Source organism: Rousettus aegyptiacus, unplaced genomic scaffold, assembly GCF_014176215.1.
Source record: "Rousettus aegyptiacus isolate mRouAeg1 unplaced genomic scaffold, mRouAeg1.p scaffold_m13_p_14, whole genome shotgun sequence".
NCBI classification, from domain to species: Eukaryota; Metazoa; Chordata; class Mammalia; order Chiroptera; family Pteropodidae; genus Rousettus; species Rousettus aegyptiacus.
In genome coordinates this window covers 35971204-36043292 of record NW_023416289.1, presented here as the reverse complement: position 1 = coordinate 36043292, position 72089 = coordinate 35971204, and the positions used below count along the sequence as shown (strand labels likewise).

The 72089-nt window shown below is 39.0% G+C and overlaps 2 protein-coding genes and 4 pseudogenes across 6 annotated transcripts; 3 read left to right on the top strand and 3 right to left on the bottom strand.

The window, feature by feature from the left end:
• Positions 1–23306: 23306 nt before the first annotated feature.
• On the bottom strand, positions 23307–24357 carry LOC107503059 (annotated as a pseudogene).
• Positions 24358–25975: 1618 nt separating this feature from the next.
• LOC118611834 lies at positions 25976–26093 on the top strand (annotated as a pseudogene).
• Positions 26094–48560: 22467 nt separating this feature from the next.
• On the bottom strand, positions 48561–49391 carry LOC118611437 (vomeronasal type-1 receptor 4-like). The gene is given in 2 exon segments (XM_036232346.1): positions 48561–49049; positions 49052–49391. Coding segments are annotated over 2 exon segments (576 nt in total). The 5' UTR covers positions 49181–49391; the 3' UTR covers positions 48561–48602.
• A 4650-nt stretch (positions 49392–54041) lies between these two features.
• LOC118611826 lies at positions 54042–54160 on the top strand (annotated as a pseudogene).
• Positions 54161–55681: 1521 nt separating this feature from the next.
• LOC118611869 lies at positions 55682–55800 on the bottom strand (annotated as a pseudogene).
• Positions 55801–59422: 3622 nt separating this feature from the next.
• ZNF331 (zinc finger protein 331) lies at positions 59423–71428 on the top strand. Of its 5 annotated transcripts, none has more exons than XM_016130914.2 (5): positions 59423–59610; positions 60931–60955; positions 65589–65671; positions 66903–67029; positions 69575–71428. In XM_016130914.2, the coding sequence occupies exons 3-5, from the start codon at positions 65663–65665 to the stop codon at positions 70909–70911; spliced, it is 1473 nt and encodes a 490-aa protein (XP_015986400.1). In that variant the 5' UTR covers positions 59423–59610; positions 60931–60955; positions 65589–65662; the 3' UTR covers positions 70912–71428. The 5 variants fall into 5 exon arrangements, with proteins under 5 accessions (XP_015986400.1, XP_015986399.1, XP_015986398.1 ...); XM_016130913.2 differs by having other exon boundaries at positions 60927–60955; XM_016130912.2 differs by lacking the exon at positions 60931–60955.
• The last annotated feature ends 661 nt before the right edge of the window (positions 71429–72089 follow it).

Here is a 72089-nt window from a genome sequence, read left to right as displayed (position 1 = left end):
GAGTCAGCGGGCATCTGACTGAGGACGGGAAGGAAGGACCGTACAGTTTGGTCCCCAGGTAGGAGCTCACTATTCCTGACTCCTGGGACAAAGGACATGGAGGGTGGCCTTTTCAGCATTTCCACGTCCTTTTGCTTGTGAGTGTGGGGAAAGCAGATGAAGGGGCTGTGCTGACGCTTTTGAAGACACATTTTCATGATACAGCCATGACTCCTCACATAATGTCGTCAGAGCAAACGATCCAGAGCGGGAGGAAGATGAGGATGAAATAACTGCTTCTCAGGTAAACATGGTATCACTGGTGTGTGGATGTGTCCGCTTTTCTTACTGAAATGCCATGTATTTTGAAGCTGCAAACCTTGACATCTCTACATCTGGTGGTCCTGTTAAATTTGTTTTCGCCTACTTTGTGTCCCTTCTAATGAAACTCCAGGTCAGCTCCTTAGGGTGTTGCTCCCGTCCCCCAGAACCTGTTTCCACACTGTCCTTCCTGGCTTATCTGGGATGAAGGATTCTCATCAGAAACTAATGACCTGCAACTATCCATAATATTTCCTTTGTGACAGATCCACATGGGAATATTTTGGTACCAAGGTTCCCATTGTGGGTGGGGTCAGGTTCTGTAGTGTCAGAGGTGAAGGAGAACATTTAATTTTTAGGTCCCATCCAGGTGGGACATGTGTCTGTGTAGACCAGGATTAGGAAAATGCACAAATAATAGTCAGTATATAGCCCAGAATAACTCCATAATCAGAGAGAGAGAGAGAGAGAATGAATGAATGTGAGTTTGCTCTCTAGACTGCCTCAGAAAAAGCCAATTTAAAATAAAATAGAAGCTAGTGTGTGGGAGCTGTCTGGAGTGCAAAATTTGTATGAAACTTAAAAATTTCATGATTCCATTAATATTATTTACTTTTCTGGTTTTTTGCAATCCTCAACAACAATGAGCACATCAGGCAGCTGATAATCAGTTTGTCCCACCACAGCTGATGTGAACTTCCTTCCCTTGGTTTAGGGGCTGTTTGCCCCTTTCCTCCTCTATGAAGTGAATATTTTCCCTGTTATGATTCAGAAGGGTCTTGTAGTTGTTTATCAAGAGTGTCGAATAAGCTGTCACATTCCTTCTGATGTCTCCTTCTCTTTTTAGTTTCTCTTCGCTTGTAGTTTGCTTTGGAAAATGGAGGTTCTCACCTTTCTTCATGGAGATGATTGCTTTTGCTAGTGAGGTTCTCAGTCAGACCTGGGGCCTGTAAATTTCCCTTGTATTCCTCGGTCATGACCAGACAGCTCTTGTATTTTCATCAGAGAAAACACCAATCGTACAATTAATATATGTTCAGATATCTTCAACTTCTATCATAAAACTCAGCACAGATGATAAATAAAATTCAAGGGAATAATTAGGGATCGTGTTGGTGTAAAGAAGAAGAATGCAGGGTGTTTCATTTTGACCTTCATCTTCCTTTCCTTGAGGTGATCTGCATCCTTCAGTCCAGATTGGTGAAAATTTCTAGAATTCTGAACTATCATTGCCTCATTTTAAAATCATTTCTCGACCCCTGATTTTTGATTCAGTAGTACTGGAGGTAGATTTTAGCATCTGGAAATTGAAAATGCTTCCTAAGTATTCGGAAGAGGCCGTCAGGCAAGTCTTTGGGGGAAGTCATTTTCTGTAACTTTCTATAATGGCCTCTCTTCTCTACTGAGCAAAGTCCCAGATTGAAAATTGTAGAAACCCCACAAGAGTCATGAGTCTAACGATAGGACTGATGGGTACCTCCTGTGTCTGTATTACAGACAGTGATTCTGGGTGGCCAGTCCCTGATCCTCAGTCCTCTCTAGAATTATGTGCATTGTTGGAGGGGCTCCATTTCGGTCCTTGGTGGGCATTCCCAGTGTGTGCATGGGTGAAGGGCTGGGCAAAGGAAAAGGCAGAAGTGGGAGACAGCATAAAAAACCCTGGGAGAAACCATGTGGGTTGGAGGGAGATCTGATCTGTGCCGCAGTTATTGGGCCCAGTTCCCTGAATTTTGGTCCCAGGCATGTGTGCCCGCCTGAGATGGGATCTAATGCTGGTGGTCTAAAGACAGGGCCTGGGGAAGGGGGGAGCACGAGACTGCAGGTTTTGGCCTGGGAGGGGCATGTGGGCCAGAAGTCCTCAGTGTACAAGTGTAGCATTTGGCGAGGAAACTTAATAGCACAGGTCTGGTGGTGAGTGATAACCAAGGATAAACTCACGTAGGAAAGAATGTACTGGTGTCTTGTGGGAATGCATGAGATAGAGCAAGGCGAGGATCAAAGTCTCTCTCTGTCTGTAGGCCACCCTGTGCCTGCGAAGACACAAAGGACCAAGATGACAAAAATACTCCAAAAAAGAAAGGTGGAATGTGTGGGAACACAGCTTGTGGAATTTTAGGCTTTATGGTTATTTGCAAGGACCGTTTTGCAACTATCCACCCATGGTGGGAATGTATGATCATGATGGGGCACAATCTCATACCCTAGAAGTACTCCAGTAATTTACCTGTGCACAAATAAATAATCTACATTCCATGATGTTTGTGATAGTGGAAGACAGACACCTTCAACTCTAAGTGTATACGCAGACGATGATTTGATAAGGTGTTTTATTCACAATGACCATCGAATTTGTGTTTTAGCAAATGCAGTAGATCTATTTCTAGTGGTACGAAAACATGGCTTTTATTATCGTTGATTTAAAACAGCTTTTTGATTGATAGTAAGCCCGATATGATATTTGTGTGAATATTGAGCCAAGTACGGAACAGTACAATGTTCATGTGGGGTGAAGAAAATCATCCTTCACTCTCCTCGGGCTAGGCCTAAGAACTAAACTGACATAAGACAGATTAATGGGAAGAAAGAATAGAAATCTAATAAAATTTTTATATATGCATAGTAGTCTTTGACTAGAGGATGAAGACCCAAAAAAGTGACCAGATAGGGAACTTTTCCACCATTTAGATGAACGGCAAATTTGTGAAGGATTGGCGAGATGAGGGGACATGGGGTTGAGGTAGATGGGTCAGGCTTAGGAAAACAGATTGTGTTTGCACATTCCCCTGGTGCTGTCACTTGGAAGATAAGATTCTGTCTCCAGGAAAACGAAAATTTATTATCTGCCTTTAGGCAGAAAAAGGAGGTCAATTTCTCTTACTCTCTTTGCCTTCAGCTCAAAATAACCTTTATTTCAAAGAAGCATATTTTGAGGAGATACATTCTGGGTTTTACATATGTGTATGTATGTGTTTAGATAGCATAAATTTTCAATTTCAGTCTCAGATGCACTCTGAAATTGCATAAAGAGGATACACCTCAAATTGGTAGAAAGGAGTTCTTTCTGGAGATAAAATTACGGTTTGTGGGATAATAAATGGGAACTTTTACTTTCTTGTTTAAATATTTTCTACTTTCACATTTTATTTCTCTTTAGACCAGTTTTCTATTACTGCCATAATATAACATTTTACAGCTTGATCCAGCATTCTACAATTCATGATTTATAATTTATAAGTCTAGAAGGCTTGGTGGGATCTCTTTTTAGGGTCTCGCGAAGGTCAAAAACACTGTTTAAGCAGACATGAGATCTAATCTGCAGCCTGTGTGTAAAAACTCCCTTCCAAGACCATTGGGATTGTCGCCAGGATTTGTTTTCTTCTCATGGTTTCCACCTGACTCTCCATGGTCCCACCTTGGAACTGGTATCCCCAAAGAAGAGACTAAATTTGTACCTCACTGTTTACTAAAAATTTACCCGTGTTCCTCTGCTGTCTGTTCAAATAAAGGGCCTGCAAGGGGTATTATTTGTAAGTACAAGTATTGCCTCATGGGCCGAAATTCAAAACTTTTTACAAACTGTAAATCAAATACAAATCAGAACTAATGAATGGGAAAATAATTTAGTGACCATCGGTTTTCCTCCTGCAACCTTCATTTGCCCGTTTTCATTTCTTTCTCCCTTTAACTCTATCCCCTATGGTGACCTCAGTCTCCCTTCCCCTGTGACCTTTGGCCATCCACTAGGCCTCAATCTAACTTTCAAAGAACTACCCTAGACTTCTATATTGCTCTCCTTTCATCCTGTGAACTTGAGACCTTTATCCTTATGGAACTCCTATCCCCCAGACTCCTGAGCCTTCAGCTCCACCCACCTCACCTTCCATTGCCCCCAAAGCCTCCATCATCCATACCTTTCTTGTCCTTGACCTCTATCCTTCCCCAAACCATTCCAATGACTCAGCCCATTTCCTGTATCCTTCATGTCCAAAAACCCTCAAATGCACACACATCGTAATGTCAGGTGTCTACAGCTTTCCCATAACCCTGAAGCCTTTACTATAGTCCCTGACTCTTTTTTGTGGGCCTGTTATTTCACTGATGCCACTATCGTTTCTAACTCTTTTTGTCCCCACCCTACCCACCCACTCTGCCTCCTCATATCCATATGTCCCACCCTTTGTTTCTATCTGGAACACTAAACACCTCCAGGACTTCATTCACAACCAAATATCCTCCTTCTGTTTCTATGTTCTCTAAACCGTCATAGGCATTAGGGTTTCTGTGTCTTTTATCCACCTTGCCTTGTACCCTCCTTTACCAGTTACTGCCAATCTCCATTACCCGCTTCATTTCCTTGACCTCCACCACTCCATTTTCTCCTCCACATGATATTCCTTATATTCTTAACTCCCTTAATACTCTTCTCTTTTGTACCTTTACACTGTTTGTGTTAAACATGTCTTTTCATTTTGTATGAAATAACATTAGGAATTTCAAGTGACCATGCCTTAATTCCTCAATGTTAGAATGGATTAATGTAGCTATTTACTTCCTAGAAATCTTAAGTTAATGCCATAGGGGAGCTTAGAACATTGCCCACTGTACAGAACAATCTCCATTGTTACTTGATTTCTTAATAACTGTCATTTTATAGTTCTGTCTTGTGCAGTCCAAAGTTTTTGGGACCGTCCTCCATGTTTTTATTTCTTGATTAGAGCTATATCTCCACCTCAGACTCTGTCACTGACTCTGAATTTGACTCGGTCTCAGTTCCTCTCAGTTCCTCTCAACCTCTCTCTCTCTCTCTCTCTCTCTCTCTCTCTCTCTCTCTCTCTCCTCTCTCTCTCTCCCCCCTGCTCCCTTTCTCACTCTGTCTCTCTCTTATTCTTGCTCTCTCACTCTGTCTCACACATATATTCTGTGTCCCACTTCCTCCCTGTCAGATTTGTACTGTTAGATTCTAAAGTGCTGGTACGATATGCTCAGATGTACTTTTTAAGGAAGGTGTGAGTTATAGAATTATTAGGCACCCGGTGTTTTGAAAAATGTTTTTCCCTCAATTGAAGTTTACTCAGGCAAAGAGTAATTAGGTTTTTCACTTTCTTTCCTCAGTGTGTCTCTAAATCATGGTATACTTTAGTCTCAAATGTTTATTTTTATAGGTTAGTGATTCTCTGATAGTTTACAACTATCTTTTTGTTCCTTTATTTCGAAATGAATGGTTATTTTCTCTATAGGATGGATTACGGCCTATACATTCTGTGTAATAGGAGAAATAAGTTGATAATAAAGTTCTCTAGTGTCATTTAAATATTATTAATTTTTTATTAGAACTACTTGTGAATAGTTCTAATGCATTTTTCTGTGAAATTTTCCTCCTATACAACACATGTCAATGATTCAAATGCTTGCTCTCCATATGGGCACACTCACGATTGAAAATTGAGGGTATGTGGGATACGTTTTCAGTTGTACACTTTTGTAGTATTGAGAATTCTGAAAATAAATGTTCTCTTATTCTCACTTTCAAATTCGATAACAAATTGTTTCCTGTTTTGTAATAGGCTTGTCAAATTTATTTAAGAACATTTTCGACTTTGTATATATTATGTAGCTGAATGGCAGATTTCAAACCACTAAACTTAAGAAAATTATGGGTTTAATTCAGATATGAAGCAGCCAAATATCTATTGTCATTAAAATTATGTGCTAGTTTGTATAATTTTTCCCCTACTTGGTTCATGACTTATGTCATTTATTTCTTTCATTAGTTATTTGTGAGTGTCTTTTTTCTTATGTACTTAATAAGTTATAAAAATAGTGTGGCATGATGTCAGAAATATGGGAGAGTGAAAGATATCCCCAGATCTCTCCCCTTGAAACAACCATAAGCTGAATATCTAAAACTCAACAAAAAACACCTAAACTAGCACACCAGCATGTCTGAGCATGGCATGGCATCTGCACATAAGAGGTCAGAACCCTGGCATTCCTGTGCCTAGACTGGGAAAAATAAAGGAGCTGCTTCTCACAGCCAGAGCTCCCTGCAAGAGAAGAAGGAGGGGAGAAAGTGGGGTGGATTTTCTGAAGAGCCCTCCCTGGGGGAGCCGTGAGCTCTATGCAGACAACAGTGCCCAGGCAGCAGGGCAAATAGCAGAGAAGTGGGGACAGCAGAGAGCAGGGAGGACAGAGAAACAGCAGTTGATTATTGTGGTTGCAAAATGCGAGGCTGAATCACAGTCCCATCCACCAACCCAGAGGGCCTCTCCCCTCATATCCTCCCAAGACTGAACACTGCAGAGAACCGGGGGGATCTGAGCTAACGCTACCCAACTGTCACTACAACTGATAGGGACTGAGACTGAGGGTTATGCCTTCATTTATTAGCGAGCGTGATCGAATATCTATAAGGAACATAAAGGCATTATTTAGAATTTATATAAAGCAAGGATCTAAGAGGATTAGATGCCACCTACTGGAAATCAAAAGAAAAATGCCTTCTTTTCAACAGGCTAAAAAGAAACCTTTACTATAATAAATCTTTCTGGGGGAAAAAAGCAGAAGAAACTTACATTAATGCCTAGGTGGAAAAATAGTCCATTAAACACCATGAACAACCAAGGTGACAAGGCATCTACAAAAGAAATAGAAAAATCTTTAGGGAATAAGTTTAGATATAGAAATATGCTATTTAGATGACATATTTTCCAGATGGTACTTCTGAAAAAAAACTCAATGAAATCCAAAACAATTAATATAAACAATTTCATATATGGGAAAAAAACAACTAGATGAGTGGAATGAGTTCTTTAGCAAAGAGGTTGAAAGCCTCAAAAAGAACCAGATGGAACTTCCAGAGATGAAGAACGTACTGCAAGAGTTGAAAAATGAAATAGCAAGCTTGGGAAATAGAGTCAGGCAAATGGAGGAAAGGATCAGTAATATTAAAGATAGAAATCTAGAAATAAATCCGAAGGAAGAAGAGAGAAACTGAAGAATGAAAAATAATGAAAGAGATATACAAGAACTAGCTGTTACCATCAGGAGAGAAAACAAAAGAATAATGGACATTCTTGAAGGGGAGGAAAAGGAGCAGGGATTAGAAAGCATTTTCAGATAAATAGTTGACGAGAATTTCCCAAATCTTAAGAATGAGCTGGAGCTTGGAATTCAAGAAGTCAACAGAACACCCAATTATCTCAACCCAAAAAGGCTTTCACCAAGACACATTGTATTAAAATTATCAAAAATTGACAACAAAGAAAGAATTCTCAGGGCAGCAAGGGAAAAGAAGATGGTAAACTACCGAGGAAACCCATTAGATTATCATTGGACTTCTCAGCACAAACCTTACAAGCCAGAAAAGAGTAGAATCAAATATTCGAACTATGAAATGAAAGGAACTACCAGCCAAGAATAATATATCTAGAAAAGCTCTCCTTTAGATATGAAGGATAAATAAAGACCTTTCCAGACATACAAAAACTGAGGGAATTCTCAACTATGAGGACTGCATTACCGGAAATACTGAAAGAGGTCAGCATAGCTAAAATGAGATGACAAAACAATACCTAACTAGGAGTAGGTTACTGGCAGGCAGATAGAAGCAGAAGAGTGCAACCCTTACTAAAAACAGGGCATTATAAGCTTAAAAAATAAGAAGAGATTTGCTATAGCAAGGTAGTAATGAATGTTCAGCATACATGGGGACAAATTGTGACAACAATGACTGAAAATGGGAGGATTCAAAGCTCCAAATTCACAAAGAGGAATAGAGATAAGACACAGAAGAAAATGGATGACTGTGTGTGTGTGTGTGTGTGTGTGTATATATATATATTATATATATACTTTACATATTCATACTGGTAACTACACACCAAAGACTCAGAACTGAAGTATATAACATAAAACAAGAAGGACCAGAGGGAAAACCAACAAAACCCAACCAAAATTAAAAGCAACCAAACAAAAACAGACACACAAGGACAAGAAAGCAATGGAAACACCAAGCTACCAGAAAGCAAAAGATAAAATGGCTATAAAAAGACCTCATATTTCAATAATCACCCCAAATGTAAATGGACTGAACTCACCAATAAAAAGGCACAGAGTTGCAGAATGAATCAAAAAACAAAACCCAACCATATGCTGCCTTCAGGAGACACATCTCAACTCCAAAGACAAATATAGACTCAAAGTGAAAGGCTAGAAAATGATATTTCAAGCAAATGGCATTCAGAGAAAAGCAGGAGTAGCGGTACTAATATCAGATAAACTTAGACAATGCACTAGTGGTTACCAGAAAGAGGGGGTGGGAGGAAGTGGGAGGTAGATAAGCGAAAAATTTAAATCATTTCTTCAATTAAAAAAATTAATTTAATAATATATATCAGATGAAATAGACTTCAAAATAGACATAAAGGTACTGAGGGACACTTCATAATGATAAAGGGAATCATGCACCAAGAAGACATAACACTCATTAATATCTATGCTCCCAGTCAGGGAGCCCCGAAATATATAAAGCAATTACTAACAGATCTGAAGGAAGAAACAGACCAAAACACTATCACAATAGGGGACCTAAATACCCCACTGTTGGATATGGACTGATCATCCAAACAGAAAATCAATAAGGAAATAATATTTATAAATGACACATTAGACCAACTGGGCATAACTGACATTTACAGAGCTTTTCATCCCCATATAGCTGCTTACACATTCTTGTCTAGTGCACATGGAACATTCTCAAGGATTGGCCACATACTGGGACACAAAGATGGCCTCAACAAATGTAAGAGGGATGAAATCATACCAACCATATTCTCAGACCATAATGCTTTGAAGCTAAAGATCAACTGTTAAAAGAGCAGGAAGATCCACAAACACATGGAGATTTAAAAACATACTGCTGTAGAAAAACTGCGTAAGAGAAAAAATAAAAAGTGAGGTCAAGAGATACATAGAAACGAATGATAATGATAGTAAAACATATCAAAACTTTTGGAACACATCAAAAGCAATAATAAGAGGAAAGTTCACATCACTATAGGCCTACTTCCAAAAACAAGAATGAACCCAAATAACCTAACACTTCATCTTAAAAAACAAGGAAGAACAAATGAAGCCTAAAGTCAGCAGAAGGAAGGAAATCATCAAAATTAGAGCCAAAGTAAATGAAATTGAAAACAAAATAAAATAAAAAATAAATGCAACAAAAAGCTGGTTCCTTGAAAAGTTTAATAAAATTGACAAACCCCTGGCTAGACTCAACTAAAGAAAAAAGAGAAAGGATACAAGTAAACAAAATCAAGAATGAAAGGAGAAATTACAACAGACACCGCAGAAATATGAAGGATCATACAAGATTACTATGAAAAAGTATATAACACCAAATTTAATAACTTAGAAGAAATGGACCAGTACTTAGAAAGATACAACCTTCCTAGACTGAATCAAGAACTGGAAAATCTAAATACACTGATCAGCAATATGGAAATTGAAATAATCATCAAAACCCTGCCAAAAACTAATTTCCAGGACCAGATGGCTTCACCAGTGAATTCTACCAACATTCAAAAAAGATTTAATACCTATTGTCCTCAAACTCTTCCAAAAAATTGAACAAGAGGCAATACTTCCTAACTCATTCTATGAAGTCAATATTTCCCTAATACCAAAACCTGGTAAAGATAACGCAGAAAAAGAAAACTACTGACCAATATCTCTCATGAACACAGATGTAAAGATCCTAAATAAGATAATAGCAAACGAAATACAGTAACATATTAAAACGATTAGACATCACAACAAAGTGGGCTTCATCCTAGGGGCACAGAGATGATTCAACACATGCATATCAATTAATGTGATACATCACATAAATTTAAAAATAAGAATCATACAATCATATCAATAGATGCAGAAAAAGCCTTCGATAAGATACAGCATCCATTTATGATCAAAACACTTCACAAAGTAGGTATAGAAGGAAAATACCTTATCATAATAAAGGCCATATATGACAAACACTCAGCCAATATTATGCTTAATGGTGAAAAACTAAAAACTCTCCCTCTAAGATCAGGAACTAGGCAAGGCTGTCCACTATCATCACTGTTATTTAATATAACATTGGAGGTCCTAGCAAGTGCAATCAGGCAAGAGGAAGACATAAAAGGCATCCAAATAGAAAATGGAGAAGTCGAACTGTCACTATTTGCAGATGACAAGATTCTCTATATAGAAAACCCTGAAGACTCCACAAGAACACTGTTAGAAACAATAAGCAAATACGATATCGTTTCTGGATACAAAATCAATGTTCAAAAATTTGTAGTGTTCCTATACTCTAATAAGATGTCAGAAAAGGAAGTGGAAAAAAGTAATTCCTTTTGCAATTCAACAAAAATAATAAAATACCTAGGGATAAATCTAACGAAACATACGAAGGACCTATATAATGAAAACTATAAGACTATGAAATGAAATCAAAGAAGATACGAAGAAAAGATATTCTGTGTTCTTGGAATAGTTAAAATGACCTTATTACCTAAAGCATTTTACAGATTTAATGCAATCCTCATCAAAATCCCATCGACATTTTTTAAAAAAATAGAACAAAAAATCTTCAGATTTGTATGGAAGCACAAAAGACCCCGAATTACCAACACCATCCTGAAAAAGAAGAACAAGTCTGGAGGCATCACTCTGCCTGACTTCAAATTATACAAAGCAACAGTAATCAGAACGGCATGATATTGGCAGAAAAATAGACACATGGACCAGTGGAACAGAATCGAGAGTCCAGAAATAAACCCATATTTACATGGGCAAATTATTTTTGACAAAATGCCAAAAACATACAGTGGAGAAAGGAAAACCTCAATAAATGGTGCTAGGAAAGCTGGAAAGCCACCTGCAAAAGAATGACACTAAACTGTTGTCTATCACCACACACCAAAATTAACTCAAAATGGATTAAGGACCTGAATATAAGGACCTGAAACAATAAAGCGCATAGAAAGACACATTGGAACTAAACTCATGGGCCTTGGACTTTTAAAAAGTATTTTATGAATTTGACCTCAAAGGCAAGGGAAGTAAAAGCAAAAATAAATGAATAGAAAAAATTTTTAAAAATAAAATATAATAAAAGAAAAGAATGGGACTACATCAAACTAAAAAGCTTCTCCACAGCAAAAAAACCATCAACACCGTAGAGACACTATCGGAATGGGAAAGTTTATTTGCAAGCATCGCCTTCGATAAGGGCCTAATATCCAAAATATACAAAAAACTCATACAACTCAATAACAACAACAACAACAAAAACACAAACGATCCAGTCACAAAATGGGCAGAGGACCTGATCCAACACTTCTCCCAAGAAGACACACAAATGGCCAACAAACATGAAAAGATGCTAAAACATCACTAGCTATTAGGGAAATGCAAATCAAAACCACAATGAGATACCATCTCACTCCTGTTAGAACAGCTGTAATCAACAAGACAAGTAATCACAAATGTTGGAGAGGATGCGGATAAAAAAGGAACCCTCATAGACTGCTGGTAGGACTGCAAACTGGTATAGCCACTATGGAAAACAGTATGGAGGTTCCTTAAAAAACTAAGAATTGATCTACCATATGATTCAGCAATCCCTCTACTGGGTATTTACCCTAAAGACTTGAAAACTCATATCCAAAAAGATATTTGCACACCAGTTCATAGCAGCAGCATTTTTCATGGTGGCCAGGACATGGAAGCAACCGAAGTGTCCTACAATAGATGATTGGCTAAAGAAGCTGTGGTATGTATATACAATGGAATATTACTTAGCCAAAGAAGAGGTGAAATACCGCCATTTGCAACAACATGGATGGACCTTGAGATAATCATGCTAAGTGAAATAAGCCAGACAGATTTGAAAATCACATGATATCACTTATATGTAGGATATAAACCTAAAAGCAACAAATGAACAGGACAAACAGACTCATGGACATGGAAAATAGACTAGTGGTTACCAGAGGGGAGGGAGTAGTGGGAGGTAGATAGGGTAAAAGGGGTCAAATATGTGTTGACAGAAAGAAATCTTAACTATGGGAGGTGAACACACATTGTAAATATATATATGTGCCTTACTATTAAAGTGTACAACTGAAACTTGCCAATGTCACCATAAAAATAAGTAATAAGAAACCTAATTTTGGAATATATTTAAAAATAGTGTTAATTTCACATCTATTGATGATTTTATATTTTCTTTGTGAGAAACATTTTTTTTTCATTGAAGGTAATTTCTGGAAAGTTTTATAACTCATTTTACATATAATTTTAAAATTTTTAATCATGAAAAACACGTCTAAAATCTACCATTTCAGCCATCTGAAACTGTACAGTCATTTAAAATATGTTCACATCGTGCAGCTTATCTCGAGAAATTCGCATCTTACAAAACCATCTCAATATCCATTAAACACTCACTTCCTCATTTCCCTTTAACCTCAGCCCCTGGCTACTACCTTTTTTTTTCCCCTCTATGAAGTTGACTACATTACATGACTCACCTAAATGTAATCATACAGTCTATGTCTCTTATTGACTTATGTGCTATACTTTACAAATGTCCTGAGGGTTTGCCTGTGTGAGAGACTCTGTTTCTATTTCAAAGCTGAAAAATATTTTGTTGTAGGTATATGCTACATTTTTTCCATTCATCTGTCCATGGACATTTGGGCAGCCTCCACCTTTTACAGGCTGTTTAAATATTACAATGTACATGGTTGTGCAAATGTCTCTTGTAGACCCTCCTTTGAAGTCTCTTGGATATAAGCACAGAAGTGGGATGACTGCATCATAGCAAAACTGTTTTAGTTTTTTGAGAAATGCCATACTCTTTGTACCAATTTGTATTTCATTCGATCGTGCATAAGTATCCAATTTCTTGATATTTCTCCCAACACTTGATATTTTTCTTTCTTTGATAGTATTCATCTTTAATGGTGTGAGGTGATATCTCATTATGTTTCTTTTCTTGAATAGGGGATACAAACATTTCTTAGATGTGCTTTAAAAACTACTAGAAAGATACATGGACCAGAGAACAAAGATTTCAGGGAAGCAGGTCTAAGGATGACTTTTTACTTTATTGACAACATTGTATGTCAACTAAGCTGACATCTTTTAATTCACTTCTAATTGTACAGCACCATCAGAAAGATTTTTTTCCAAAAATAATTTTGGTGTTAATTTGCATTGTAAAAGTAATACATGATTTCAGCAAAAATGGAAACAGTAGAAAGATTTATCAAACTTTTCTTTTTCATCAAATATGGGATGAACTATTTATTTTCTCTTATCAACACATAATCGACATGCAATATTATATTAATTTCAGGTCGACAACTTGTGATTCCTCATTTATAGGTCTTCCAAAATGATCACTGTACTGAGTTGAGTAACCATCTGTCACCTTACAAAGCTATCATGACATCATTGACTGTATTCCCCATGCTATAACTTACATCCCTGTTTCTTATTCATTTTCTAACTAGACATTCATACCTCTCAACCCCCTTCACCCTTATCTTCTTTCCCCCATTCCCTCTTCTCCGGTAACAATCATTCTTTTTATCTATGGTATTTTTCTGATTTGTTTGTTTTTGTTCTTTAGATTCCACATATAAGTGAAATCATATGAAATTTGTCTATCTTTGCCTATCTTATTTCACTCAGTGTAAAACCCTCCAGGTCCATGCATGTTGTTGCCAGTGGTAATATTTCCTTTTCTCTCCTGGCTGAATTTTTTTCCATTTTATACATTTATCACATATTTTTAATCCATTGATCTATTGATGGACACCTAGATTGCCTCTATGTCTTATCCATTGTAAATAATCTTCAGTGGATGTAGGGATGCCTATATAATTTTTAATGAATATTTTCATACTTTTTGGATAAGTGCCCAAAAGTGGAATTGCAGGGATATATTGTAGTTCTGTTTGTAATTTTTTTGAGGAAACTTCATCCTATTTTTGACTACACTATTTTATAATCCTACCAACAGTGTGAGGGATCTCTCATTTCTCTGCACCCTCACCAATACCCGTTATTGGTTGCCTTTTTATAAATAGCCATACTGACAGGTGCAAGGTGACATTTCATTGTGGTATTGATTTCCATTTCCCTGATGACGAATGATGTTGAGGACCTCTTTGTTTGTTTGTTGATCATCCTAAAGTCTGCTTCAGAGATGTCTATTCAGGTCACCCATCCATTTTTTAGTCAGATTTTTTGGGTTTTTGATGTGGAATTGTATGCATTCTTTATATAACTTGGATATTAACCTCCTATGGGATATATTATTTGGGAATATCTTCTCCCATTCAGTAGGTTGTCTTTTTATGTTGTTGATGGTTTCCTTTGCTGTGCAAAAGCTGTAGTCTGAGATGGTCCAATTTGGTTTTCACTCCTGTTGTACTTGCCTTAGGAGTCATACCAAAAAAATAATTGCTAAGACCCATGTCAAAGAGTTTACTGCCTATGTTTTTTCTAAGAGTTTTTATATTTTGAGGTCTTAGAGTCTTTCATCCATTTTGAGTTTATTTTTATATATGAGGTTAGAAAGTGGTCCAGCTTCATTTTTTTTTTGCATATATCCATCCAGTTTATTCAATATCGTTTATTTAAGAGACTCTCTTTTCTCTCCCTTAGCACGATATTGTCTTGCCTCTTTTGTCATAGATTTATTTACCATATAAGTATGAATTCATCTCTGGGCTCTCTAGTCTGTTCCATTGGTGTATGTATGTTTTTTGTTTGTGGGTTTCAGTACCCCACTGTTTTGTTTACTGTAGCTTTATAGTATAATTTGAAGTCAGGGCTCATGACACCTCCAACTTTGTACTTCTTTCTCAAGAGAACTTTGGCTATTTGTTTTGTTTTGTTTTTCAATGTATTTCCATACAAATTTTAGGATTGTGAGCTCTTCTTCTGTGAAAAATGGGGATTACATTGAACTTTAAATTGCTTTGGGTAGTTTAAATATTTTAATGATATTAAATCTTCCCATCTCTGAACATGCTATATTCTTCCATTCATCTGTAATCATCTTCATTTTCTTTCATCATTAATTCTTATAGATTTCAGAATTGAGGCCTTTCACCTCCCTGGTTAAATTTATTACCAGAACTCATTTTACTTCTTCCTTTTCAATTTAGATGCCTTGTATTTTTTTTCCCTGCCTAGTCTTTCTAGGACATCCAGTACAATGTTGAATCAAAGTGGTAAGAGTGAGCATTCTTGCCTTTTTCCTGATTATAGAGGAAAGAGTTCAGTCTTCCACTATGGGTCATGATGATAGCTCTGTACTTTTCATATATGATGTTTATTACATTCAAGTAGTTTCTTTGATTCCTGGTTTGGTGTTTTTATCCTGAAAGAGTGTTGACTATCATTAGTATTTTTTTTTTTTGCAGCATTTGATAATGATTGTGTTATATGACCTTCATTCTGTTAATGTGCTGTTACATTTTTTGATTTCCATATGTTGAAACACCCTTGAATTCCACTTATTCTTGGTCTGTAATTCTTTTAATGTGCTCTTGAATCTAGGTTGCTGTGTTTAATTGAGAACTCATATATCAGTATTCCTCACAGATTTTTGTTTGTAGTTCTATTTGTGACACCTTTGTTTGGTTTTGATATTGGGTGATACTGGACTCAAAGAAATTGCTTTGATAATTTCTTAACTCTTTAATCTTTAGAAATTTGCATAGAAAATTAGTATCAATGTTCTTTAAATGTTGCTAAAATTATCCAGTGAATTCATCTGGTCCAGGGCATACTTTGTTGGGAGTTTTTAAATAATTATTACTGTTTTGATCTACTTACTAGTTGTAGTTCACCTACTTTTTAAAAAATTTCTTTTGTCAAGTCTAAGTAGTTTACATATTTATTGAAATTAATGCATTTTTCCTAGGTTTACAATTGTTGTCATATAATTGTTCGTACAATTGTTCTTATAATTTTTTTCTATGGAATTACTTATAATATCTCTGCCTTCACTTCTGATTTACGTTTTCTTCTCTCTATAATTCTTAATTGACACTTAGATAAGTGTCAATTCTGGTGATCATTTTTAGAGACATGAATCTTCCTTTCATTGATAATATTCTATTTTTACCATTCTTTATTTCTGCTCAACCTTTAAATTTTCTTACTCAGATCACTTTGGTCTTAGATTATTCTTCTTTCACTTTTTTCTTGAAGTGTAACATTATGTTGGTAATTTTAAATCTCTCTTATTTTTGATGTACCTCTTTCTATAAACTTATCTCTTAGTGCTACTTTCTCCCATTCCCAGAAATGTTGGTACATTCTGTTTCATTTCATTTGTCTCAAGGTATTTTCTGATTTCCTTTTGATTCCTTTTTAATCCACTAGTTATGCAATAATGTGTTTTTCAATAGCCAAATATTTATGGAATTATGAAGTTTCTATCTGCTATTGATTCTTGGTTTTATTCCTGTAGGGACAGAAATGATACCTGGATGATTTCTATCTATCTTATTAAATTTGTTAAGACTTATTTTGTGGACTAACAGGTTGTCTGTAATGGTGAATGTTTCATGTGCGATTGAGAAGACTGTACATTTTAGTTCAGTAAGTGTATATGTCTGTTATATCTATTAGTGTATAGTGTTGTTCAAGTCTCTCTTTACTGATCCTGTTTTTCTGTTCTTATCTAGTTGAAATTGGCATATTGACATCTACTATTCTATGACTTTCTATTTTTAATTTTGTTTCCATTTTTATTTTTCAATTACAGTTGACATTCAATATTATTTCATATTAGTCCTCTCCTTTGGGGTCTATTTAATATGCATATTGGTCTACTTATTGGTGTCTCATGAGTCCCTTATACTGTTTCCCTTTACATTTGTTTGCTTCTCTAAATTGATATTTTAAAATGAACTGTGTTTGAGTTGTCCGAATCTTTCTTCTGCTTCACCAAGTGTATTGTTGAAGATTCTAGTGTATTTTTATATTCAGGCATTGTATTCTTCAGTTTCCATTTTGTTCTTTTTTATACTTTCCGTCTCTTTGCATTTTCATTTTGGTCATGCATAGTTGTCTTGATCTTATTGTTTTTTCTATTCAGTATCTTCAAAGTGGTTATTTTGAATTATTTGTCAGGTAACTAATAGATCTCCATTAATTTAGGGCCAATTTCTTCAGGTTTATTTTGTTCCTCTGATTGGACAAAGTTTTTATTTCACTGTATGCCTTGCAATTTGTTGTTGAGGTTTGAAATAAGAAACAGTTACCATCCCAGGGTTTGTGCACTTGCATCGTACAGGAGAACAGAAATAACAAGCAGATATGCAGGAAGTTCTAAAGCCTGTCAGACCAGTTCTGGAGATGTGTAGTGTGTGTTTATGTGTATGTTTGTAAATTCCCAGATTTAAAAGTTTTTGTTTCTTTTTTGGAGCCTATATTTTTCTTTACCTCATGTCTGTCTTCAGTCCCTGGTGGTTGAACAGTTAGTTAATCACTTGGTGCCGGGACAGCAGGCAGGGTATTAACCACCCAGAAATAACCTATACGTGGGAAAGCAGGGAGACAGGCAGGCTACTAAATATATAATAGAAACCTAGCTGTGTCAGGCAGGGAAGCAGGCAGGCTTTGTAATGGCCAGGTACTTGTTGTCCCCTTCTTAAACTGCATGCCATCCCTGCACATGCACCCCCCACCCCATGGCCATGTGCCTGATATGTACCTCCTTCCAGATCCATGGAGTACCTACTGTTTGAATAATAAGCATGAATCACATGGCTTTGTGGTGACTCCGGGAGCATGTCCCCCACCACATGAACACTGAATATTGGTGTCCCTCATCTTAGGCAACTTCTTCTGAGAACTCGTTCCCATGTCGGGTCGCCTTCCTCTCCGGGTTGGTACTTAGGCAGAATCACAGAACAAGTCTGCCTGCTGGGTCTCCATTTGCGGCCCAGGCCCCACAGGGAAGGAGTGCCTTGGTCACAGCCTCAGTGTCTCTGATGGGAAACAGTAGATGGAACCATTTTCCTATGAGAACTGTGGACGTTTGACCCCTGGGACCAGAGCTAATGGTTCCTCCTTCAATTTTGAACTGACTGAAAACTGTGCCTTTGACATCACACGGCATCTTCCGTGATGCCCACTGCTTGTCATGTTTGGGGTGGCTTAGGATGGGTGAGTACTGACCACTTAACACTGGCTGTGTTTACTTTGTTTTACAGAGTGTATGGGCTACACCACACGTGGTTGCAGACACATGGCATAGCTCCCTCCACTACGTGTCAAATAAATCAAAAGCCCGCAGACACTGATTGGACAGGCAAAGAACAAATATTTAAGGATTGGTGCTTTGCTGGCCCCTAAAGAAGGTATCTGGGTATGTGGCACAGGTTTATGGCCATATCTCCTTTGTGGATGGATTGGCTGCTTTGCACTGGGCTTCCCTACCTGACAAGGGAAATTCATAAGACCTTACCAGGAAGCCCTCACAACTTACCTGCTCCAAAGTCCAGGTGGACTCACAGTCCATCTGGTGGGAATGGCCTGGTCCTATCTTCCCACCTGAGTGTGCCGGGTCAATGCCATGCTAGAAATCCAAGCTGTGGCTAAGTTCACAGCAACTGCCTTCAGTGATTCCAGACAGTGCATTTATTTTGCTGAACCAAGAAAGTGCTCCAGTGGGAAAAGGGGTTTCTTAAAATAAGATGGCTTCACATATTCTCATTACAGTACAAGGTGGGACCTGTGCCCTCACTAAACAAGAATGTGGCACTTATACTGCTTATGACTCTCACATTGCTGATCTCCTACCCTCTATGGAAAACGCTACAGGTGAAGGTGGTCGGATTCTTTTGCTGATTCACTTAGATGTCGACTTGCCCACATGTACAGTCAACTAATATTTGACTGTAGGGAGGCAAGAACAACCATAGGGAAAGGACAGTCTCTTTAACAACTGGTATTGAGAAACCTGAATAAACATGTGAAGAAAAAAGAGATTAAACCCCTATCTTATACAACTCTCAAAAGCTTACCTCAAATGAATCAAAGACTTGAACAAAAAAACCTCATACCATAAAAATCCTAGAAGAAAAGGAAGAAACTCCAACACTGGTCTTGGCAATAAATTATTTGGACATCACATCAAAAGCACAAACAAACAACAATAACAAAAAATGATGCAACCACATCAGGTTTAAAAGCTCTGTACTACAAAATAATCAAAATGAAAAGACTTATTCTCTAACCAAGCTTGAGCCCACCAATCCTGTCTACTTTTCCTACTTTTCTTCCTCTAACTTCCCTGACTTAGTGTCACCATTAGAATTGCAGAGAAGACCTGCTGAGAGACCCCATCCGAACTCCAAATTAAAAGACTGCACAGCATCTGTCAGCCATAACAGGTAAGCACCCATGGGAATTTTCTGCTCCTTCCTCTCAACCCTTAAGCCTTTTCCTGCTTCCTTCCTCTCTCCAGCAGGAACTCTAATGAGGAGAAACTGAGGGTCAGGGTAGCAGCTCCGCTGAACTCCCCTAACTCATCCTGTCTGTCTTGTCCTCATTTCTTGATTGGCTCCAGGATGCTGGAGCAATCTCAAAGATGGCCCTAATAGCTTAGAACTGAGCACTGAGCCAGTGAGCCCCGATTGTACTGGATCCCCTGGCCTGTGTCCCCTACAGTGCAGGACTCCAAGGTAGTTTTTCCCCACAAAACTAGTCTTCTTTGCTATATCTCTGACTCTGTCTGTCTCTCTCCCTTGGAGCAGCAGGTAATCCCTGCGCACATTTGAGGCAGCGATGGGCCCAAACCTGTGCTGCTGTCCCCTCTGTGGGAGTGGGGGCCCAGGACCCCTGCCTGCATCACTGTTGTTGGAGCCAAAGGTAAACCACTGTGCATGCTGGTAGCAGTAGTGGGCCTAGACCCGTGCTGCATTTGCTCTTTTCTAGCAGCGACGAATGGCCCAGACCCGTGCTGCGCTTACGTTTCCCTATACCAGGCAGGCAAAAAACTTGCCGATGCCTGTTTTCTTTTAGCGGAGTGATTTCTCTTAGTTTCACCGGTAAAACTCACATGTCCAGGCAGCCACCTCTGGGTCAGCGATGCCCCTGAGACTCGGACAGGCGCCTCCTCCCCACTTCTGCCTTCCCAGGGGGCACTGGGCCACAGGGCGCACCACCCACCTCTCAGGGGGTGGAGAAACACACTTACAGACTCAGGCACAGCTAGCATTATGTTCCCTGGTATCTAAGGGGTTAAAGTTCAGTGCTTTTTACCCAGGGTGTCCAGGTTCAATTCCCAGTCCGGGAATGACATTTTTCCTCCTTCCTCCCCAGCAGCACTGGCACTTCCCACCTGGCACCGGTGGGGAAGTCAGGAACTGCAGCCCAGTGGTCCTGCAGCCCAGCTGTCAGCAGAACAAGCAGCTGGCAGCGAGGACCTATAGGGGCCCCACCTTCTCTCTACACTAAGGATGGGAGAGGGACCAGGCATCCCAAAGGACTTGCCACTGGAATGCATCTTCAATAATTGAAACCAATTCAAATTAGGCAATGTCAAAAGGAAAAAAACATATATATATATATTTTTTCTGCAATTCTGTTAGATCACAGTACAGGCTTGGGCACCAAGAATGTTGACCTGTGAACAGTTCGCTGAAATACAATACTCTCTTACAATTAAATGTTTCTTTGTAAGAAACAGGAAAAGCAGAAAGAAATCCCTCATATACAGCCTTTTAAGTTTCTTTACCAAGACCCAGACCTCTGAGAGAGTTGAAAGTGCCTGGCCCATATTAAAACTAAATCACTGGAAAGCCTTCAAGATCCAGACTTTCTAGATGACCCAATAATAAGATTCCCTCCCCCAGAGACCCCCAAACCAGGGATCCACTACTCCTATTTCATCCTTGCACTCTGCGGGGGGTCAAATTCTTTAGAGACCCCATCTACTCCACCACTTCCTGAGGAAACTCCTGCTGGCACCACCCAAAGTGGTGCCCCATAAAAGCTTAAATGTGATGATAAGCTATGCCCCCTCAGGAAACTTGTAAATGCTGCTGGGGGCCTAACAAGGGTACGTGTTCCATTTTCTGTGCTAGACTTAGCTTTATGCGAAGAAATATGTAGTAGATTCTCTGAAGATCCTAGCGAATCTACTGATGAATTTGAAAAAATTACTGTAACTTATGACTTAATGTGGCAAGTTTTATACATTTTATTATCCATATGTTGTACTGTAGAAGAGAAACATAATTATTGGAGCAGCTGGGGGTCATGCTGACAGCACTGCTGCATGCAAGGAGGGCCATGATGCCTACCGAACAGGAGGGAATGCGGTCCTGGACCAGGACTCTCAATGGAATTATCAGGGAGGTGCTCAGGATCTAGACTGCGGAAACCTTATGATAACATGCATCATAGAGGAAATAGAAAAAAAATGTATTATTAGGACTGTTAATTATGAAAAAATGCAAACGATCGACCAAGGGAGGATGAAAACCCTGCCTTATTTCAAAGCCATCTAATGGAAGCCCTTAGGAAATTTACCAACGCAGATCCTACATCATGATAGGAACAGATAATACTAGGGACTCATTTTATCTCCCAGTCAGTTCTTGATATAAGGTATAAATTACAAAAGACTGCTCCAGAGCCCCAGACTCTTATGAATCAACTTTTGGACATAGCCTTTACTGTCTATAATAATCAAGATAGAGCAGAAGAAGCAGAAAAGGCCCAAAAAAAGACAAAAGGCTCATATGATCACTGAAGCTATGAGCCCCCTGCCATGTGGATATAGAACATCCAATTATAATGGGAAGGGACAATCAGCATCCCTCATTCTTAAGGCTCATGGCAACAACTGCTGCAACCAGTGTGGGCTAGAAGGGCACTGGAAAAAGGACTGCCCTCAGCTACAATACCACAGAAAACCCCTGGACCTTGACCCCTGTGCAAACAGGAGGGCCACAGACAGTGGGACTGTCCCCAACTTTGAAGAGAGTTAGGGACTCCCAAGCCAATAATGGCAGAAAGGGGACTAATGGAGCCTGAGGTCCACATGGGCTCCTGTGGAACTGACGAGCCTTGGGAGACCCTTAATTTGGCAGGTGAGAATACTGAACTCTTTCTTGATGCTGAAGCCACTTACTCTGTTCTAATTTGATTTTCTGGGCCACTGTCTTCACAAACATGTTTAATTACTGGAGTCGATGGCCACCCCAACGTCAAAAGGTTTACAACCCCCATAAATTGCCTACTAGGAGGCCTTGTGATTACCCATCAGTTTTTACTTGTGCCTGAATGTCCAATCCTTCTATTAGGATGAAATTTACTACAACTAATTCATGTCACTATTCACCTTGGTGCTTCAGGAGCAAATTTATTAGCTCACATTTCAGGACCTTTATTCCACTTATAAGAAACTGTACAATTGATACACCCAAATATTAGCTCACAGGTTGATCCTAGAATTTGGGCCACAGAAGTTACTCCTATTAAAATACAAATAAACCCTAATACTAATTTCCACATTAAAAAACAACAACAACTAGTATCCACTCAAGACTGAGGCATGATGGGGTATACAGCCAGTAGTGGAAAAAATATTAAAATATGGACTGCTAAAGCCTCGTCAGTCACCTTGTAATACCCCTATTCTGCCAATAAAAAGCCTAATGAGGAATACAGGTTTGTCCAAGATTTAAGGACAGTAAATGAGGCTATAGTCCCAATTCATCCAATTGTCCCCAATCCCTACACCCTTCTGACTCAGATTCCAGACAATGCCCATTGATTTACGGTTTTAGATTTTTTTTTTTGAAAGCACTCATCTCCTTTATTAAACATCATCATAGGCACACCTGAGTACTGACCGGGCAGGAGGAGGAAGAGTGAGCAGGCAGGAGGTGGGCACAGGGAGATGTCCATTCTCACTTCCAGTCTTTGAAGAGTTGCTAGAAGATGGGACTCTGGTGACCCTGGGGCAGAATCTCCACCTGAGTGTTTGGGGTGCACCACATGTGGGAGATAAAGTCCTCCACCACTTGCAGGGCCACCTGCCACTCCTTGTTAGCTTTTCACCCCTTCTAGATGTAGATCTTGCCACAGAGCCCACTGTCCAGCACATTGTAAGTCATCAGATATTAGCAGCTCAAGGGCAAAGGGGCTGGAGTCAGCCACCTTGGTCAGGTTCATTTGTCCAGTGGCATCAGAGACCTTATACAGAACCACAGCCTAGACATTAGTCCAGTCAGCTATGAGTTCTTCCTCAGGGTTGCCCTCTTTCAGAGTAGGCTTGGGGCCCAGAACCTGGATCATCTCCACAAGCTCCTCCCCATCAGTGATGATCTCCACCTGGGCCTTGCCCTGCCGTTCACTGTCCCGGAAGGCCTAGGCCAGGTCTTGAGCCTTGCTGCGCTCCAGGATGTTGCACTTTCCATCACACCAGGTGAAGATGTTCTGGCCCAGGTCCAAGATGAAGCAGTCCCCGGTGCTGAAGTTGTCCCAGCTCAGTTCCCATTCAGGGGCATGGATGTTCTTCTTCCCCTTCACCTGGTAGAGTTTCCTGATAGCAGCTGGGGCGGCCCCTGGGGAGGTCTTGTGAAATGCTGACTCCACTCCACCTTCCTGGTACTCAAGGTCACTCGGGAAGTAGCTCATGAAGAGGTCGGACTCCTTGCCCTACATCCCTCAGTGCTGCACAGGCTTCTCTCCAAGCAGAGTGTTGAGGTGCACAGTCAACACAGCACAGGCCCCCTCCTCATCTCTGGACCACTGCTGGGCTATCCACAGGTGCAAGTGGGAGAACTCTTCCAGACCATTGTACAGCACTAGGTAGGAGTCCCCCGAGAAGAAGATGCCCTGGTTCTCCTGGGCCACCAGCACTGGCTTCAGCTTTTCCACCCTCCAAACATACAGGCCAGGGTCCTGCACTGAGGCTTAAAACAGATAGCTGCTCTGGGATATAGATGTGTACATGCTGTTTCTGGATTGTTACATAGCTCTGCTTACAGCTCTGCTTCCATTTCACAGTTTTGGATCTTAAAGATATAATTTCTATTTCAGTATGAAAGGCAAAGTCTATAAGCAAGGAGGGGTAGCAAGACTCTGGGTAAGTGATAATACTAGAAAAAGTGATCCTTCTGGGTTTGAAATTGGTTCAGCGCTAAAGCAATACAGGAATAAAGCATAACATCTGAAGCATGTCATGAACTGAGCTGGTAGAGAGGTGGGTCCTTGACCTGCACCAAACCCCTCCATCTCCTGATAAGATGTAGCATAGCCCTCTGCCAGACCCATTGTGTTTAATGCAAGTAATAGTATAACCTGATTTTGGGGGACTTGAGGACTATAGGTATGAAATCAATCTGAATCTGTCATTTCTAAATTTATCTTACAGGAATCAAAGACTATATTTTCTAGGCTAGTGCAGGTATACATATAACACCTCACTTTGTAAGAAAGAGTAAAATAAATCTATAGGCATCATCTCATCCTTTGCAGAAATAGTATTTCTGAATGACAGTTGCTCAAAACCTTGTCTCTACCTATGGAAGAATGAAATGCTTAATGTTTCCTACTGAAAATAGCCATGGTATGCTGATTCTGGCAAGGCTTTGTTCATCACCTTAGGGAAGCAGCATTTAAGAAAGAGGCAACATTACAATAATGGGTTTCCAATATCAGTTATAGGCACAGATATATCTTGCCTACAACTGACATACTTGGATTAAAAATATTCTCATATCGGGGAGCTGGGTGAAAAGGTGAAGGGATTAAGAAGTTACAAAACAGTCAAGGGGATATAAAGCATAGGGAATATAGTAAAAAATATTATAAAGACTATATATGGTGCCAGGTGGGGACTAGACTAATCGGGAGGATCATAAGTTATATAAATGTCTAACCACTATGCTATACACCTGAAACTAATATAATATTGTATGTCAACTTTAATTGAAAAATAAATTTTTAAAAAGGCTAAAAATACCTGAGATTAAAAAATATATTCTCATATCAATTGCAAGCTATAGAATTTCAATTCATTAAACACAATTTCATCTCTTTGTATACATCTTTGTATTTTAATATATTTCACAAATCTTGCCTTGTTAGTATTTTGACGTAAGTCAGATATTGATATAGATAAACAGTATGATTTGGATTTCATAGTACATACTCTCTGCTCTTTCCTCATCACATCTTGTTCTTTCATGCACCACAGTATGGAACAAACATAGTGCTCAGTGGTTCTTATGACATGTATCAGTTTGTTCCTGTCATAAAAGCAAATTAATGTTTCTGTTGCCATACCAATGTAGGGTCATTGAGTATTCTTTAAATACAACTTGTCATGGAGCAGATCCCTATATATTTATACTACCATCAGTGCATACACATTTTATTAAATATCCAAATCTTTATTCACAGTTTATATAATAAATCTTTACACATTAATGAAAACATTAGAAATTATAAAATAAAATACAACTAATCAAAAATAAAGTGAGGACGTGGTTCCATAGTGTATTGGTTAGCACATCTGCTTTACAAACAGAGAAGGTCCTGGGTTCACACCCCAGTGGAGCCACAGTTCATGGTCTAAAGCCATGCCACCCTGAACAAGCCCATCCTGTCTGATCTCAGAAGCTAAGCAGAGTCGGGCCTGGTTAGTACTTGGATGGGAGACCACCTAGGAAGACCAGGTGCTGTAGGCATAAATAATAATAATAAACAAAGTGAGAAGATGAAAATGACTAAACACTCACCTGGATTATTCGAAGAACACAGCTAAATAGCACAATGTTTAAATGCACTGTCTTTTTATCAGCCTAGCCAGATTCAAGTCTTCACCTTGCCCTTTATAAAGGACTGAATTTAGGCAAATTAACTTTAATTGATCTCAATGCTCTTGATTTTCACAGTGAGAATAATAGTGCTATTCATCTCATGGCATTAGAAAGAATAAAGGATGTATTAGAGTATGTTCAGCCTTTATAACTGTGACTCATATTCTCTAAGTATGCTCTGAAGCAGCAGTCCCCAACTTTTTGGCCACAGGAACCAGTGCTCCTATGAGAATCTAATGCCTGATGATCTGAAGTGGAGCTGATGCAGTAATGCTAGCGCTGGGAAGTAGCTGCAAATACAGATGAAGCTTCACTTGCTCAGCCACCACTCACCTCCTGCTGTGCAGCCTGGTTCCTATCAGGCCACGGACCGGTACTAGTCTGCAGCCCAGGTGTTGGGGACCCTTGCTCTAAAGGTTATATATTTAACTCTGAGAAAATGATTACTAAAAGAAATAATTTCCATAATTATTTCTAAGTGGGAATTAATGCAAATGGAGAATTGATTTCCTTCCATTTCTTGCTTCTTGCTCCAACACAGGAAACTCCGTCCCTGAATATAGTATTGGCCCCTGGGAATTGAGAGGATGGCAAACCAGAATCTGGTGAAAGGAAGCATCCTCTTATTACAGACAGTAGTTGAAATTCTGGGGAATTTCCCTCTTTATTATCATAACCTCTTCCTTCATTTCACAGAATGTAGGCTAAGGTCTACAGATATAATTCACAAGCACCTGACTGTTGCCACTCCTTGGTCATTCTATCTAAAGGCATTTCCGAAACAATGGCAGCTTTTGGGTTGAAAGATTTTCTCAGTGATTTTGGATACAAACTTGTTTTCTATGTTTACAGTGTCAGCAGGGATGTGTCTGTTGGCACCATCTGCCTCTTGAGCACTAACTACTAGTGGATTATAGGAGAAGTTCCATTAAAAAAGAATACCATTTGAGGCATATTTAAGAAACTGAAAAAAAGAAAAAAGTTCCCACAGAGCATGGAGTTTAGCTATCAGGTAAATTCAGTTTCAAAAAGTAGAGTCATAGAGGGCCAAGTATAAGTTTTGTACATTACATAGAGAGATTGCAGTATTTTGAAATACAATGCTATGAAGGGAGATGAGTATATTTAAAACATTTTCATGTAAAATGGCAGATTAAACAATAGTGTGACAAAAGAGAACACAAAAGTCTATTTTTCCTGATTTTTAAAAATTATCAAATGAGCGTTGTCTTTGAAAAAATATATGCTGTCTGGGATAAAACCATGGATTTCAGGATCTGTAGAAGGCAGATTTTTGTCTATTTGAAGATGCTAATTGTATATGTTGACAAGAAACAGATTAAAGATGCATGTTCATTTCTCTGAGGTGAGAAATAAGGTTATGGTGGAGCCCTCCATTAATCTTGAAGCAGTGGAAGAATAGCCATTTGAAGGGAAAAGTCACAAATTCGATTTGTCCATGTAGTTTTGGGCCTGTGATTTTTTAAAGCAGTAAAATGGATATTTCCTCAATTTTAGGAAGTATTTTAATATAGCTCTATCTGTATATTATAAAGCTTATGCAAAGTATTAAAGATTCAAAAATGGAAAAGCAAAAGAATTAGTTTGACTTAATATATACCAAGTCTTGTGCAAGATACATATTTTTAGTTTATACACACACACACACACACACACACACACATATATCACACTTAACTGGTTAAAATGATTTGGAATGTATTTTATTTTTCTATTCTAACCTGTATATTTTAACTGTACCTTTTGAAAAAATTTTTGAACTATTTATAGTAAAATATATTTGACTTTAATGGGAGTAGTCTATGTTCAATATAATAATGCATAATTTCGGGTTAGATTTACCAGTTTATAGTATGCACTTGTGACCCACTTTAAAAATATTGGGGTTTGAGGATTTTCATGTGTGATGCAAATCTACATCGCACAGGATGCACCAGGCCTCTTTGCCTCATCCCAACTGTCATATTTGCAAATATGAAGCTCTTATGTATTATGCCATGAAAATTTAAGTCTTTTGTTTTATACCCAGGAGTCTCAGTTCTGCCAGGATCCATGCAACTAACAAGCTAACTTGTTGGCTTGCGAATAGTATAAAATTTAAGTCTCTGCATACTGCTTCACAATTTTGATATGATGGGGTGCTGATGGGAAAGGAGGAATAAGAGCCCTCACTGTCCTACTCGTTAATGAAGATGTTAAGTAAGAAACAGGTTTGAAGCAAGCAAACTGAATGCTTTGCTTGTTGTTCATTCTCTTCCAGCAGGAGGAGAACAAGTCAAGGTGTCCCCACACTGATACAGAGCTTTGGGTTATTTGAAAACATATAACCACTTGGTCGAGATGATAGCAGCTAAGAGGCTGCTAGATACTAAAAGAAAATATGTCTTGCTAGTGCCTCACTTACTACTTCAGAGTTGTTTTGTCTCTATGTGTTCCCTCACTCCTCCCCCTGTCCACATTCTGACTTCCTAGCTTTAAAGAAACTGAATATTCCTGGATCCTTTTTGGAAGGGAGAAAATCAAACTTCTGTAGCTTTGTTGGATATCAATATCCATTGTGGGTCACCACCCTACCCTCCATGATGCTGAGATGAGGGGGCACTGGGTGCAGGAGAGGACAGAAGTGCCCAAAACTGAGGGATTAAACCTGGGTGCATGCATGGGAAGAATGAAAGAAGACTCAGTATCGGGAACTGTCTGGGTACTGAAAAGTACAAAGAGAGGAAGGAAACACAGATATAGGGTGAAGAGCCAAAAGGAAAACAACCTCCCTACTATCCATCTCAGTCCCCCATTTTTACCCCATCTGGTCCCTTACATTCTCCATAGCCCTGCCCAGGAGATAATGTAATCTTGCTGTAGCCTCTCTCTGGTAGAAATTTTGGGAGGACGTTAGCCAGTCTCTGTCATCATTTTAAATGTAACCCCCTTTGGCAGTACAGTTACAGGTCACATCCTCCATCCTAGATAAATAAGAGTCATTGTAGCATTCTTATGAAATAATCTATATAATGTAAATAGTAAAATGGAGGTTTTAAAGTTTGTACTAAGTCTATATTAATTAAGATGAAAACATATCCAGGATATATGGGTTAAGTGTTGAAAATAACCACAGATTATACATAAAGCAAAATATCTGACAATATAAAATACATAAATTTAACTAGATATCTATATGCATATTTCTAAAAGAATTGAAAAGATACAGGCAGGAACAGTATAAATGGTTATTTCTATAAAGAAAAAATGACATTTTAGGAGATGGAACTGAAGGAAATACAATACTTCTTACCCAGCTACTCTACAAGTATTTGAGATTTTAACTCAAAAAAATAAAAAATTTTTAAAAAGTTACACTTGGTGACAATTTAGTGGAAAATTGAACTATGTCAATATGACCACAGATAAAATTCTGTGGTAATTTCTCTGTTAAACTGTGAGCATTTTTTATTATAGTGAAAGCTAAAGAATTGTTCAATGTATGACTGCCTTCAGTTGGATGGATGAAGTACAGATTATTTGAGGGAACTCCTATCCTTCATAATGTAGACTGAACAGAAACTAAGTAGAGGAGTTTGGAGAAACATGGCGGAGTGAGAGACAGCCTCAGATCTCTCCCGTTGAAACAACAATAGGCTGAACATCTAAAACAAAAAACACCCAAACAGCACACCAGCATGTCTTACTGTGGGATCTGTGTGCATAAGATTTACCACAGCTCAGAACCCCAGGTGTCAGACAGTAGACTGGGAGAAGTAAAAAAGCTGCCTCTTGCAGCTGCTGGAGCTCCCTGTAGAAGGAAGGGAAGAGGAGAAGGTGCAGTGAGTTCCCTGAACAGCCCTGCCTGGGAGTGCTGTGAGCTTCACACAGCTGAAGGCAGGGCCCAGTCATCAGGGCAGAAAGCACAGAAGTGGGACAGCAGAGAAACAACAGTTGATTTTTACCAGCAGTGGTTGCAAAATGCAAAGCTGAGCTGCAGTCCCCATCCCTCAAACCAGAGGACTCTCCTCCCATACCCTCCAAGACCAAACGCCGCAGAGCCCCAGGGGAATCTGAGCAAACACTACCAAAACTGTTGCTAACACTGACAGGAACTGAGACTGAGGGTAACGAGCATGATTAAACATCTACAAGAAAATAAAAAGAGGCATTATTAAGGCTTTATATAAAGCAGGGATCCAAGAGGCTTAGACGCCACCTACAGGAAATCAAAAGAAAAGTGCCTTCTTTGCAACAGGCTAAAGAGAGACTTTTATATAATAAATCTTCTTTCTGGAAAAAATGCAGAATACACTTCTATTAATGCCCAGGCAGAGAAATAGTCCATCAAACACCATGAACAACCAAGGCGACAAGGCATCTCAGAAAGAAAGAGAAAAATCTCCAAAAAAGAAGCTTACAGACATAGAAATATGCAACTTAAATGACGGAGAATTCAGGATGGTACTTCTGAAAAAACTCAGTGAAACCCAAAATGAGTCATATCAACAATTTCAGGAATTGAAAAACAACTAGATGAGAAGAACAAGTTCTTTGGCAAGGACCCTGAAACCCTCAAAAAGAACAAATTAAATCTTCTGGAGATTAAAAAAAAACACACTGCGAGAGCTGAAAAATGAAATAGCAAGCTTGGGAAATAGAGTCAATTAAATGGAGGAAAGGATCAGTGATATCAAAGACAGAAATCTAGAAATAAATCCAAGGGAAGAAGAAAGAAACCAAAGAATTAAAAATAATGAAAGAGAAATACAAGAACTAGCTGATACCATCAGGAGAGGAAACATAAGAATAATGTGCATTCTCAAAAGCGAGGAAAAGGAGCAGGGATTAGAAAGCATTTTCAGGCAAATAGTTGATGAGAATTTCCCAAATCTAAGGAATGAACTTGAGCTTGGAATTCAAGAAGTCAACACAACACCCAATTATTTCAACCTAAAAAGGCCTAAAAAGACACATTGTATTAAAATTATCAAAAATCAGTGACAAAGACAAAATTCTGAGGGCAGTCAGGGAGAAGAAAACACTAACTTCTAAAGGAAAACCCATTACATTATCATCAGAAAGAAAGCCCACAAAACCCAATCAAAAGAAAGAAAATAGAAATACAGGATAAGGAAGCAATGGAAATACCGAGCTACCAGAAAGCAAAAGAAAAAAGGCTATAAGAAGATGTCATATTTCAATAATCACCCTAAATGTAAATGGACTGAACTCACCAATAAAAAGGCACAGAGTTGCAGAATGGATCAAAAAACAAAACCCAACCATATGCTGCCACCAGGAGAAACATCTCAGCTCCATAAACAAATATAGATTCAAAGTGAAAGGGTGGAAAATGACATTTCAAGTAAATGGCATTTAGAAAAAAGCAAGAGTAGGTACTAATATCAGACAAAATAGACCTCAAATTAAAAATATAAAGAAATATACTGAGGGACACTTCATAATGATAAAGGGAATCATGCACCAAGAAGAGATAATTCTTATTAATATCTATACTTCCAATCAGGGAGCCCCGAAATATGTAAAGCAATTACTACCAGAACTAAAGGGAGAAACAAACCAAAACACTATTGTAGTAGGAGACCTAAATACCCCATTGTCAGATATGGACAGATCATCCTGAAGAGGAATTTTCCACTCAAATGGCTAACTTTGTAATCAGCTCTTTGTTCTGCTTCTGTAGACATGTTTGCCACATAGGCCAAAGTGCAGGGTAACCTCAAGATCAACTGAAGACTCACACTCCCCTTTGCTTCTTCTGTCTAGATAACAGATGTATCCCCTTTGCTTGCTCTGTCTAGATAACAGATGTATTCCCTTTGCTTGTTAAGCTGTCTAAAAGTAAGGTTACCCCTGATCTCAGGACCCAGATCTTCAGAGCACTAGCTCTTCTGGGACCACTGGTATAATAAACCTGAGTTCTCCAACTCTGACTGGTGCTTGTTTTCTCACCAGCTTGATTTTTCTGCAACATTTCTAGAGGCCCCAGTGAGATTCAAGCATGCTGGCCCTTTGAGCCACCGGACCTGTGGCTCGGCCAGGCTGGGCCAGAGGGGCTCCGAGATGAACAAACAGGCACACTACCTGATGGTATTCTGAGTTCTCTTTAGGACTGGTGCTCTGACTCTCCAGATGGCTGATCCCCAACTGGACTCAAAGGAGGAGTGGACCAACTCACCAGAAACAACCACAGGATAAGGTAAGGCCCCAGGGCTCAGTGCCCCAGTCAGGTCCCATCGTCAGACGGAAGAGGAACTTGGTCACCTCCTAAAGTCTTCAGTTAGAAGACACAGATCAGGATCTTCCCAATGGGAGAAGACATCAGGGTCTTCCCAGGGGGATAAGACAAAGGACAGGGCCTTCTCAAAGGGAGAGAGGCAATGTTTTAACCTCTGGTATGTGAATGAGTGGCCTGACTAGCTTAACTCAGTCAGGCACGAATTTGTGGCTTCACGGCTGGGCACCCTTAAGGTCTCCTAAAGGCTATGGAGTGTGAATGGGCTTATCTGTGATTCTGTAATGTACGTAATATGGTCCAGGGCAGCATTGGACTAGTGTCCAATTGTAAGTCACAAAGCTGAGTCCGCAACAGCCAAGCACCACCTAAGCTCCTTCGGGATGTGGCCAGACAAGTACCCGAGTGATCTCCTCTTTAAAGAAGGCACCCACGCTTGTTTGTCTTTGCACCACTGACACAGGGTGGGATACATAGGGAGGGGAGACAACTGATTACGGATTCAGCTTAAGAATTGTCTGTCTCCAAATGGCCCTTTTAACATAGAAGCCCTCTGTCAAATTATTTTTTTGAAATTTTAAGGTCTATTTTCCCCCTCCATTAAGAAGCTCCCTAAGGCAAAATGAGTGGAAATTCCTCTAAGTTAACTGTCTTAAACCATATGTTGAAAATTTTTAAGAAAGGTTTCCCAGAGGACTATAAGGCCAAGCTGACCCCAGGAAAACTTTGTACTCTTTGTGAGCTTGAATGGCCCACCTTTGGGGTAGGATGGCCTCCGGAAGGGACCCTGGACCTCCCTATGGTTAGAGCTGTGTCCCGGGTAGTGACAGGAAACCTTGGAAATCCAGACCAGTTTCCATACTCATGGTTACAAATTGCTACTGTAGTGCCCCCTTGAGCCCGGTTCTGCAGAAATAGGGACAGAGTAAAGTACTTGTGGCCTGACTGACTCAGGGAAAGGACAAAGAAGAGCCAGCAAGAGTCATCCACCAAGAGGACCCTAAGGAAGAACCTCTCTTCCTGCCATCGTACATCCCAACAGCTCTGCCAATACCTGAACGGCCATTCTATCCCCAATTATTGGACCCCTCCACCACTGGTACCTTCCCCACCCCAACAGCCTGAGTGGCCACCAAGCCTAAGTCCAAAGCATCTTCACGCATTCACCAGCCAGCCCAGCAGCCTGCAGACCTCCAGATGCCTGTCCAAGAGATGCAAGGCCCTTTTGAGATTAGTGAAGATGGCACACTCCAGCTGGGTCCCCCTGTCCTCTACCTTCAGCCTTTCAACACAACTGACCTCCTCAGTTGGAAGCAGCACACTCTGTCCTATTCAGAGAAACCCCAGGCAATGATTGACCTGCTCGAGTCCATCTTTCAAACTCATCAGCCTATCTTGGATGATTGTCACCAACTCCTGCTAACTCTCTTCACAGGCTTAACCACCATGCCACACTACCTTCCTCCTAACTCTTCAAAGCTGAAGAACGACACCGAATTCTGTCAGAAGCCTGGGGGTGGCTCCAAGGACAAGCACCTATTCTCCTCAAACTCTTTCAAAATATCAAAGAGGAAGCAATACTTCCCAATTCATTCTATGAGGCCAGTATTACCCTGATAGCAAAACCTGGTAAAGATAACACACACACAAAAAAAAACCACAGACCAGTATCTCTCATGAACACAGATGCAAAAATCCTAAATAACATACTAGCGAACCAAATACAGCAACATACTAAAAAGATTATACACCTCGACCAAGTGGGCTTCATCCTAGGGGTACAGAGATGATTCAACATACACAAATCGATTAATGTGATACACCACATAAACATAAACAAATTAAAAAATAAGAATCATGTGATCATATCAATAATGCAGAAAAAGCCTTTGACAAGATACAGCATCCATTTATGGTCAAAACACTTCACAAAGTCAATATAGAAGGAAAATACCTTATCATAATAAAGGCCATATACGACAAACACTCAGCCAATATTATGCTTAATGGTGAAAAACAGAAAAATCTTCCCTCTAAGATCAGGAACAAGGCAAGACTGTCCACTATCACCACTGTTATTCAGTATAACATTGGAGATCCTAGAGAGTGTAATCAGTCAAGAGAAAGATATAAAAAGCATCCAAATAGGAAATAAAGAAGTCAAACTGTCACTATTTGCAGATGACAAGATTCTCTATATAGAAAACCCTGAAGACTCCACAAGAACACTACTAGAATCAATAAGCAAATACAGTATTGTTTCTGGATACAAAATCAATGTTCAAAAATCCATAGCATTCCTATACTCTAATAATGAAGGTGTCAGAAAAAGAAGTGGAAAAAATAATTCCTTTTGCAATTCAACAAAAATAATAAACTACCTAGGAATAAATCTAACGAAACATGTGAAGAACCTATATAATGAAAACTATAAGACCCAATTAAAAGAAATCGAAGAAGATACAAAGATATTCCATGTTCTTGGATTGGAAGAATCAACGTAGTTAAAATGACCTTATTACCTAAAGCATTATACAGATTTAACGCAATTCCCATCAAAATCCCAATGGCATTTTTTAAAGAAATAGAACAAAAAATCTTCAGATTAGTATAGAAACACAAAAGACCCCCAATAGCCAAAGCCATCCTGAGAAAAAAGAACGAGGCTGAAGGCAACACTCTGCCTGACTTCAAATTATACTACAAAGCAACAGTAATCAAAACGGCATAGTATTGGCAGAAAAACAGACACATGGACTCGTGGAACAGAATTGAGAGTCCAGAAGTAAACCTATATTCATACGGGCAAATAATTTTTGACAAAAAAAGCCAAAAACATACAGTGGAAAAAGGAAAGCCGCTACAATACATAGTGCTGAGAAAACTGGGAAGCCACCTGCAAAAGAATGAAACTAGAATATTGTCTATCACTACATACCAAAATTAACTCAAAATGGATTAAAGACCTGAATATAAGACCTGAAACAATCAAATGCATAGAAGAAAACATAGGCACTAAACTCAAGGACCTTGGACTTAAAGAGGATTTCATGAATTTGACCTAAAAAGCAAGGGAAGTAAAAGCTAAAAGAGTGGGACTACATCAAACTAAAAAGCTTCTGCTCAGCAAATGAAACTGTCAACAAGGTAAAGAGACAACCATCAGAAATATATTTGCAAGCAACACCTCTGATAAGGGCCTTATCAGAGGCCCTTAAAATGACCTTATATCCTAAATATCCAAAATATACAAAGAACTCACACAATTCAATAACAAAAAGACAAAACAAAACAAAACAAAACAAAACAATCCAATCAAAAAACAGGCAGAGGACCTGAACAGACACTTCTCCCTAGAGGACATATAAATGGCCAACAAATATATGAAAAAGTGCTCAACATGACTAGCTATTAGGGAAATGCAATCAAAACCACAATGAAATAGCATCTCACATCTGTTAAAATAGCTATAATCAACAGGAAGTGTAATAACAAATGCTGGAGGGGATACGGAGAAAAAGCAACCCTCATACACTGCTGGTAAGACTACAAATTAGTACAGCCACTGTGGAAAACAGTATGGAGATTCCACAAAAAAAAAACTAAGAATTGGTCTACCATATGATCCAGCAATCCCTCTACTGGGTATTTATCCCAAAGACTTGAAAACTCATATCTGAAAAGATATTTGCACACCAGTTTTCATAGCAGCATTGGTCATGGTGGCCAGGACGTGGAAGCAACCGAAGTGTCCTACAATAGATGGCTGGCTAAATAAGCTGTGGTACATATATATAATGGAATATTACTCAGCCATAAGAAGAAATGAAATATTGCCATTTGCAACAACATGAATGGACCTCGAGATAATCATGCTAAACGAAATAAGCCAGACAGAAAAAGTTGAAAATTGCATGATATCATTTATATGTGGGATATGAATCTAAAAGCAACAAATAAACAGGACAAACAAACATAGACTCATGGACATGGACAATAGACTGACTAGTGGTTACCAGAGGGTGGGGGGAGGTAGATGGGGTAAAGGGGGTCAAATACGTGGTAACAGAAAGAAATCTAACTATGGGAGTTGAACATACCATGTAAATATATACATGCCTTACTATTAAAGTATACAGCTGAAACTTATTGGATTTTGTTAAGCAATGCCGCCATAAAAAAAAGAAAAGAAAAGAAAAAGAAACTAAATAACACACTATTGACAAACCGTTAGGTCAAAGAGGAAATCTAAAGGGAATCTTTTAATATCTTAATTTGCAATGATATGGATGGACTTTAGGGCATTATGCTAAGTGAAATAATTCAGAGGATGACAAATACTATATGAGTTCGCTTATGTGTAGAATCTGAGAGAAAAGAGAGATACCAAATTTGTGATTACCAGAGCTAAGGGTTGGGATGGGCGGAATTTAGAAAAAGGTGGTCAAAAGGTACTGACTTCCAATTATAAGATAAATTAGTACTTGAGATGCAATGTAAAACTATAATTAACTCTGCTATATGGTATATTTGAAAGTTGCTAAGAGACTAAATCCTAAGAGTTCTCATCACAAGGAAAAAAGGAGTTTTTTCTTTTTTCCTTTGTAGCTGTATGAGATGATGAATGTTAACTAAACTTATTGTTACTCATTTTACAATATATGTACATCAAGCCATTATCCTGTACACTTTAAACATATACAGTGCTGTATGTCAATTATATCTCAATAAAATTGATATATATACACATACATACATACATACATACATACATACATATACACATACATACGTACATATGTATCTTGACACAAAAAAAACACTACTTAGCAAAACTTATGGGATGCAGCAAAAGCGGTAAAAGAGGATGTGTGTAGTGATAAACACCTACATTGAAAAAATAAAGTTCTCAAATAAATAGCCTACTGTTACACCTCAAAGAACTATAAAAGAATAAATTAAACCCAAATTTAGCAGCAGAAAAGAAATAATAATGATCATAGTAGAAACAAATAGTGAATAGGAAAACAATAGAAAAAACTAGGAGTTGTTTTTTTGAAAAAATAACAAAATCAATAAATTTTTATGTAGAACTAAATAAAAATAGAAGACCAAAAGTCAGAATTGATGAAGGAGACATTACAAGGGATACTTCAAAAAAACAAAAAAAAAAAACAAACAAACTAAAAACATAATAAGGGGCTGTTATAAACAATTATTTGAGAACAAACTGGATAACCTAGAAGAAATGGATAAATGCTTAGAAAACATACAACCTACCAAGGCTGAATCAAGAAGAAATAGAAAGCCCAAACAAATCAATAGCGAATAAGGAAACTGATATAATAATCGAGAACCTCCCAGCAAATAAAATCCCAGTACCAATGGCTTCATGGCTGAATTCTACCAAACATTCCAAAAAGAATCAATATCAATCCTTCTTATATGCTTCCTAAAAACAGATTCATGTTTTGAAGTCAGCATTTCCTGGAAACCAAAATCAGACAAAGACAACACAAGAAAATGAAACTATAGTCCAGTATCTTTCATGACCATACATACAAAAATATTCAATAAATACTATCGAACTGAATTCAACAACAAATCCAAAAGATTAAACACCATAACCAAGTGGGATTTATTCTGGAATGCAAGGTTGGTTTAATATATGCAATCAATCAGTGTAATACACCACATTAAAAGAATGAAATACTGAAGAAAAAAAAAACATGGTCATCTCATATATGCAGAAAAAGCATTTGACAAGTTCAACATCCTTTCATAAGAAAAAAAAAGAAAAAAAAAGATAATAGATAAAAGGGAAATTCCCTGAACACAATAAAGGCCATTTATGACAAGCCCATGGTTATCATTATAATCAGTGGGAAAAACTGAAAGCTTTTCCTATAAGATCTAGTACCGGGCCAAGATACCCTCTCCTGATGCAAGAAAAAGAAAAGGCATCCAAATCTGAAAGGAAGAAGTAAAATAATCTGTGTGCAGATGACATTGTCCTCTTCGTAGAAAACCCTAAAGACCACACACACACACACACACACACACACACACACACTGCGTGCGCAGTCTCACTAATAGACATATTCGATAAAACTGCATTTTACAAAATCAATATACAAAAATCAGTTGCATTTTTATACCATTTTTTATACCTTTAAATCGGAATAAATTTAACCAAAGAAGTAAAAGCAATATTCTGAAAACTATAAAATGCTGGTGAAAGAAATTAAGGAAGACACAAATAAAAAACGTCACCAACCCCCCCACACACACACCTCAAGATTTATAAGGCTGGAATAAGAATGCCCTCAGCCCAGGAAGAGCACACTTAAATAAGCGAGATGTGGGGCCAATAAACACATCTTAGGAACTGGAGGCCTGAGGAGGGGCAGGTCTTGCTCATGGGGACAGGAGAATGTGGGGGTGGGGTGGGATGGAGTCTCAAGAGAGGGTTCTTCAGACTCCCCCAATCCTGGGCAGGACTCTACTTCCCAAGACTGGACATGGAGAGGTGGCCTGAGCCTGTCAAGAGGCGAGGCTGAGGAAGTAGAAAGGGTGAGAATATCCCTGCGTGAGGGATTAATAAATCCAGAGGTGGGAAGTGGGGAAGAATGTGAGTGGTTTTAACAACAACAATAACAACAAAAACTGACGGGAGAAGATGCGGTAAAAGGACGAAAGGGAGAAAGGCCAGTCTCGGATCTCCATGGGAACAACCAGGCATCAGAAAGTCTCTTGGCGATGTCGGGGCTCCATGTGACGGAGGAAGGGGGAGGGAAAGGCAATACCGCGATTTTAACGTTCAAAGCAGCCTCTGGCTCCTGGCTAGACTGCAGTATTAAGGCACCCAACCACAAAGTAGGGCTGTAACTAGCAACAGGAAGCTACCTCACGCGAGAACAGCCAGCTTTTCCCGGAAACTGCTTCCGAGTCTACAGGAAACTGTCCACATGGGACAGCCAGACCCTGGCAAGGGGGAGGGGTTGATGGGAAGGCTTTCTCTGTGCCCGCCCCCTGCATGCTCCTCCAGGTGCCTGTCTTTCACTCCAACAGAACTTGATTTTCTCTGTTTGACACTACAATATTTTAATCTACTATCCAGTGGACCAGGGTTGCTAAGTCTCCCGCAATTGGAACAGTTTATTTACCTAATGAGGTTCCGGATTTGCAGAATTCTCCATTCTAAACTGCCTCCCATCAGGACCAAATTTCATTTGTATTCCCCATTCACTTGGAAAGTAGAAATGCAGCCCTGGACTCAGTTCCAGCCACTAGGTAGCATCCTGTATTTGCTTAAATAGTTAACTTCTAAACATATATTTTTAATGTATTCCATTTTTGCTTATCTTTTTTCTGAGTTATCTGCAGGAATATTTTAATTTTAAAATTGTGAAATATTTCAATCTAATTTTTTTCTTTCTATTTTTAAATATTTTAAGTGTAGCTATTGAGAGCACTAAAGGTGTCCTGTTAAGGAGATATTTGGATTTAATATTAAATGATGAAAAATTAATTTTGCAGTATTTCCAGAGACATTTGATAAGGATGTTTATTCTTTTACATAAACAATAAAAATAGTAAAACTAGGTTTTCAAATTTTTGGTGGCATCATTTATACTATTAAGATTTTTAATTTGAAAACCCGAAGTTAATGTCTCCTTTTCTGTGAAAAGTCTAAAGGTGATGTTGGCTAAAGTTAGGTGATGTTGACCAGATCACAACTTTACAGGAGGCAGAAATTTTAAAAAGATTATTCCCAATAGTGTTGCAGGAAGCAACACCCAATGGAGGAATTCAGACACGCGGACAACTTTGTTGAGAGAAAGGAGATTTTATTAGGCAGACTGAGTGCATGAGGTTAACAATTTAATGCATTTGCTCTCTCTAGTTGGATTTATTACAGCTTATATACTTTTGCAGTGTCTATGCAAGGGGCACGTGATTCCTTTGTCTGAGGTTTCATGTGTGCTTTATGACTCAGGATGGGGAGGGGAGCTTTGGGTGGGAGGCTGTAAGAGGGAAGGAATTTCTAGACCACCAATCCTCTCTATTTACAGGTCATTTTGCCTTGTAGAACCCGCGACGTTAGTGCTATCAACACTTAAAGAATTCTCAGAGAGATAAGACACTGAGGCTATAAACAGAAAGTAGCACTTATTGATGCTGGCACTGGTTCAGCGGATTCCTATCTAAAGGCTGAGTTCTAATTGTAACATAACAAACAGTTTTATAGTCTTGTTATTCCTATACAGCTGCAGAGATAAGAATATTAGAAAGCTATGAATCAACAGAGGTGGATGTGGGGAGCCATGGTTACAGGTAATTCAGAGCCTTACAGACTGGCTCGGTTAATGCTTGACCTGTTTCTGCTCCTAAGGCATTGTCTTTGCCTGCACCTGGAGGGTGCTTACAAGTTGCTGAGGTATGTGGTGAGAACGGCCAGTTCCCGGACACAGAGGATTGATGGCTATTGGGGTAATTGATAGATTCTGTCATGGGACAATTACTTTTGGGAGTTTCAGTGATTTTGTAGTTTCTATGTACAAGTTAAAGATTTACTTTCACTAAGGTAATGCATATTTTTCATTGTTAAACTGCACGTACTCAAACTGCATATATTGGTGATGGGAAATAAACTCGGGGCTTCAGCATCACTGAAGACCGGCTGCATCAGCAGTCGTGAGAGTGTCTCTTTATTCATTCCCACTCCCCCCTTCAGGTACTGATCGACTTGTGGCGGCTGGCCCATCATAGGTGGAGAGCCCTTGAGGTGGGGGAGGTAGCTATGGGAAAATATATTAGCTGAAGAGCACTGGGCAGCATGGGGAGAGAGAGCAGTTTTAACCAGCTTGAATTGGTTGCTTCTGCAGGCCCTTTCCTTTGCATTTTTTCAGATGCCTCCTCTCCTCTCTCAATAGAAGGCATTTTTCTTTTTCCCTCAGAACTAATTAAAAGCTTAGTTTTGATGTTATCTGGAGGTGGTGTCATATCCACAAGTTAAAGGGCTCAATCCCACAAGGCTCTCCCCTCTTCAGTTACAAGTCCCAGGCCACCTGTACTTAGGACTGACTAGCTATAAATTGAGGGATCCCACCTCCCCCACCAGATTTAATAATTTGCTAAAATGGCTCACAGAACTCAGGAAAACACTTTACTTACATTTAAAGGTTTATTTTTAAAAGATACAAATAAGAAACAGCCAAATGGAAGAGCATAGGGCAAAGTATGGGGGTTGGGGCACAGAGTTTCCATGCCCTCTCTGGGTATAGCATCTTCCCAGCACCTTAATATGTTCACCAAACGGGAAGCTCTCTGAATTCTTTTTTTTTTTTTTTTTTCGAGAGTTTATATAGAGCTCGATTTCCAGCTCACCTCTTCCATCCCCAGAAATCAGTGGGTGGGGCTGAAAGTTCCAACCCTCTCCTCACTTGGACTTTTTAGTAACCATCCCTATCCTGGCCTCACTCGTAGTCACCTCATTAACATTAACTCAAGTATTACCTAACATGACTGTGAAGAACAGAAAACTCTCCTATCAGTGAATTCCAAAAGCTTTAGAAGATCTGTGTCAAGAACTAGGAAGAAAGAGCCAATATGTTCCATATTATACTACATTGGAATATTGAGGAAGGCCATTTTAACTAAAATCTACATATGTGTACAGTCTTACAAGTGTAAAGATAAATAATATAATTAGGTGGACATATTTTAAATAATCCTGAAAATTTCATTCACCTTTTTTCAGTGCCACTTTAGTAAATTTTTTCAAATAGGTATTTTTCCTTGAGCGTATTTTAAAGCAAATGGTTCTTGAATGCCATCAAATGGTATATCAACTGTTTTCTCTTTTTATGTTTATTTTTTGTCAGAATGCTAACATATAATAATTAAATCTCTAATATGGCATCAGATAGTTACTAGATTTATCAAGGTGATCACTTTGTAAGTTATATAAATGTCTAATCACCATGTCGTATACCTGAAACTAATAGAATATTGTATTGTATAATACAATACTGTAATTGAAAAATAAAAAATTACTTAAAAAAACACATTGGCATATAAAATATATACGTGTGTGTGTGCATATCAATCTTAGTTCTGTGTGCAATTAATGCATTACCACCCACTGAAACAACTGTCACAGACCCACCATTGTACACAATGAGGATGTGTTCATTGGCATTCCAACTCATACTTCGAACCACTGATTTATCTCTATTATTGTTTCCTCATACCAAGAAGTTATCTTCACAACTTTTTTAAAAATTACAAATAAAAAAAAATAATGTTCAGACTTCTACTTTTAATCATAAACAACAGATGTCACTTGCCTGACATCCATCCACCACCTCATTGGTGCTGTTTTCATGGCTGAGAGTTAAATCTGATAACAAGTAAGGAGTGAAAAAAAATGAGAGTGCATTTTTGTATAGCTTCTTTAATTTATTTTTATTAATATTATTACAAGAAAAACAAGTCTCCAGGCAGTCATCAGAAAAACTCTCTGCTTCAGTAAAGAACTTTTTCAGGAGAAAGTGCTGTCCTAGGTAAGTGCAATAAAAGCACATAAGACAATGGTTTCATGAGAATCAGTGAGGTGGCCTAGAGGAGGAGGTAGTCCATGTCGCTCCCTGGGAATAACCGACCCTCTTTCTTCAAGATGCCACCTGGACCATTACAAGTGATTATCAAGGAGCCTAAGTGTCTTAATATTTGTCTGGCCCACCCAGGCTGAAAGAAGAACTTTGATAAGAACAGAATTTCCCATGGAGGCTTCTCCTGTGAAACAAACTAGCAACATGCGGAAGGAATTAGTTTATGAGGATGGTTTGGTTGATGGTTTGGAGCTAAGAATAGGAGATTCTAACTTGCCTGTATGCAAATGTGACCACAGATATAGGGCTATCAGGAGGGAAGTTTGTGAATATCATGGTTCTCAGTGTAATAAACATGAGACAGGTGTTTGTCCTGAATTCTAATGAGATCTTAAGGATGCTTATGCCCCTGAGATCTTCAATGTCTCAATTTTGTTTCATGATGAAACTATATTATTTATCAATGTATATTTTAATCCTCTAGTGCCACAATGACAAAAGAAAACACAATAGTCTGGAAAGTAGAAAGTGAAAGTCTTCATTTTTCTACTCATCCATTATAGTAAATAACTCCTTGAGTTAATCACAGTTAAGAGATTGAAGAAATTTGTTCTAAAACTAAAAATATTCACAATGTTTAATAAAATACACAATTCATATTGGGAAAAAAAATTTTGTAAAATAATTAAATAATATGGATGATAATAAGTTCTTGGCAATTCCTTGTTCCATATAAGTTTCCTAATGCAATATAAATCCATCATTAGTGCAAGCCATATCTTTCCAGACCATTTTATATGCTATTTCAGATGCAGGATAATAATAACATACTGTGCACTGCTATTTGGGGTTTATATTTTACATAAATATTACATCATACATAGTATATTACCAATTGATAATATTAATCAAGACTCCTTCTGGACATATTTTTAACATTAAAGAATATGAATGTACCAGAGTTTATCTATATTTTTTCATTTTAGACTTTAATATTTTGGTTTTTGTGTTATCTAGAATGTATAATAATTCTACAAAGACCATTGTACTTTCTGGATTTTTAACATGTGTGAGTATTATCAGGGCAGTTCTGAAAAGTGGAATTTATGGCTCATAAGTTGCATGAGTTATATCTTACTACATAACAAATTACCCCAAAACTGAGGAGCTTAAAATCACAAGCTTCCATTGTCACACACTTCCAGATGGTGAGAAATCCGGGAACAGTTTTGCTATATGCTTCTGACCCAGTGTCTTTTATAAGATAGCAGGCATCCTGGTTACTAGATCTGTAGTCATTTAAAAGCTTGTTCTCAAAACCAATTTCGCAGCAAACAATGAGCCTATCAAGAAGGAAGATATTAGGAAATTTCTATATTCTCAGATTAGGAAATAGAATGCTCCTGGTCAAAAAGATGTAAATGAAAGGAAATAAAAGAATTCACTGAAATAATTGTAAAATCTACATTTTGAACACTCAACAACAAACATATAGTTACTCATTAAATTTTTTCCTTATTCTTATATTGTAATGTGTAGTGATCACTAATAACTGAAATGTGCTCTAATTGAGTATTTTTTCTAATTTATTGATGAGAAAAAATTTACAAGAGTAAAAATCTATTTACTCAATGAACAGTTTTCTCATTTAATGCTTTATAGGTTGGATCACATTAGTAGATTCTCTTGCTGGTGTGTCTTCTATTTTTGAAAGAAATCCTTCTCAGTAACAATGAAAATTTTAATTATAAATTTCATAGGTGAATTTATAAATTATATTGGTTTATTTTCAATTTTTTGGTATCAGAACATAGATAATACTCACCTAATATATTTTCATAGATTCCTCTTTTTTTGTTTTGTAAGGTAGACTTGAAAGACTACCTAAAACTTGAAAATATGGGTAAAGTAACTTATGAAACAACCAGAAAGTTTTATTTATGTTTCAAGGTATTTACATGTTGTTTGTGGTTTTCTGGTTTACAATTCTTTTCCTTTTTTTTTTTTTTTTAATTAGTTTCAAGTATACAGTACATTGGTTAGACATCTATATAGTTCATAAAATGATTCCCTCAGTTGCTCCTTCTCTCCCCTGGCCCTCCACCTAGCCAACATGTTAATGCTAACTGCATTCACTACGCCCTACTTCCCATCTCCATGACCATCCATCAACTACTAATTTGTACTTTTTTAATCCTTCACCCCATTCGCCCAGCCCCCTTCTATCTATCACCAAATTGTCCACTATGTTTGTGACTCTGTTTTTGATCAGTTTGTTCTTTTTGTTTCTTAGATTCTGCATATAAGTGATATTATATGTTATTTATCTTTCTCTGTCTGACTTAAATACCTTCTAGGTCCATCAAAGCAATATCTTGTTCCATCCCCTTCCTTTTAGTCTGTGTGTGTCTTTTAATCTGAAGTGAGTCTCTTGTACACACCATGTAGGGGTCTTGTTTTCTTATCCATTCATCTAATTTGTCTTTTAGTTGGAGCATTTAATTCTCTTTTCCATTTGACATTCTTATTGATAGGAATGTAGTTGTTACCATTCTTTATTCGTTTTTGATATGTGTTTCTTCTTCTTAAACAAGTTCTTCCAACATTTCCTGTAATATTGGCTTAATAGTGATATATTCCTTTAGCCTACTTTTGTCTGGGAAACTCTTTATTTGTCCTTCAACTCTAAATGATAGCTTTGCTGGATAAAGTAATCTTGGTTGTAGATTCTGGGTCTTCATTACATCAAATATTTTGTGCCAAGCCCTTCTGTCCTGCATAGTTTCTTTAGAGAAATCTGCTGCCAGTCTTATGGGTGCTCCCTTATAGGTAATTATCTGCTTTTCTCTTGGTGCTTTTAAGATTCTCTCTTTGTATTTAATCTTTGGCATTTTAATTATGATGTGTCTTGCTCTGGGCCTCTTTGGATTCCTGGTTTTTGGGATTCTCTGAGCTTCCTGGGGTTGTATGTCTGTTTCCTTTGCCAGGTTAAGGAAGTTTCCTGTCACTATTTCTTCAAACAGCTGTTCAACATCTTGTTTTCCTTTCGATATGCCAATGAGATGTATATTTTTACCTTTAATCGTGCGCCATAGGCTCCTTAAATTATTATTATAGTCTTGGCTTCTTTTTTCTTGCCATTCTGATTGAATGTCCTTGGCTTTCCTGTCCTCTATATAGGTCATTTGATCCTCTTCTTTATTCACTTTCTTTATTCCTTTGTTTATTCCATTTAATATACTTCTCATCTCAGATAATGTGTTCTTTATTTCAGACTTGTTTCCTTTTATAATTTCCATTTCCATTTTTATTTTTTATGTCTTTGTTAAAGTTCTCATTGAATTTACCTACACTTCCCGTAAGTTCATTGAACGTAAGTTCATTAACCAGTATTTTGAACTCTGCATCTGTTAGATTGCTTAACTTTATTATTTCTGGATCTCTGTTCTATTCTCTCACATGGTTTCTCCTTCTTTGTCTTCCATTTGGCTGCCTTTCTGTGTCTGTTTCTATGTACTAAGTTTCCCGGTCTTAGTAGTAGGATTTGTGTAGTAGGTGTCCAGTGGCACAGTCCTGACAGGGGGGTTCAGCTACAGGCCAAATTTAGCCCAAGCCTGTGCCCCTCCAGAGCTACCTGTTAAAATTCAGCAAGCAATTCACAGATGCTGTGCTTATAGTTGCCTCAAAAGGCCACACAAGAAACTGAGTCCAGCTGCCTCCAGTGTGAGTCTAGGCACTGCTCAGCAAGATGCACCTGACTCACTGAGGATATACCTAAATGTGGCTTGGGTGGGGCCCTGAGTTATCCAGTTTGATGACTTCTCCGCTACTGCAGCATTCCCTTGGGGCACTGAGAGTGGGGAGGGCTCAACAGAGGAACAATGGACACTGCCACCCCCGCTCCCCAGCACTTCTGTACAGAGCGAGTCTCAAGTCTCACCTTGGCCCTCACTCAGACACCTCAGTGTCTCCCTGTAAGTTCCTGGTCCCCCCTGCGTGCAGCTGAAGCAGCACTGATGCTCAGAGTGAGCAGGTCCATTACTGCAAAAGTCTAGTCATAGATGTGACTCCTTTAAGAGGTGTCTGCCTCTGCTGCTGCTGCAGCCTGTGTCTCACTCAGCCATTTGAGACCGGGAAGCCACGTGTCCTTGCCCCATCCTACCTTCTGCCACTGCAGGGTGATTTCTTAGATTTCTCCCTAGTTGTAGGGCTTGTTGATCAAGATCCCAGGTGATTTTTCCTTGCTGTTTGCTCCTTGTTTCCATCACAACTTTGATTTGGTCACCAGAGGGATGAACAGAGCTTCTTATCATCTACTCCATTTTTCCCCACCTTGGTTTACGATTCTTTTAAATTAAGTTTTGATAGTCTATATTTTAAAGAAACTACATTTTCACTTTGTCTCAAGATTTTTTTTTAAATTTCTACTCTATCAATGGTTTTTTTTTAACTATTTGTTATAAATAGTAAGTGTGTCTGCAGAATTCATGAGTCCTCAAGACTACCACAAGATTCAAGAGTTAACCAGAAGGACTGATAGAACTCTCTGAAAGCTGTTATATTCATAGTTATGGTTCGTCACAGTGAAAAGATAGATTAAAACCTGCCAAGAGGTGAAGTGCATGGAACAGTGTCCAAGAGATTTTCAGTCGTGAAGCTTCCAGTCATCCTATCCCAAAGGAGTCCTCAGGGACAGTGCTGACTTCTCCTAGCAATAGGAGTCTCCATTTTTTGTTACAATTCTGCAAATTTTATGTGCTTGCATATTTCAATGCAGTGTTCCTCCACAAACAAGGCAATTCCATGACCTTCTCCTGCAGAGACTGGTGAGCACCTCCACAGTAGACACATTACCCCATGCTGGGAACATGGAGTTTACTACAAAGCCTTGTCTTCCTAAAACGTAGAACATTCCCAAAATGTTCCAAAAACTCAGTCTTTTTTTTTTTTGACTCTCATATTCATCATTTCTGAGTTTAATCTCTAGTACAACCTCCTCACCTGCTTCCTGTGCATGTTACCCCAAACAAGTCACTCAGCCCATTTTTACCTAAAAATATATTTTTAAATATGATACCCCCAAAGAAAACCAGATAGATACATAGATATGTAGATAGATGATAGATAGATAGATAGATAGATAGATAGATAGATAGATAGATAGATATAGAGATATTTCAAAATTTGAGGTAAAAACACAACACCTAGTCTTTATTGTCTGCAATGTATGATAAATTATTTTATCTCCAGCTGTTTCCATTTGTGGTAGACTATTTTTCCTTCTCATGTTTGTGATTGGTCATCATACAGGCTTTTCCATTTTGCTAATTCTTCTCACATTCCTCTGACTGGTTAATTTCAAGGAAATTTTAATTAAGTGAGTTTAAAGTTACATACTCTTAACCTTTCCATTATCTCCAATTATGTACCCCAAATGTAATGGATTCTTGGACTCTAAACTTTTCCATTGTAACATTTAACAGGGAAATTTTTTAAAGCATTTCACTGAATATTTAGTTTAATGTCTGTACCCCAGAACAGTATCCCAAATCCTTTGTGTGTGTGTGTTTTGTGTGTGTTTGTGTGTGTGATGGGTTTGTTATTCCACCTGCCAGTCACATAGAGAGGAAAAGTTATATTTACCAGCATGTACAGGGCCCAACACAGGAAAACTGCAGGGAAAACGTGCTTGGGAGCTATCACTTTCAGCTCTGCCCACCTGGAGTTTCTGAGGCTGATGGTAATGGCCTGGAAGACACTCAGGAGGCAGGTGGTGCCAAGGGACACACCCCTGCTCAGTCTGTACAAAGCAAGTTTGCATTCAGAATCACTGAGGACAATTTTTAACCCAAAAGCTTCCATTGTCTGGGGGATTCCTTTAAAGGCAATGACTAAGGAGTTGGCTACAAATAGATGCTTGAGGATCAAGCTGGTGACCCTCCCCCTGTGCATTCAGTGATGCACAAGAAGATACAATGATAATGAAGATAGCAATTCCCAAAAATCCCAAATACGGTCTGTGATAAGAACATAACTCCTATCACCAAATCTCTGGTGGCCATTTCCCAATGATGACACATTCATGGTCAGAAGATCTGCATAGAAACATGAGTACCGTTTTATCTTGGCAACTAAAATACAGTATTCTCCACTTGCCATTACTTCCTACTTATAAATTCTCACAAACACATATTTTCTTCTCCCTAAGGTATTTGCTGGCTTCAAATATTTTCTTATTAGGTAAGATACAATACACACACACAGGGACATAGTGTTCTTCATGTTTTATATGTAACATTACAACCGTTTTACAAAGTAATGGCTATATTAATTCCCCATTTACAAATTATGAAACCCAGGCACAGACAAGCTAAATGATGTTTCTAAAGTCATCTTCTAATAAGAGACAGCTTCGGTCATTGACAATATGCTTAATCACTACGCTGTCACAACCTCAGACTTACTTATGTTTTTCTAATATTCCACATATGCATTTTTGTTTACATATTCTGTTCATTTTTTTTAAAAAAAGATTGTTGTCTTTTAAAAATTGTGATTGTGGCAATTTTCCATTTGTCTGATTGCTTATTTCATAGGCAAATATCACCTGTAAATGTTCAGAGATCCAAATAAAATATACATGCCCTGATTTTAGTCAAATCCTAAAACAATAATCACCTGAGACAAAATGAAGTTTATTGAATACATAGATGGTTCACTATGAAAATAGAGGAGACTTTTTTGTCCCAACTGTGAAGGAATGTTGTAATGCAGGAGCCCCAGGCCTGGAACTTGCACCTAGGTTTGGATATTCTGGAAGAACCACCAGGAAGACAAGAGGGGTGAGAAATGCTGTTTATTACTCACAAGGCAGGGAAGTTTCAGCAGCTGCTGAGCCATGATCATCACAGTGGTCCTTTCCCTTTTATACACATTTTATACTTCCTCATGTTCTTTCTATATAAGGAAAGTATATTTTGATCAGTTGGTGGGCTGGTGGTCTGTGCCACATCAGCTGTGACACTGAACAGTCTCTTACCTATTTTGGGAAGGGAAGTGAACAACCTTCAACCGTTTTGGAAACGGTTAGTTTGGCCTCCATTACCCCCAAAGAAACAAAGTTTGTGTGCAGTTACAAGACCATCATGGACTAAATTACAGAAAGATGCTTTAGTCACACATCTGGATTTCAACATGAAAGCAATCAGAGACCAAGCTGATGTTTGTAAAAAGTTTCTCTGTGATTGCCAAGTGAAGGAAAGCTTACAAAGAAAGAGATCTCTCAGGAAGCTATTGAAATAGAAAGGGAAAAAAATACTTTCCTTTAATTGAGTGAAGTTAATTATTTTAAAGATGTAACATACCAGTATCTCACCAGATTGTCAGGGAAACTTGCAAAAGACTTTGAAACAAGTAAAGAATAATTTGGTTTCCTCTCAATGGAATTCTGGCATCCTAGGATTGATGCATATGGTACATTTTTCCCTCTGAAAATTGGGAAATAATTTTCTCCCCCAAGAATTATGTACTTGTATTACCTTTTTCTTTGTTGAAATATTTTTAATATCTTATGATAGTTCTTAAAATTTCATCAAATGTTTTTAAACCATCATTAAGCTAATATTAATTTCTAATGCACAAGTATAAACTCAATGTAATATATCACACATGTTGATAAATAATTATTACGCATGAAAACTATAATTGTATTATAAATATAACCCTGAATGAAATGGATAATAAAAGGACAAACAGCTCAGTTCCTAACAAGCTTTGGACCCTTGCCAGAACCAGCTCTGGCTATCAGCTAAAATATATAACCTATAGATCCTTGAGCCCCTGCCAGAGTCAGCCGCAGCTATCAGCCAAAATAAATAACCTACAGATGCAAACAGACCCCAAGGCTCCCTGATTTTTCTTTTTCTCAAGCTTAAGTTCACAGGCCTGGGAAAAGATATCAATGATATGGGACATCACTTGAAAAAATTTTAATCTTTTTAGTAAACCTAGTTAAATCTTGTGGGCGCCAGGCCTGGCTGGTCCCAGGTCTGGCTGTGATACAGACTCATGGCTAGAAATAGGACCCCAGATTTAGAATGTTACATTAGTGTAGAAGGGTGCCTGCCTCTAACATATGTTAAGCATGATTCAGCTTATTGAATCATACATGTATAGCAGAATGCCACTATTGTTCTCTGATATATATAAAGTGGTCCCCATGCAGTCCCCTATAGCTTGTAACCGCACACAAATTTCATTTGTTTACTATAGTTTTTACCTCTGACTCAAGCTGGTTTCACCTGGATAAGGACATTGTGACTCATTTCCCCACTCCCTCCACCCCCTCACCTTCCTTATCCTCTGTATGCCTGTTCCTTTAATCATTACATACGATAAACTGTGCCTCAGGACAGTAGATTTTAGTAGAACTTATTAAATCAGACAACAGATTGTTCCTAATCAAATTAAAGCTTAGAACGTCCCGTGCCTTAGAGAATTGCCCTGAAACTTGTACCTATCTGTTAACACTTGCGGATCACAATCTTTATGGCTTAGCATTCTTTATAGATAGCTCCCATCTTTGTTCTTGAGTTGCTGACCCCACAAGAAAGACATAACTAGAAGGAAGTCTGGAAAGCTCCATGAAGCTGACCAGACCCTCCCCAGAAGCCTCAGGCAGCTATGGAACAATGCCCAGATTTTCTCTGCAATACCCTAAGCCAGACTGAAAATGTTAAGGCAGTCTTTGAAGGTGCTAACCTGCTCCCTTCTCAGATATGACAATATTGCTCTGACAATAAACACTCATTCTAAATAGCCCAACTCCTGTTTTCATCTATTGGTTGAGCAGCACAGCAGCATAAGTCCCGGAGTTGGCTGCCCTCCGGTTTCAGTCACAGTGAAACTAAGTGAAAAAATAGATGCCGTCCAACTTTATTTTTGAAATACATGGATTCGTAGATCACCTCCTGTGTGTAATAGATCAACAAACTGAAGATAAAAAGGAACCGAGGAATTAACATCTATTTTTAAAGTATTTTTTTTCAACTGTTTTAAGGCAATGGATTGGTGACCTAAATTATCAGATTCCCCTCCACTCACATACTCAGGTTAGGTTCTTGACCAATGAAAGACCCTGGACCTGACCCCAGAATGGCTTCTCTGCCTTCCAAGTGTGTGGAGAACAGAAATAGAAGTTAAGTATTGATGGAAGGTAGTATAAAATTGCACATTCCTCACCAGCAGTTTCACATTTCACCTTCCAGTTTCTAGTTCCTATACAGACAACTCCAGCCCTTGCTCAATTAAATAATTCATTCTAATTTTTCAGACCATAAATATTCCCCATATCAAACCACTGTAAGAAAAAAGGGTCCTACTAAAAACGACCTCACAGGGTGATTTTCATGCAGGACAGGGCTAATTTCCCCCAAGTGACAGGGAGGCCAAGCCCTGCACCAAGAGAAGAGGGTCCTTTGGCAGAGAGTGTAGAAAGAATTCAACACCTTGCTAAAGCTAGAGTCAAAAGGAAAGTTTATTAGAAAAAGTGTAACACTCCACAAAGTGTGTTCTCTTAGAGACCTAGAGTGAGAGGGACAAAGAGAGGTTTGGAAAGATAGTAAGTATGTGGCGAGTGTTCAGAGAATTCAGTTTATATATCATTCTGTTAAGGGCGGAAAATTTTTCAGGTGAGCCAACTTCTGCTTCTGTAATCTGCTTGCTTCTTTGATGTTAACCAGGGTGTAGTTCTAGGCTTTATAAACTGCCTCTTTTGGGAGCTCAAGACTGATCTCCTCTAACCCTGCATGGTAGAAAGTCAGTCGCAGCTGGCTAATAAAGGCTCACAATTCATCTCAATTGGCTCCGTGGGTCTTAAATTTTATTGCACCACAACAATTCTTTAGCTCCTGTAAGTTATTGTTTTAAGACTTTTTAACCCATTTACTTTGATAAAGACATACAGTAAGGGGAAGGGGTATGTAGCCTGAAAAGGTAAGTAGAGTTAAAGGCCTGCTGGCAGTTCCTAGCCTTAAATCAGTAGGTTCCCCATGGTTTTAGCCATAGGGAATGACTCTTGACTCCTTCACAGATGTGGAGAATGGGCTGTTAGCAAACCCAGCCGAAATCTTCCTTTGTTCTGCAAGTGTCCTCCCTGCTCTGGCTGCAGGGCTGATCAGCACATTGCAGTCTCCGAATGTGGCTTTATTAACATTTTTAATTCTCTTGCCTCCTTCCTACATTAATTTGATCATAAATTCCTAACAGGGCAGGTCATGGTGGGTAGTCACATCCCAGGCCTATACCTTCTTTTAGTACAAGACTTATCTTTGCCTTAAGCAAGTCACATCACTTGTTTCTGCACATCCAGGTCAACCCATCTTTGAAATAAACTGTAACCACCCTAAAGAGAGCACATAATCTTGTTAACTATTCTATAATCCTGATACCTGCCTTGCTTTCTCCCACCTTCATGTAATCTTCCTTCCATTTTCTCCTTAACTCCAAATGCATAAAAGAAGCTGCAAAGTGCCATTTTCCAAAGCATTTTTCTCAGTCTAGTGAGATCTTGCTTCCAGGTGTACCCTTGGTTGGGTTCAAATACATTTTTATTAAAATTCTCCGCAGGCTTGGACATTCCAACTGCTCTACATCAATAACCACCAAGGTTCCAGCGCCCCATATCCCCCTTGACTCCTAATGTGTCTCCAGCCCTCAGCAAAAACAGCTTTTGACCAAACTGGTTTCAACTTATCAACAGGAAAACATCTCACCTTCCAAATATTAGTAGTCCACACCACCCTAAGCTTTCATATCACATTGCTTGAAACATTTATTTAAAATAGGCAGGAAGTAGACTTGGTCCCATAGTGTAGCAGTTAACACATCTGCTTTACATGTAGAAGGTCCTGGGTTCACACCTCAGTGGAGCCACTGTCCATGGTTTACAGCCATGCCGCCCTGAACAAGCCCAAACCTGTTTGTTCCCAGAAGCTAAGCAGGGTCGGGCCTGGTTAGTACTTGGATGGGAGACCACCTAGGAAGAACAGGTGTTGTAGGCACAAATAATAAATAAATAATAATAAAATAGGCAGGAAGCAACCCTTCCTCACACTACAAAAAAGAAATTCAAGCGCATATACACCCAGAGGTTCAAGTTCTATTGCGGGCGCGGTGGAGGGTGGGCCCACTGTCCCCTCCCAGACTCCCCGCTCCTCCCAGAATCCGCCCCTATAGCTACTTAACCCGGAATCCAAGATGCTCTCTCACAGGCCTAGGACGCAACCCAGGGGACGTCCCGCCCCCTTGCACGTCCCAGCGCCGGAGTCTGCGCAGTTTACCGCATACCCGGAAGCTGATCCCGAGTAGCAGAAGTCAGGTTTATTTGAGGGAGCTTCTGTCTTTCTGGTTCAAACCTGCGCTTGGCAAGTTCCCAGCCCATATACCACACGCCTCCATAGCTCGGGGCTCCACAGCTCGGGTCTGGGGATCGCTATGCCTGTGTCTCCGGGAGGCCGTCTCAGCCCTGGGTGCCCCTGTGCGTTACCGGTTATAGTTGCTCAAACGAGGATTGCTGCTCCCTTTCTGCTTTCTGGTCTTGAGGATGTTATCTGCCTCGTTTTCCTGCTTAAAACCCTTCACTGACCCTCCTTACCCACCCCTACGCCATGTAAAGCCCTCAGTCTGTGTGCTGATTCTAGCCCTTCGCCTCCTTCGTGGGTGTCCACCCCTTGCAAGCAGGGCGGGACCCCACGTTCTCTTTCTGGCCCTGAGATTGTGTAGACCACTCCTGTACTGAGACACCACTACTAACCACCACTCATGGCGTTCTCTTGGGGCCAGGACCTGCCTCTCCCCTGGCCTCCCCTTCGCATTTACTACCTAGGACAAGGTGATAGACTCCTGTCCTGTAAAACCTGTTTCTTTCATCCCAAGTCTTATGCCATGACAGTGCTAGTTGTGGTGTGCTTACAGCCCCAATGCCCCACTGGAAAGTGATCTACCCATGCAAGGAGCATCTTCATTCCATTCTTGTATCTTTAAATTTGATTCAAATTTGATCCCATGTTTATGACATTTTTCTTTTCAAATAACTTTTTCCTTTTAAATATATCAGATTCAGATGCGGTTTCAACGCCTTTCTAATCATTAGCTGTTGAAATATGCTTCAGTATTTTGTAACTTTACACTGTTTCGTTGTGAGTGGTAGGTGTATGCGTTTCCTAGGGGTTCCATCACAAAGTACCACAAATTGAGTGGCTTAAATTTATTAATTCATAATTCACGAGGCTTTAAGTCCGATGAAATCAAAGTATGGGCAGGACCATGTTCTCTCTGAAATCTGCAAAGGAGAGACCTTCCTAGCCTCTTCTACCTTCTAGTGTTTGCTGGCAGTTTTTGAGGTGAGATGCCTTGGCTTGTAGGTATATCACCCCAATCCTTTGTCTTCACAAGATGTTCTCCCTTGCGTGTCTCTTCATATGGTGTTTTTATTTGTTTATTTATTTGGCAAGGCAACCCTTGGTTGACCTCACAGATTACAAGGACTTGTCAGTTTACAATCCCTTACTTTTTATTTTTTTACATTACAGCACCTGGTCTTCCTAGGTGGTGTCCCATTCAAGTACTAACCAGGCCCGACCCTGCTTAGCTTCTGAGATCAGACAACATCAGGCTTGTTTAGGGTGGCATGGCCATAGACTGGTGTTCTCTTTATAAAGACTCCAGTTGTTGAATTAGAGGCCCTCTCAACGCTCTTATAATCTCATCTTAACCAACTACATCAGCAGTGACCCTATTTTCAAATAAGATCACACGCTGAAGTGGGGTTTGGAGTGCAATGTATTTTTTGGAGGGGGGGCTCAATTTTACTCATAATAGTGATGATTATCTTTTCTATTAATCAATCATTAAAAACTAGTTTAACCAGATCACCTAACACTCAACAACTTCATTTCTTATGTAGTCTGTTAAATATCAGTAATGATGTGTTTTCAGACTTTAATCAAGTTTTTATGTCCTTTAATAAAAATGTATGGCTTTTTCACACAAATCTGGAAATGCTTTGTAAGAAGAGGTCACAGGATATTTGCTAATGGGAATGGGGGCTGTTTCTGTTTTTGTCATTTTTTAAATACTGCTGGAAAAAGAGAAAGATTGATGTTAGTATATTAAGGATTTGCCCTATGTTCTCATTTCTATTAGCCCTAACAGTTAAATCATCCACTGTTAAAGATTTGTAATCATGTCATCTGTGAATAATAACGGTTCTAGTTATTTGATTCTCTTTTCTTGTCTTTCCTTTTCTCTGAGTCCTGGCTCAGGAATCGTGTGCAGGGTGAATGGCTAGAACCCTGACCAGGGCCTTAGTTTTGCCCTGTTTCATGGAATGTTTGCTAAAACGTTCTTGCTTAAATTTTTTTTTTCATATTCTGTATGATTTCATTATCAGATATCAAGCAAAGATTTACTGAAGTGCTCAAATATTTTTTCTTTTATTTTAATGTATAACATCAACTGATGTTCTAATATTGAATCTTTTTTAATTAACAGAATAAATTGAATTTGGCTAATATTGACTGCTAACTGGCTAAATTTAAATAGCTAAAGTCATATTTGTTTTTACGTTATGTATTTAATGAAGTTTCAAGTTAAATTTTTTTTTAATTTTGTTCAGTTTTTTAAATAACCTAATGTATAATAATAGGGATAGACTTATTTTTCTTCCTTAGAACTGAATTTACATCACAATGCTACTATCCCTGGCTTAAAATGAATCGGACTTTGTTAGGATTTAGAGCCCTCTAATTCCTTTTAATCTGTATATTAAAATTGGTTATTCAGATTGGTTATTTTCAGTCAGTATTTATAACAATCTCCTAGGGAATAATACATTTCCCTTAAATTTTTTTTTTTTAATGGGAGGCGCTGTACTATTTTACACTCTAAGCAGAAATGTATGAGGGTTTTAGTTTCTCCACAGCTTGTGGAACAGTATTCTCACTCTTTTATATTGTGGCCATTGTAGTGGGTGTAATATTTCATTTCGATTTGCATTTTCTAATGCGTAATGTTGAGCATATTCTTTTTTGTTTATCAGCCATTCATATATCTTCGGTGAAATATCTATTCATCTTTTTCCATTTTTGATTGGGTTGGTTTCTTTGATGAGTTGTAAAAGTTCTTTGCATATTGTTCATCTGGAAATCTCTTTATTTTTCCCTTATCGTTTAATAATAGTTTTGCTGGATAATAATAGTCTTGTTTAATTTTAACTTTTTCAACACTTTGAATATTTTATTTCACTGTCTCTTTTTGTTTACAGTGTTTAATAAATGTCAGGTATTAATCAAATTGTCATTCCCCTCAGTGTGATGATTTATCTCTCTTGCTGATTATAAGATTTTCTCATTTTCGGCAGTCTCTCATGACTTCTGGATTTTGAGTTATAGTTAGGATCTCCATATTTCCATATTATATGGACATTTTAGTCAGGTTTATGTCTTTTTTTTTAAAACATATACATCTCTAATCAATTTGAACCATATTCTGACATGTAGTTTCAGGTACTTAATTAATTTGATCATTTTCCAAATAACTACCCTGATATCCCAATAATTTTTAAATAGTTCATCACTGACAAACAATATATTGTCTTGACTTTATAAACTTAGTGGGAGCCATTCTAAAGGCAAAAGGAATTACAAAGAACATTGCAGTTTTTTTCAGTTATATCATAGTCATTTTAGTACTATCACCATTGTTATTTTGAAAATATGTCCTTTATATTGTAGGCAACAGTAAATATTATGTTAATCAAGTTAGGATTCAGTAAGATGAGAGAAAAACGCTATAAGGTGGCTAAAATTGATTTGAAAATATGAATAGGGAAACATTCTTTTTCTACTTCTTCTGTCCACTGAAAATGCCATAATTCAGTGTTAACCCAACAGTCTCATTAATGTTATTTCCAAATGAAAGAAACCAGGGCTTTTTGGAGAAGTGGGTGATTCTAAATCTGGAATAAGGAATAAAGTGAGCCTGGGAGAGCTGGCTGGGTAAAAAAGCAAGAAAATTTTCAATAACTCATGGAATCAAAAGAAAACAGGTCCTGTGAAAAAGATATCATTGCTACTGTGAACATTTGAACCAATTATAGGGTATGTTGATTTCCATAATTTGAAACACACTGATTCAATTAAAATTCATGGCTCTATAATAAACTCAAGAAAAAGCCAAAATAACAAGTTATCAACATTCAAGGTAGTTTTAAAAACAAATTTAGATTACTTTAGAAAATGCTAATTAAAGAAGCAAATATTACACCTTTACAATGGGATTAATATTAGATGCACCCACAAAGTCCCGTTAAGTTTTATTTTATAAAAAATATACCAGTTAATGGATGTAGAATTAGAAAAGCAGTTTTTAGAAAATAAAATAATGACTTAAGGGATAATCTCAATTATTCTTAAAATCAGTCACTTAATAATAGATGAGTAGAAATTCATACACAGTTGACCCTCAAAATGGTGAGCGTAAGAATGCCAACCCCTCAGTTCCCAGGCAGTAGAAGATCCGCCTACGCCTTTTGAATTCCCTAAAACTTAACTACCAAGTGGGCCCTCTGGTATCTGCAGGGCAATTGTTTCCGGGACCCGTAGGGATATCCAAATCCCCCAGTGCGCAAATCACTTTTATAAAACAGCCTATGGACTCTCCATATCCCTGGATTCCAACTGGATTGAAAATACTGTTTTCATTGGTTGGTTGAATCCAGCTGACGCAAAACTCCCAATACAGTGGGCCAACTGTTAATTGAAAAAAAAAAATCACATATATGTGCACATGCACAGTTCAAACCCTTGGTTTTCATGAGTCACCAATAATTCCAAAGTAACATCACACAGATTACTAACTAGACACTCTTATGTTAGGTCCGAAGTGCACGTTGGGAGCAATCAGCACCACTGGACTTCCACCCTTTGGCGATTACCTCCTTGACTCCGAACATTTCCACGGGTATGTGGTGGCATTGTCCTTAGCATTCTAAGAGAAATGTGAAACTCTGTTAGGGCTCCTAGCATTTGTAGATTCTGCAGCTCTAGCATACATACCACTCACACCGAAGTCTCTGGAGGCAAGCTCCTTTGAGCAAGGAGCCAGACACCTTCTGAAGAAGACCAGGTCGTGGGCTGGGAGGGTTCCCGCGATGCGAACTACTTTTCCCAGAAGTTTCTGCGGCACAGCTCATTAGGACCTTGTAGAGTTGCATGCTGGGGAAGTGAGCGGCCGCGATTTCAACTCTGCATGTACCAGGACGCGGGACTACATTTCCCAGAAGTCTCTGCGGCACAACCCCATTCGGAGTTCTCCAAGTTGTTTGCCTGCTGGAGAAGCGCTTCCTGCGCGAAGGATGTTTTAGGCCCCGATTTCCCCAGGTCAGCATCCCGAGTTAAGCTCAACCCTTGCGCCCCCTCTGGACGCTCTGTTTGTCTCTGAGCCCGAAGCGGTAAGTTGTTAGTATCCCAGTAGGAAACCAGCGTGGGATGCGGCGGGGATGGCGGGGAGGCAGACGCCCCGGGCGAGGAGGCCCGAGGTGGAGCTTCGGTCTATGGGTTGTGGAGCGATGTGCGCAAGTGTGTGTGTGTGTGTGTGTGTGTGTGTGTGTGTGTGTGAGAGAGAGAGAGTGAGTGTGCGTGCGCGCGCGCGCGAGTGTATGTGTGTATGTCAGGGACTGGGCCGCGGCCCCCGGGACCGATGTCCGTGGGAGCGTCGGTGAGGGTGACAGAGACAAACCCTGTTCTTGTGGTTGTGACGTACTTGCGAGTGAGTGGGGGGAGTGGGTGGGTGACGCGACCGGGCCTGATCCCCGTGGCTGTGACACGCATGTGTGGAAGCGTCTGTGGGGGACGCGGCCGGGCTGTGACTTGGTTACTCTGCTTTGTGAGTTACCTGCGTGTGGGCTTTGCGACGGTGACAGGGCGCAGAGGTCTCTCCGTGGCAGTGAGCTGTAGCTTTGCTCCTTTGTGGGGTTGGCAGAACCGGGCACTGTTTCTGACGTGGGCGTCAGTGGCTATGACAAGGCCAAGGTGTGTTTGAGATTGTTAGGCTATGACTGGTGCGGTATTGTGCTCGGGTGATTCGGTGTGTGGCCGCGGATTGAGTGAGCGCCGGTGTGTGTGTCAGTGTAACCTTAGCTCTGATGTCTCTGCTGCCCCCTCTGCCTTCATCTTCCAACCATGTGGTACTTGCCTAGAGGCATTTTAGTTTAGAATCGTTTTAGATTTACAGAAAAGTTCCAATGATGGTACAGAGGATTCCCAGGTACCCTGCACCCAGTTTCCCCTGTTTGTATGGGACATTAGTTACAATGAATGAGCCGATTTTGATACATTATTGTTGACTAAAGCTTTATTCATTTTTCTGAGTTTTCACAAAATGTTCATCTGTTCCAGGATCCCATCTAGGACACCACATTACAGTTCATTGTCATGTCTCCTTAGGCTCCTCTTGACTGTGACCGTTTCTCAGACCTCCCTTGTTTCTGATAACATTGACATTTTTAAGGGGTACTGGTCAGGTATTTTTATTTTGCAGGATGTCTATTGGGATTTGATGTTTTTCTCGTGATTAGACTAGTTTATGGCTTTGGGGGTAGAATATCACAGAGGTAAATGACCACTTTCTCACATCATGGGAAGGGCATCGACATAATTTATGATCATTGAGGTTGCCCTTGATTACATGGCCAAGGTCGTGTTTGTCACTTTTCATCACTATAACGTTATTCCTTTTTCCTCCTTTCCATACTGCACTCTTTGGAAGAAAGTCACTCTGCGCAGCATTCATTTAAGGTATGGGGAATTATGTCTGCTCCTCCTTTGTTTTTTGTTTGCTTGTTTTGTTCCTACAAACCTTTTAAAGTATAAAACCCATCCTTAGCTCTGTGGCCCTACAAAAACAAGTCGTGGGACTGGATTTGGCCTTCAGGCTGAAGTTTGCCAAGCTGGACCTAGGTATTGGGGTCTCAGTCCTGTCTCTGCCTTTTCCTAGCATTTGAGCTTTATGAAGATAGGATTATGTTGAAGATGCGATAATGCAGGTAAAGTTCGTTAGAACAGTCTCCAGAGCACAAGTGCTCAGCAAATTCTGTTTTTGCTATGTGGTCAGTCTGGACGTTGTATAGATCATAAGCACTGTACATATCACAGTCACTGTGATGGACTTGCAAGTTCACAAAATGAACCAAACTCCAAAGGGTCCAGAACGGGAATTCCTAACCTGAGGTCCTTTCTTTAATTTCATTTACAATTTTAGTAAGAAGGATATTCATTTGAAAGGATAACCTTTCAAAATTAGACTTTCTAAGATTTTAGCGTATCTCTCACAGCCCATGACAGTGATTACTGACACATTACAAATATGGACTGTACAAGTGACATTTCCCAGGGTGGTTATGTGAGAAAAGTAGAAGATGATGGTAGTTTTAAATGTTTCCATAAATCTCCCATATTGCATAGAAGACTAAGAGTCAGCAGCTCAGTAACGTTCTCAGTTTGGCATGTCCTCAATTTAGATTCTTCCAGCTGGATTTTTGATGCAAAATCCTGGCTGTCTGTCTCTTTGCTGGTGGGTACGGAATGTTTCCTTCTTCTGTGCCTCAGAATCTTTTGTTTGTTTGTTTGTTTGTTTGCTAACATTGTTAGTTAAAAAGAATTTCATTCTTAAGAGGCTCTGAAAGTTTTAGTTAACAGTGATTATATAGACAGCAGATTTGAGAAATACTTTTTTGTATAAGAAAAAAGGGACACAGCAGGCTTGGGCTTCTTTTATAAAAACAGATTAAAAGACGTGTAATGTTATTGATCCTCAAAAATAATGGCTCGCTTGTATTAAATAATTATTATGTACTGTGTTTTATGTAGATTATCTTAATAGATAAGACAGCCAGACCTGGTAGGTACTGTTTTTACCCCAGTCTTACCCATGGGGAACAGACACTGTGAAGTTAGTGACTGTCAGAGCTGAGATTCACATCCAGAAAGCCAGATCACAGAGCCTTTGTCTTTAATTTCATATAATTAAGACTTCTCCTAAATTATACCTACCTTTTTAAAAATTTAATTTTGTATTAGTTTCAAGTGTATAGCACAATGGTTAGACATTTATATAATTTACAAGTGATTCCCCCCAATTAGTCTAGTCCCCACCTGGCACTATACATAGCTATCACAATATCATTGACTCCATTCCCTGTGCTGTATATCACATCCTGTGACTATTTTGTAACTGCAAGTTCGTACTTCTTAATCCCTTCACTTTTCTCGCCCAACCCCTTAACCCGCTCCCATCCGGCAACCACCAGTTTGTTCTCTGAATCTATGAGTCTGTTTTCATTTTGTTTATTTATTTATTTTGTTTCTTAGATTCCACATAGAAGTGGGATCATATGGTATTTTTCTTTATTTGTCTAACTTCTTTCACTTAGCATAATACCCTCTAGGTCCATCCATGTTGTTGTAAATGGTAAGGTTTCATTTTTTTTTTATGGCTGAGTAATATTCCATTATATATTATACATATCTTTTTAAACCTGTCTTCTTTGCTTGGTAATTTATCTTAAATTTCTTTCTGAATTAATATAAATCAATATCATTATTAGTAAATATACTGTATACCCTTTTAGCAGACCATAATTTATTTACTCTGTCCTCTATGGTGACATATTTATATTTCTACTTTTTTATATTTTATATTTTTATATTTCTACTTTTTTTCATTTTTAAAAATAATCTCCTCAAAAATCTTAATAAAATCAATGGATTGTTTCAAAGTCAACATCCCAACATAGCAATATTGTGCTGTAGTTCTATGCAATGTTTACTGGGGTAAACTGGGTGAAGGGTACACAGGCTGCCTTTGTCTTATTTCTCACAGTTGTGTGTGACTCTATAATTACCTCGATTTTTCAAAAAAACTGTCCAATAAAAAAAAATTCTCTGAACATTCTTTTGTATATCTATGTGTACTGTTACAGCTTCTTTCTTGAGTTCCATTCCAAAAACAGGAATTTTGAGTCAAAATCATACTTTCGTTAAATGCCTGTAATATGCTTGACCCTATGATATTAGTACTTGGAATGACAGAATGATAGAAAGGACATCGTTACCTGTGTATTACCTGATTATCCAGCAAGGAAGAGAAACTGAAGGGAAGAAGCACAAGGCAGCCTGTGGTCAAGGCCAGTGGTAAACTCCATGTGATGTTCTCTGAGAGGTGCTAGGAATGGGGTGTCATTCTCACTGTAGCCACTAGTGTCAGGTCATGACCAAATAATTCTGAATGCTTGGTCTATGCAGAGATAAATGGAATTTATTTCCTAAGTTTTATACTTTACATATTTTTTTCTAATAATGTTCAATGCAAAGTGAAAACTAATAGGGTCAGATGATTTAGCAGTTGTCTGCAGGACACCATGGCTGAAAGGACAAGTCAAAAGTAAAATTCACCTTCCCATCAAGACATAAACCAAGCAGCATCAAGACAACCGTCAATGTCTAAGAGTCTGACTACCTCCTAATAAATTTAAAAGAAATACAATGCACACACATTTATATGTATCGAGCCAATGGCCATCATTACAACACCCGGTGAGATCTGCTTATACAAAAAAAAAGAAACTCAAAATCAAAGGGGGTGTTGGAGTTGCCAAGGTCACTACCATGCTCGGTGATTCTCTACTTGGACTCACAGGATTCACCCTACAGTCTTGCTTGGCCAAGTTTTCTTACAGTAAAAGGACACACAGCAAAGTCAGCAGAGGGAAAGACACATGGGACAACATCCGGAGTCACCCAGGCTCAAGCTTCCCAGAGTCCTGTCCCAGTATGGTCACACAGGACATGCTTAACTCCTCTGGCAGCGAGTGTGCAGTGTTGTCTATGAGGGAAGCTCAGCTGAGCAGAGGAATCGAGCGTTTTCCAACCTCCTGTGTTAACTCTTTTTTGTGCAAGGGACATACAACTTTCCAGGATTTTTCCTTCTATTCCTCTATTTCTATTTTTATATCTCTTTCTGTCAATGTCTTATGATTTGTTATTGTCTTTGTGTGTGTGTGTGTGTGAGATTGTGTGTGTGTGTGTGTATCTTATACTGTATTATCTTGTTTTGGCCTCCTGATTTTCCTACTGACAATATATCCAAAATACCTTTCATGTCTCAGTATTGCTTCTAACTTGGCATTGAACAACCACGAATACCGGTGTTTGCGTTGATCATCTGCATGTATTTATGCCGTCAGCTTCTCTGGACTTAGAGCTGACCACTGCTTGGGTAGCCCCTTTCCACCCTGTCTTCCTGTCATGTCTTAACCCACGTCACCTTCTCTGAGGCCAGAGGAAACTCAAGTTTGTATGATGACCTTGACAGTGTGGTTGGAGGGAGCAAGATGTGTACCCTAAACCTGCCCAGTCTTGGGTCCAAATCACAGGCCCCTTGGCCCAAGTTAACCAAACTGTGAGGTCCGAGGGCACAGCCTCCACCCAAGACCACTCTCGGTTCTGACACCAACTGCAGGTTCAGGAGATTCCAGAAACCAGTGTCAGGTTCAGTAATTCAGGACTGGAAAGAGTCCCAGAACTTGCCAAGAGCTGTTCTACTCAGGTGTAGTTAATACAGGAAAGTGTATTGGCTGTAATGGCAGCCAAGGAAACATACATAAGGACAGGTCCAGGGGTGTTTCCCGTGTCCTCTCTGCAAGGAGTCAGGATTTGTCACTTGGCCAGTGTCCACATTTGACAACACACATGGAGTATTGCTAACCAGGGAAGCTCACCTGAGCTCCGACGCTCACCGGGACATCATCACGTAGGCACAGCTGGTTGATTGATTATAGACATGATTGTTTCATTTATTGCTCTGATGTTAACCTCAGTCTCCAGGTCAACTGATACCCTATGACTCAAAGCCCCCACTCTAAGACCTGGGTATAGCCAGTGGTCACCCAAAATAGAGCCTGTCCTATCAAGTGTGATGTAGATTACCTCTCAGAAGCTGAGGACAAAGGCCAGACCTCTCTTTGGTTGAGGCCAAATTTTTTTTTTCTTTAATTTTTGTAAGAGTTTATTTGAGTCAGACTAACCTCATATGCTGGGGAGAACAAGGTCTCAAGTGCTCCCTGAGCTAAATTCTTAATCCCTACTCCCTAAAAGGGAGCTGGCCAGGAATCCTCCTGCTAAAATGCTTGACTTCAAGGTGAAAATAAATAAAATCTCCTCCACTATGTTCTGTGCCACTGGGTGTCCTGGACTGTCAGGGAGAGCTTGTCTTTTTTTCCCAGAATCCTTTTAGTCTCCAGATGCATTTGTGTGTGGATGTTGGAGGAGCCAGAGATTCTTTGGAAGCAAAGATGGAGGAGCAAAAAGGTTGTAGTAAGTCATTTTTGGGAGGAAGGTGCACTTACTTTAACGCCTCTTTCTCCTTGTCCAGCTCTGGCTACTCTGGATTGTGTGTCTTCAGTAAAGGAAACCCTAAGACGACTATCAGTTCTTGATACTAAAACTATGGCCCATGTAAGTATTTCTCTTTCCTTCTTGAAATGTGATATTTAAGTCCTGTGGCTATTTTTTATGAATTATCACCTGTCCCAGAGAGTCTCACCTAATTACCTGCTTTTCAGCTCTTCCCTGTCCAGTAAACAGCAATGCCATATTGCTCCATGCCTACCTTTGTGGCCGACGTTCACATAACCACGGAGTTTACTGTTCAGTGTCTCCTTTGTGCTCATTTTTTGATCAAAAGGAATGTTGGAGCAGTGGAGGAGGGCAGTCCCTCAAGAGAAGTATTTGAGTTGGGTCTGTGGATTAATAACTTAGAGGTGTTGGTCCCATCTGACCACAGGAGAAATCAGGAATTCTCAGCTGATCTCCACTGATTTCTTTTTCCAGGCAGATAAGAGGGCATGTTTGTATTGATTGGTCTGAGGCTTAGTGTACAGTGGAGGGCAAGTTTTATGTGGCTTTTGGGACCAGCTAGGGCTGCAGTGGGGCCCACAGACTTAGAGGCCATGTTCCTGCCAGGGAAGCCAAGATAGATTTTGTTGAGCAGACCTGCCAGACTCCTGTCTGCTTCTGCATCGTTTGATACCAGTATCCTCTAGATCAAGAACAAAAGACAGGCAGGGGTGGTGCTAGTGACAGGTAATGTCACCCAGTACAGAATAGGTGATCTTACACTCCCAGAACTGGGGGAAACCTTGGACATTTTGTTCAACGTCAGTGTATTAGTATAATAAGTAAGTCTAATCTGTCTCTATGATGGAATAAAAAAAATACTATTGTCATTACAAAGGAAAATGGAAAATGATAAAAGATAAGCTGGCAAAAGGATGGACTTGAGGCTTGAAAACATTCAAACATGCAAACCTTATTTTTGAAAATACAAGACCTTATATTACATTACACAGAAACAAAACTGTAGGAATTTTTTTCTTTCCCCCTAAAGGGGAAAGGATACCATAGGGATTACACTGGCTAAGAATTTATGAGGCAGACATCTGTGCTTGTGGATGGGAGGACTCTGGGCTTATTCTAGTCATGTCCTGGCAGGTTGAGGTGCACAGAATCCCACAGGGTGTAGGTGGTTTTCTCCACAGCAGTGGGGCTCTTCAGTAACATGGGGGTTCCACTTCAGTTGCAGCCTGTCCTTACTACCCTCTGCCCATATAACAGGTTTTCAGTCCACACAGTGTCCACCCTACCCAGAGCCCTTTCATATCGAGGACATGTGGGTTTGTGTTTTCAGGGTCCAGTAACGTTCTCAGATGTGGCCATAGACTTCTCTCAGGAGGAGTGGGCTTGTCTGGACTCTACGCAGCGGGACCTGTACTGGGATGTAATGTTGGAGAACTACAGTAACTTGGTGTCACTGAGTAAGTCGCCTGCGTCATATGCCTTAGACTCTGCTTCCTAAAATGTCAGTTCCCTCGACTGTGAATTTCAGGACTGTCTTTCAGGAAACTAGTTGAATATCTTCTTCCTGTCCCTGAGGAATACTTCCAGCTTTGTCAAGTTGGAAGTTGGCATCATGCACCTTCATCTTCTCATCCATCAGTGATCTTGCCACCTTTGTCTGGCCCTTCCTGTGTCACCTGTCTTCCTTCCTAACAACAAGATGAATTAGAATTCTGGACTATTTATTTCACAACCAACTTCAAAGAAACTAAGCTTTGTACGGTGATATTATGTTTCCACTCGAATTGCTGTTGATGGCCTGTGGTACTTTGGGGACCCACTTTTTAGGGAAAGTGGCTTAGCACAGTGGCTTTATTTTCTCTAGTTAACCAGCCTCTGTCTTATGTAGATGTGGATTGAACAAACAGAATTCATGTGAAACCAAAGTGCACATATTCCATTTCCATCTCGTACCCAAAGTAAGCATGAAAGTTATTATGCATGAATGTTGAGTTAAACATCGGACGATAATATCTTGTAAATACTTCAGGAAATTTCCTGACTTACTGTTAGTAAATAACAGTCATATTAATGGCTAATGTTGTGCTTACTCTATACCAGGCATTGTTCTAAGTGCTGTATTTATATAAATACATTTCACTTCATTCTCGGACGTTTGAGCTACACATAATATTATGACTGATTTGTAGATGAGTATTCTGGGTCATAAAGTGACTTTGACAACAGTGGAGGCAAAAGCAAGAATCAAACCTGAGAATTCAGGCCTAGGATCCATGCCATCAAGTGCCATGTTCTATTTCCTCCAGGGATAAGGCCTTCAGAAGTTTAAAATAAGACCTTTTGCTCACCTGTCTGGTCCACCTGTTTAGTCTTTAACCCTTTCTTTCTTTCTTTCTTTCTTTCTTTCTTTCTTTCTTTCTTTCTTTCTTTCTTTCTTTCTTTCAGTTCTCTATGATTTTGACTTTTAGGCTGTTATAAATTTGACTAAGCATCAGTCAAAAATTTTGTGACCTGACAGTTCTTTCTCAAGTTCTCCATCATCTGACATTTCTATTTTTGAAAGCAGGACAGCTCATTTCTAAGCCAAATGCCATTGTCTTATAGGAACAAGGGAAAGAGACTTGACAGCTATGAGGGAAAAGGCAAGAAGACAGTACAAAGAAAGCGAGGGCTAGTCTGGCTGGGATAAGCCATTGTTACGGCAAGCAGCCCAGCTAGGCAAGGAGCAGATGCACCCCTGAGGTGTTTGGACCTAGCAAGGTCCAAGGCCCATGGCCTCACAGTAGGAAATCACCACTGTGAACTTTATCTTTACCCCATTTCCCCTCACCTTGTTTTTTCCTCATATTTCAGCCCTATTTTATGTGTGGCTGATGATAATCTCTATTACAGTTTCCATGACATTCATGGTCTGTGAGCGACGCCTTGGATAGCAAGGGTGTAAATGACATCATTCTGTGCCTTCTTTAGTTCCTGAAGGTTGGTTATTGTCCTAGCTCAAGTGCTTTTTTTCTTTTCCTTTTTTCTGATTTTTGGCAATACTGCGTCCTAGGTGCTGTTAAATTCTTCCATCCCAAGGTGATATCTAGTTATGGCATTTTTTGAGCCGTTAAGCAGTCACCAACACTCAGTGCCTAGATTCACTATTTCAGTGAGTGTTTAAAGTGGTGGTGTTCTACCATCACTTCTTCACTTATTCACTGTAATAATTCTTTAAATAGAAACTGTACTCTGTCTCCTAGTTGGTTATGTATGTAGTAGCACTGTTTATTGGATAAAAAGGAGGAAAAGCTTATTCTTTATAGAAAAAAGTATTTGTTTTAATAATAAAAGGCGGATGGGCTTCCAGAATGCTCCAAGGTTGGTCATTTAACATTTTTTAGTATCATTATGAACTCATGGATTTAAACATGTCTGAAGCTTTGCAGCGCCTTGCCATCAGCATCCTTTTTGATGCTCAAATTTTTCTGAACATTTCCTCATAGGTATATCACATTTCTTACTAATTTTAATCCTATACATTCTGTTTCTTACTGCTTTTGAGTGTTGGTGGATCTTTTGGTCCATAATTACTTTTATTATATTACTTACATAAACATATGTCAATTTCAGAATATTAATTTTATACACAGTCATCCAACTGTATATTTTTATTTTTTACAGTACTGAATTTGATTTTCCTGGGTTTCCCAGGTATGTCATGTCATCTACAAATAGTGCTGCTTTTCATCTTCATCTTTGAGACCTACCCTGCTAATTTCTTTTGCTTTATTGTGTCAGCTGGAGGAAGTAGTAAGGCTAATAGTACTGTTTTCCTATTTGACTTCAGCAGGAAAGTCTCCAGTGTTACCTCATTAAGTATCACAGTGCCAGATGTGGACTTTACATTTTAACAAGGTCTAGTTGATGCATATTTATTCTACTAGGGAAGTTTTTGCTCTGTATTTAGGTTTTTTGTGTTTGTTTTCATAAAAGGAAACAAAATTTGGTTTTCTTTTCCAGATTTGGAGTCACCATATGAGACCAAGAATTTACATACAGAAAAGGGCATTAATGAAATAAATTTTTCCAAATGGAACCCAGATGGAAAAAGTAAATCCCTTGGCCTCTACTGGCTGTGTGAAGGTGAGTTGGTTGGAGCACAGGGCCCTCAAGAAGGCTATTTCAGTCAGGTGATAACCAACTATAGGAAAACGCCCACTGATAGAGAAAATACCTCTGTTAGACCACAGCAGAGACTTCATAATAGGGAGAATTCCTATGAATGTAAGGAATGTGGGAAGGCCTTTAGTCGTGGCTATCAGCTTACTCAGCATCAGAAAATTCACACTGGTGAGAAACCCTATGAGTGTAAAGAATGTAAAAAAGCCTTTCGTTGGGGTAACCAACTTACTCAACATCAGAAAATTCACACTGGTGAGAAACCCTATGAATGTAAGGACTGCGGGAAGGCCTTTCGATGGGGATCAAGCCTCGTCATTCATAGGAGAATTCATACAGGTGAGAAACCCTACGAGTGTAAAGACTGTGGGAAGGCTTTTAGACGTGGTGATGAGCTCACTCAACATCAGAGGTTTCACACTGGTGAAAAAGACTATGAGTGCAAAGACTGTGGGAAGACCTTTAGCCGTGTATATAAACTAATTCAACACAAGAGAATTCATAGTGGTGATAAGCCCTATGAATGTAAAGACTGCGGGAAGGCCTTTATCTGTGGTTCCAGCCTCGTTCAGCATAAAAGAATTCATACTGGTGAGAAGCCCTATGAATGTCAAGAATGTGGGAAGGCCTTTACTCGTGTCAATTACCTTACTCAACATCAGAAAATCCATACTGGTGAAAAACCTCATGAATGTAAGGAGTGTGGGAAGGCCTTTCGTTGGGGTTCAAGCCTTGTTAAACACGAAAGAATTCATACGGGTGAGAAGCCATATAAATGCACAGAATGTGGGAAGGCCTTTAATTGTGGCTATCACCTTACTCAACATGAGAGAATTCACACTGGTGAAACGCCTTATAAATGTAAGGACTGTGGAAAGGCCTTTATTTATGGATCAAGCCTTGTTAAACATGAGAGGATTCATACAGGGGAGAAACCCTATGAGTGTAAAGAATGTGGAAAGGCCTTTAGTCATGGCCATCAACTTACACAGCATCAGAAAATTCATACCAGTGAGAAACCTCATGAGTGTAAGGAATGTGGAAAGGCATGTAACCATGTAAACCATATTAGGGAACATCAGAGAATTCACACTGTAGAAAAACCTTTTGAATACAAAGAACGTTCAGAGGTATCTATACAGCATTCATTTCTTCTGCGACATAAGGAAAATTCATGATATAATTTAATATGACTAAGTCTTCATTGGTCACTCTTCTTATAGAACTTCAGAATAGTCATGCAAATTTGGAGGCAAATTTGGAAATTGGAGAATTTGCTTTATCTTAATGATTATAACATACTCAGTGTAGACGATTTTTTTACTAGATGGGTTAGTTTAATGGATGCATAGAAGCTTTCCAGTACCTTTCAATCTCTATTACATTTTGGATTAATTCTAGGGAATAACTCCGCTAATGTAACATGTGCAAAAGCCTTCCATCATGGTACATACCCGACCAGTTGTGTAGGGTATAACCATCATTATCATCCCACCTCTTTACTCCCTGTGAGATGTTGGGCAAGTTAGCTCTTACTCCTGTGTAGTATTTGTGAAATGAGGGTATGCATACCTACCTAATACAGCTATTGTGGTGATTCAATAAGTTTGGTACATGTAAACCCCTTGAAAGTGTATCTGGAATATTGTATAAGCTCAATAAATAGTGTGTAAGCTGTTGTGCTTATTGTCATTCCATTAGTATTGCTATTAGTGAATTATTACAAGACAATCTCCTGTAAATGCAGTGAGTTCAGAAAAGACTCTGAAACTTCTAGAAGAAAATATAAGTGATTATTGTCACAGTGTTTCTTAATACACAAAAGAGACTAAACATAAAATAAGGTTAATAAGTTGACCATTATCAAAAGTACAAAATTCTGTTCATCAGTGACACCATGAAGATAGTGAAAAAGCAAGAAACAGACTGAAGAAAGATTTTTGCTACATGCACCTGACAAAGGACTCACAAAGAAAACAAAGGGATACCTCAAGTCAGTAAAACAAATCAATTAAAGAGGAGAGGAGAGGACTTGAATAAGCACTTAATAAGAGCTTATCAAATAGTAAGTGAAAATGTGTTCAACACCATTTCTCATCAAGGAAATGGAAAGTAAAACCACCATGGGATGTCACTAGACACTCACCAGAATAGCTAAAATTGAAATTGCATATGAGCTGGTCTGTTTTTTCAAATTCAAACACAATCTGTTCAGGAAGGAACTGAGCCAGCATATTGGACACCTTCCAGATCCTGAAATTTCCACAGCAGGGTTGGGATATGATGCTCCAGGGAGGTGAGTGGCCTTGTCCTGAGGAAGGAGTCAGGGCCCAGGGTAGAGTCCCTAGAGAACAAG

Excerpts from the sequence above, each read along its gene's own strand:
- ZNF331 (XM_016130911.2), top strand. The coding sequence starts at position 65,474 with ATGTTGGAGGAGCCAGAGATTCTTTGGAAGCAAAGATGGAGGAGCAAA. Across the intron at positions 65,672-66,902 it reads ATACTAAAACTATGGCCCAT|GGTCCAGTAACGTTCTCAGA; the intron begins GTAAGTATTTCT and ends TTGTGTTTTCAG. Across the intron at positions 67,030-69,574 it reads CAGTAACTTGGTGTCACTGA|ATTTGGAGTCACCATATGAG; the intron begins GTAAGTCGCCTG and ends TTTCTTTTCCAG.